Source organism: Macrobrachium nipponense, chromosome 22 (genome assembly GCF_015104395.2).
Source record: "Macrobrachium nipponense isolate FS-2020 chromosome 22, ASM1510439v2, whole genome shotgun sequence".
In the NCBI taxonomy this organism is placed as follows: Eukaryota; Metazoa; Arthropoda; class Malacostraca; order Decapoda; family Palaemonidae; genus Macrobrachium; species Macrobrachium nipponense.
The window spans coordinates 66,153,372-66,225,460 of NC_087213.1; the positions used below are offsets into that span (position 1 = coordinate 66,153,372).

A 72,089-nucleotide genomic window follows, 5' to 3' on the forward strand; every position below is an offset into this window, starting at 1 on the left:
GGAATGGAATATAAAGTTTAGGCCAAACGCCGGTGCCTATGAGGCCATTCAGCGCTGGAAAGGAAATTGGCAATAAGGAGGTTTGAAAGGTGTGACAGGAGGTAAACCTCAAAGAGTTGCACGATAAAATAATTGTTAGGAGTGGGTGTTTATCAAGATGGAAGAAAGATGTGAATGGAGGTACAGCATAAGGAATGAAAGGGTTTGAAGCAAGTGATCGAAGAGACGCTGCAAAAATTTTTTTTTAATGCCTGCAGTGCACCTTGTGGGGACACTAACGCCATTACCACACCTACGGGGACCAGTAAACTACACAGAAGCTTTTGTATTGACCTGATAACGTGATTAACTGCAAATCGTGAGGGTTTAGAATGTATGCCACGAGAGAAGCCATATTTGACTCACACATAATCCTTAACTGAAAGGTAATAGATATTCGTCTCCTTTGTTGATATCCTGCTTAATTGTTATAGCGCCTTCCGTCTCAGACCAGCATTCAACCTCGCCGAATTGCAGTGTCAAGCTAACTATGTGTCTTCGTGTACTAAATATAATAAATCAAGAAAAGCAGTTTGCATTCTATTTACCTCTACTTTGGAGAACGCAAATATGATGATCTACTTTGGATCATAATATTTGCGTTCAAATCCATAATAATCTCTCTCTCTCTCTCTCTCTCTCTCTCTCTCTCTCTCTCTCTCTCTCTCTCTCTCTCTCTCTCTCTCTGTATATCACGAACATCATTCGGTAGTCCTAGATCTACCTGAAGAGAGCATTACCCCTTTCGAGACAATATGTACCCTTATGCAATTCTTATGTCGAGCTGGCCAGTACTTTTTGTCAGTCCAGGTAAAATCTAGCCGGGTATCAACGCCTTTGTACGTAAGTGTTCACTCACACAGTGAACTGTGTCAATAAACTCACACACACATACACATATGTATCTACACATACATATCTGTATGCATTTATATATATATATATATATATATATATATATACATATTTATATGTGTATGTGTATGTATATATGTATATGTATATATATATACCTACATATACTATATATATATATATATATATATATATATATACTATATATATACCAAGATCGAGAGGGAGAGAGAATCAAGCTAGAACCGCATATTGAAATTGTATTTCGATCTATGTCATGATTAAGGCTCTGAAAACAAACTATCTGAGAGACTTCGTCGATCCATGTACGACGTTAGGACTACCTGCAAGTGAGTGGGGCCAAGATAATAGATATTGGAAAACAAGGGAGACTCACTTTTAACCACAAGGCACACAGATTGTCCAGTAAAGTGTCCCCATCACTCAGACGGTGTGAAAACTGGAAGACAGTAAAAAAGACACCAACGATATATATCTATTAGAATAATTAGAGCTTAGAAGAACCCTATTAAAGGAAACTGTAAGTTATGATAAACAACTCAGAAGATTCCTACTTGATGGGACAGGCGAGGACCGATAGAATAGATTCCAGTGATAAACATGGAAGAGAAGAAGAGATATGATCTTTATTATTATTTATCTCTTTATGTTGGCATTTTTTTTATCATGGCAATAATCCGCGAAAAAAAAAAACTCAGGGACACAGATTACCAAAGACTTGGCGTATGATGAATTAGACTCACAGCAGTTTCAAGAGACAAAAATATACAGGGCATATCCATATATATCAATATATATATATATATATATATCTATATATCTATATATATAGAAAAGAATGACAACTAAGAGTAGAACAGACCAGTGGATTGGCCTACATATTATTGGCAACCCTATCCAGGCCTGTCTCTTGAAAATGTAAGTAATATTTCAGGCAATGGGCAATCATTTTTCAGATCTCAGATACATGCATTATTTCTCTACGAATAATGCGGGAAGGCAAATCGTTAGTGACAAGTACAGGATCGTTATGAAAAGGTTATTTCACTCTCATCCATTTTATGTCTAAAGAATTGTATTGTATTTACATAATGTATAAAGGGATTGGTAGAGGGCTGGAGAGAAAACGAGAAAGGTTAGTGACTTTAGATGCCAGTAGTCGCGTAAGGCATTGTCAAGTGGTAGACAATAACGCATATTACAGCATACCAACAGCAACACAACCGGGGTCATCTTGTGCAAGGGTTTCTTGAACTATCCATGGCAAAGAGGTACTAAAGTTGCATCCACTCGATTTTTTGTAGTTTCATTTATAGGTATAACATTTATGTGCCTATTTTAGAAGTTAACCCATCCTCGATGCATGTATTTTTTTTTTATGTTCTGTAAGATGTATATTTCAGGTAGGCATCATCCTCACTGGCACTCAAAGGGTACAGTATTCTTGATTTCTGAATTTCAAGCTCAAGTTAACGCAGAGCATGCATAAAGAAGCTGATACAACCGCCTACTAGTAGTGACATTGCTGGTTTCAGTGCCACTCGGGATAAATAGTCTTGCCTGCTTTTTTCAAGAAGACTAATTTTACCTAAAACGGAAAGCACCCTTTCCCTCATGAATTACCGTGTGCCTGATTAGCAGACAATGTAATTTTCTTAAATATTTTTCTTTTCTAATAATCAAATTATTGAAAACAAAATCCAGCCTTAGCCATAAAATGTGCGCGCGCAAGCACGTACGCACACGTAGATAAATACTCATAAAGAACGGTCTAACCGAGGAGATAATTTGCTTGATGTTTCTTAAATTTTGGGTAAGATGTGTTCGTTATCTCCCGTCCTTGCACCATGACATGCATGTTTTTGTCGTGCGTATATGTACTTTAAGCTAAGTACGTAATAGGATTCCAATATCATTATATTCAATCACTTACCGAAGACAACCTGAAATTTTATTTTCTGAGTAATAAATTGACAGTCCTTACTATTAGATTTAATTTTGTAAAAATAATTTCACCGAGATCATAATTTGCCGAAGTACTCAGAGTTGGTATTGTGGAGAGATTACCGTATCAAAAATTGAGCCAAGAAAATGTTGATGTATATCACAATTTTGAATTAAGGAAACCTTAGTTGCCCTACATTCTGAGATATTACCCGTTTTTCCTCATTGTATTTTTTCTTTTTCTTTTCCCAATGACAGCTAACCGTTTGTTTACATCTATGACGCATAGTAGAGCTCATTTGTTTTTTGCGATTGTATTCGTGTATTTATAATATTTCAGCTTTATTTGGGGACCTAAGTCATGATAAATAAAATAATAGGTATATTCATTAGAATTTAAAGAATATTTTGTATCTTTTTATTCTTAAATCCTTATAACTTCATAATAATTAGAAAATATTCATTATTCGCAAACACAAAAATCTGTTGCGTCGACAAAGATGGCTTCTGCTACTGTCGTGTTTCGCAATTTACCTGTCATAAAACACTCATTGATAGCAGTGATAGGAAATACGGGATTGTTTGTGAAATTTGTGTGCGTACTTTTAATAATAGGTTATGGTCTTTCATTCTCAGAAAGCGCAGTGGACGTTCTTAGCGTAACCCCAGGCTACCTGCTACCACCAACTTTCTGGCTATGGACCGCCTTCACACATTGCTTTCTAGAAGTGCGATTATGGCAGGTTTGCGTAGACCTGGTGACATTAGGACTCTGTGGCAAGTTGATAGAGCCACTGTGGGGGAGCTTTGAAATGGTCTTGTTCTTTTTGTTGGTGAATGTGTGTGTGGCATTCATCTCGGCGCTGTTTTACCTCATAATCTACATGTGCACGTTTAACCCCGAGGTGTTGTTCAGCGTGCAGATCAACGGCATGGCAGGATACATTGCAGGACTGTCGGTGGCCGTGAAGCAGATCATGCCAGACCATGTCCTGCTTCACACTCGAACGCCCCTAGGCAAGATCACCAATCGCCATGTCCCTCTACTGCTGTTCATCACAGCCTTGTTGTTGTACCTGTGCCATCTTTTAGAAGGACTCTACACCACAATGATTGGGTGTGGTATCGCGGTATCCTGGGTGTACCTCCGCTTCTATCAAGTTCATTCAAATGGGACACGAGGGGACATGGCAGACACCTTTGCTTTCTCATGGTAAGTTGGCTTGCACCAGATACCTATACCTAGGTGCAATAGTGTAGCTTACCCTCCTAGGATAACCTACCTTACTCTAAGCTAGTTTAACATGTTGTGTCAACTGGTTGTAGAGCAAATGTTCATCATCAGGACACATTTTCTTTACAGATTTCCTTTTCACCCTTTTAGAAATTGTGGTAAATGTAAAGTTGACGGCCACATAGAGGTATTGTTTACTAGGGTAAACAACTGCATGGACTGTCTCAACACATTGACAGTCATGGATGGACACCCTCCGAAAAAGTACTTATAACGCGTCCTGACACCTGAGGTGGGCATCAGTCGTGGGTTGTTGTTGGTGAAGAAAGGAGCAAAAGACCTCTACTCTCCTTTCGAAGTAAGCATTTTCTCCAAAGTTAGAAATTTAGGCCAAATTTAAAGCATTAGGGTAAAACATCACGGAAGGCCAAGCAGGCCACCCTCCGAAAAAGTACATTAGGTATAACGTGTCCTGACACCGGAGATGGGCATCAGTCGCGACTTCTTGTTGGTGAGAAACGGAGCTAAAGACCTCTACTCTCCTTTCGAAGTAAGTATTTTCTCCAAAGTTAGAAATTAAGGCCAAATTTTAAGATTTAAACAGAGGGTAGTGAAAACGGTCTCAAACGTAGTGCAAATCTCACTAAAACGCGTTCAACATTTTTACTTACAACTCGAGGTATTTAGAAGATTGACGCCATCTTGATGTTTACGGAGTCGCTTGTGTCAATAAACTAACCATTTCCTGTGATAAATCCGCACACCACTTGTACCCATAGACGCTGGGGCACTTTCATCACAACAATCGGAAAACTTTTCCTCACCGAGTAAACAACTGTTTTGTAGAAGACGACGACGAAGAGTGCACTTCAATAATTTTTTAAATAAATAGTAAAACATCAATATTTTACATATTTATGATGATTAATTTGAAAATATTCGTTATTGAAAAAGTAACTCGATTCTGACTCAAATATAAGTAATTATTTTTTGGAATTAGAACGTTCTTTTAAGTCCTGTATTATGACGTCACGACATCTTGACTTTCATACCTATTGTAAATAATTGCTATACTACTCAACTTTCTTGTAGAACAGTTTACCAGTTATTCATGCAGATTATCAGCTTTTCATGTAATTGGTATAATCGTAATGCGCATATATATCTTTATTATTTACTTTTTGGATATATGAAGATGTTTTACTGCCGGATTATCGCCGTAGTGTAACGCAATCGTTTTCGGTCCCTGCGCCTCTTTTTTTTGCACCATAAGAAATTATGGGGCCGAATTTGCAATGACCAGAAAGTCGTTAAAAGAGGAAAGTTAGCATTGAGGGGCATATGTTTTGATTGAGAAAAATACAAATTTATTCAATAGCTAGCTTGTAAAAAATACTTGATTACAAAAAACTTGATTGACAACTAAGCAGCATACCTACTATGGGTTTCAGAGACAGTGCAAGCAGGTTTTTGGGCAATACCTATTTCTGTAACGAACACTCGTATCAGAACGAGATTTTGCTATACGTAGTGCATTACACCCAGTGCCGTAATTTATAAGGGTATCGTGAATCACTAATCGTAAAGAATAACGACACTTGTCCTTGTACCAAGAGACAAAAACTCCATTATGCAGAAATGGATACGAACACGCGTATAAAGCTCCACCTACCCTCCCCCCCCCCCCCTCCACCGCCACCCCTTTTCTTCTTCGTTCCTTCGCCTTCCTTTCTCTCTCTCTCTGTTGCCATTCGGAATGTGTTGACCCTCCAAACTGGGTATAAGACTACACACAAAACGTTGAAATTGGTGAAATTAGGCTATGTATTGGAAGTATATATACATAAATATTAAAGCAATTTTATCATTATTGCATTACTATGACAACTAGAATTCATGGAAACAGTTTATAATAATGAGACGGGGTATGTGTGAAGCCTCCACTAATGTGGCAACGATGATTTTGCCATTCTTAGCATGCAAACATTAAAGGTTACATTTATTTCTGGCATACGGTTATTAAAGAAATTCAAAATACTAATATAGACTGAAATCAGTGAAAAGTGCTAGCAAAAAAAAAAAAGCAAAAAAAAAAAAAAACTTATCCATAGTCGTTCCTCTATGCACTTATCCGTAGTCGTTCCTCTATGGTTTTCGGCAGCCAGATGTACGAAAACGTTAGAAACATTTGATTGTATCTACTTTAGAAATATCTGTAATTTTTCGGGGTAATTTGGTTGCAAAAAAGGGATAATATACATGAATTAAATTAAAAATTTTAAATAAAGTAAATTTGCACTAAATAACGAGTAAAGTAAACAATTTAGGGAATAAAACTTTGCAGTTTTGTCGTCTGCTGTTCGTAACTGTGTTTGTGGCGCGCACTTAGGAACCAGGAACACCAACTGGTTTAAAGTGCAATGTGGAGTGAACTGAGACCTAAATGTGTATAATAACAATCAAATAAGCACTGTGGAGTTTCAGTTGTGATGGCAGTAAGGATAAAAACCACCGATTACAAGGTAAGAATAAATTCAGTTCAAACCATGACCCCGGGAATAAAAAGTTTCATACTTTCAGTAATATATGCAACAAAATATTGTTTTATTGTGCTGATTACAACTGCAATCTTGAGTAAGATCAATAAACGTTACATATATAAGCTAACATTGTTCAAATGAGTGCTGGGAAGGCTGGGGAAAAATGGTGGCCGTCACTGATCAGAACCTTCCATGCAAAACGTAGCCACCATATTGGATTTCAAAACTGCCTTGAAAACATATTTACGAAGAGCTCACATGCTTATTTTAGTTCGTATGGGGCTTTCATATATCACATTATGTTGACGAAACTTCAATCTTTTAAATGGTATGCTTAGAGTTGCAATTGTATTCTTGTTTCACCAATTAAATATCGAGTGAATAAGACCCATCCACCGTGATGAGGGTTGGCCTTCCGTGATGTTTTACCCTAAACAGATGATAGTGAAAAGGGTGGCCAACGCAGTGCAAATCTCACCAAAACGCTTTCAAAATTTTTACTTACACTTAAATATTTTAGAAGATTGATGCCATCTCGATGTTTGCAGAGTTGCTTGTGTGAACAAACTTCCCATTTCCTGTGATAAATCCGCACACCACTTGAATCCATAGACGCTGGGGCACTTTCATCACAACAATTGAAACACGGTCTCTGGGCACGACGTTTTTAAGGAAACAACTGTTTTGGTAGAAGAAGACGACGAAGCGTGCACTAGATAATTATTTAAATAAATAGTAAAACATCAATATTTTACATATTTATGATGATCAATTTGAAAATATTCGTTGTTGAAAAAGTAACTCGATTCTGAATCAAGTTTTAAGTAATTATTTTTCGGAATTAGAACGTTCGTTTAAGTCCTGTATTATGACGTCACGACATCTTGACTTTCGTACCTATTGTAAATGAATTGCTATACTCAACTTTCTTGCAGAACAGTTTACCAGTTATTCATGCAGATTGTTATCAGCTATTCATGTAATTGTTATAATCGTAATGCGCGTATATATCTTTATTATTTACTTTTTGGATATATGAAGATGTTTTACTGCCGGATTACCACCGTAGTGTGACGCAGTTGCTTTCGGTCCCTGGGCCTCTGTCTGTTTTCGCACCATAAGAAATTAATGGGGCCGAATTTGCAATGACCAGAAAGTCGTTAAAAGAGGAAAGTTAGCATTGAGGGGCATATGTTTTGATTGAGAAAAATACAAATTTATACAATAGCTAGTTGTAAAATATACTTGATTACAAAAAACTTGATTGACAACTAAGCAGCATACCTACTATGGGTTTCAGAGACAGTGCAAGCACGTTTTTTTGGCAATATTACGATTAGTGAATCACTAATCGTAAAGAATAACAACACTTGTCCTTGTACCAAGAGACAAAAACTCCATTATGCAGAAATGGATACGAACACGCGTAAAAAGCTCCACCTACCCTCTCCCCCCACCTCCACTGCCACCCCTGTCCTCCTTCCTTCCTTCACCTTCCTTTCTCTCTTTCTCTGTTGCCAATTGGTATGTGTTCACCCTCCAAACTGGGTAGAAGACTTACACAAAACGTGGAAATTGGTGAAATTAGCCTATGTATTGAAAGTATATACATAAATATTAAAGCAATGTTATCATAATTGCATTACTATGACAACTAGAATTCATGGAAACAGTTTATGATAATGCATTGGCGTATGTGTGAAGCTCCACTAATGTGGCAACGATGATTTTGCCATTCTTAGCATGCAAACATTAAAGGTTACATCTATTTCTGGCATACAGTTATTAAAAAAATCAAAATAGTACTAATATAGACTTAAATCAATGAAAAGTGCTAGCAAAAAAAAAAAATAATAACCCACTAATCGTCATCTGCTACGCGATGTTTTCGGCAGCCAGATGTACGACAAGGTTAGAAACATTGGATGGTATCTACTTTAGAAATATCTTTAATTTTTTGGGGTAATTAGGTTGCAAAAAAGGGATAATAGACATGAAATAGATAAACATTTTGAAATATCAAAGTAAAGTTAAACTAAATAATGAGTAAAGTAAACAATTAAGGGAATAAAACTGCACATCTTAAACAGTGTCGTCTGCTGCTGCTCGTAACTGTGTTTGTGGAGTGAGGGCTTAGGAACCAGGAACAGCAACATGGTTCAAGTACAATGTGGAGTGAATCAAGACCAAAATGTGTACAATAACAATCAAATAAGCACTTTGGAGTTTCAGTTGTGATGGGAGTAAGGATAAAACCACCGATTACAAAGTAAAAATGCATTCAGTTCAATCCATGACCCCGGGAATAACAAGTTTCATACTTTCACTAATATAGGCAACAAAATGTTTTAATGTGCTGATTACAACTGCAATCTTGAGTAAGATCAATAAACGTTACATATAATACGCTAACATTGTTCAAATGAGTGCTGGGGAGGTTGGGAAAGATGGTGTCCATCCGTGACTAGACTGGCCAGCCACAACATCGCTGCCATATTGGATTTCAAAACTGCCTTGAAAACATATTTTACGAAGAGCGTCACATGCTTATTTTAGTTCGTATGGGGCGTTCATATATCACATTATGTTGACGAAACTTCAATCTTTTGAATGGTATGTTTAGAGTTGTAATTGTATTTTTGTTTCACCAATTAAATACCGAGTGAACAAGACCCGGTCAGCGTGATGATGGTGGATAGTCCGTGATTGTTTACTCTAGGTAGTAACATAATTTGTTCGAACTGGATATTGGTACGGCAGCCGTGTCCCTGATTGCGATAGATATTGGTACGGCTGTGAATTGCGCATGCGTGAACCCTTGTTTACCTCCTCAGGCATATCAGTGACAGAAAGAAAATGACGACCTAACGATGTGAATAGTTTAATAATAGTACATCACTTTTTACTGAAAAACAGATGTTTTCTGGTTTCAACAAGCTGAAAAAGGCAATAGACGTCTAGGAAGAGTCAAACTTCCAGAAATTGTATATCCGTAGGTTACGAACGATTGAATCGGCCATGAAAAGAGCTCCGAAGATGAGATTCAAAGAAGATTTGAAGCTTAGCTAGTAAGGTAGTGCACCAGTCAGTAGTGCATCCAATATGGGAAACATGCTGTTAATATAGACCTGATTTGGATGATTTGATTAGGCCGTTTACCAGAGGATCGACTTTGGTAGTTTTCCTTACTACCGTGAATACAGCAGAGCACAATTTCTGTGTACTTCAAGTCTTCTTTGAATCTCCTCTTCGGAGCTCGTTTCAGGTCCAATTTGATTGTTCGTGACCTATGGATATACAATTTCTGGAAGTTTGACTCTTCGTAGACGTCTATTGCTTTTTTCAGCTCGTTGAAACCTGAAAACATCTGATTTTCAGTGAAAACTGATGTATTATTGCACAGTTCATTGGAGATTCAAAGAAGATTTGAAGTACACAGATAGATTAGTTTAGTTTTATTTTTCATGTAGGGTAAACAACCACAGACGATCCATCGTCATCGCGCTGGCCAGGCCTTATTCACTCAATATTGTTGAAACAAGAATACAATTACAACTTTGAGCATACCATTCAAAAGGTTGAAGTTTCATCAACATAATGTGACATATGAAAGCCCATACGAACTAAAATAAGCATGTGAGCTCTTCGTAAAGTATGTTTTCATGGCAGTTTTGAAATCCAATATGGCGGCAATCGCGTGGCTGGCCGTTCTAACCACAAACAATCCACCATCTCTCCCAGTCTTCCCAGCACTCATTTGAACAATGTTAGCGTATATATGTAACGTTTAATGATCTTACTCAAGATTGCAGTTGCAATCAGCACAATAAAACAACATTTTGTTGCCTATATTAGTGAAAGCATGAAACTTTTTATTCCTAGGGTCATGGTCTGAACTTAATTCATTTTTACCTTGTAATCGGTGGTTTTATCCTTACTCCCATCACAACTGAAACTCCACAGTGCTTATTTGATTGTAATTATACGCATTTTGGTCTTAATTCACTCCAAATTGCACTTGAACCACGGTTCTGTTCCTGGTTCCTAAGCACTCACTCCGCAAACACAGTTACGAGCAGCAGACGACTACACTGTTTATGAGGTGCAAAGCTTTATTCCCTTTACTTCAAAATGTTTATTTAATTCATGTCTATTATCCCTTTTTTGCAACCAAATTAACCCCGAAAAATTACAAATATTTCTGATGTATACTTGCGAGCAGACGACGCGAGGAAAAATGACTCATCGTTCCCAATCTAGTGGCGCTTCACACATACGCTGATGCATTTACAAACTGTTTCCATGAGTTCTAGTTGTCATAGTAATGCAGTAATGATGAAATTGCTGCAATATGTATATATATTACAAATAGATATGCTAATTTCACTTATTTCCCCAGTTTTGTTTAAGTCTTATACCCAGTTTGGAGGGTTAACACATACCAATTGACAACACTGATAAACAATTGAAAGCGCAAAACGCTGCAAAGAATGCTGTAGTCCCCTTAGATAAGTACTGGTTAGAGGTCGGGTTTACGATTGTTGTGATGAAAGTGCCCCAGCGTCTATGGGTACAAGTGGTGTGCGGATTTAGCACAGGAAATGGGAAGTTTGTTGACACAAGCGACTACTCAAACATCGAGATGGCGTCAATCTACTAAACTTTTTGATTCGTAAGTAAAAATTTCGAAAGCGTTTTGGGGTAGTGTGCACTGCGTTGGCCACACTTTTCATTACCCTCTGTTTAAATCTTAAAATATGGTCTTAATTTCTAACTTTGGAGAAAATACTTACTTCAAAAGGAGAGTAGAGGTCTTAAGCTCCTGTTATCACCACCAACAACTCATGACTGATGACCATCTCTGGTGTCAGGATGTGTTTAAGTACTTTTTCGGAGGGTGGCCAAAACCTCAGTAGCCAGTGAGTTGGCCAGCCCACTCGGTTGTTTACCCTATACAGTCAAAATCTAAGTACGTATATGTATATTGTGATTTTTTTATATTTTCATTTACTGTCAAAATATTTTGTTATGGTGATAACAGCATGATGCTTCACTTTGACATTTTGAATTGAACATGTTCAGCGAAACAATTCAGTTTGACTATTATTACTACTGTCGCTAATCTTTTAGTGCTGTACCTATAGCTCTTAGCAACAGTGTACGGCAACTGCTGCATGATTAGCAAACTGCCGTATCTACAGGAAGTCAATAGTGCAATACAGCACCACTGGTGGAATCTGACGTACCCCCACTACACTATGTTATTTGTACGGCAGGAAGTCTGAAATTGACGCATGTGCAATACACTGCCGTACCAATATCTATTGCAATCAGGGATACGGCTGCCATACCAATATCCTGTGCCTAATTTGTTTGGTATTTCTAAGTACCTAGTAACTCCGCACAGACTGCATGGAACAGTCCCCTAAATATGAAAGCCACTTGGGATTGGGGTATCAAATGTATTTTGCTGTGTTTAGCATTAGGTTAAAACACTCCTGTGCAGCCAGGTGGCCACCTGTATGGCAACGTGGTAGATCTAAGCACATATACCGCGGCGAACTAGACTGTGGCAGTTGACGTTTTTATATAGAATTCTACCTGCTAACAAGAATTTAAAGTAATATTTTTTTGTCCAGCTGTAATTAACCTGTAATATACCTTTGAACTCTATCCTACAATAAGGGAGACTGATGGGAATGCGGGATTTTGGGTGGGGTAAAACACTTGGGAGAATTATGCCTTACAACCCTATCCAATGGTAAAGGGGACCGATGGGAAAGTGGGGTTATGGGTGGGTAAAACACTTAGGGGAAGGTTTTGCCATGTTATTGTGTTATTTCCTCTTACTTATGACCTTTGAAACATGAAATGTAAGCCAAAATAAAGTGATAGATAAACTGATAATGGAGCTGTTACATACCCAAAATCCGCCTATTACTACTGCTATTACGACACTGAATCCTACTGCTCATGCGCCAATCTTAATGCGCATGCACCATGTTATAAGGGAGCTTTTGTTTCAGATTGCCTTCATAGCCCCCTGGTCAGGTAACACTACTAGGTTAGGTTAGGTTAGTATCATAACCTATATGTTACGCCTCTAAGATTACCTTTCTTTAAGGGGGGGTACCCCCTGGTCAGGTAACACGTTACCAACTCATACCTGTGCCTTCCTCTCCCAGTATCCCACCCCATCCTCACCTTACCGGACATACGGCTCCCTGGTGGTTACATATCCCACACCCCCTACCAGAATTCAAATACTATGGCAGTTTGTTTACATTTCTTGGCCCCAAACCAAAACTTTGAAGATTGTTCAGCTGAAGTAGACTATGGCAGTTTATGTTTTCATATGTTATTTTACTTTACAAGAGTTTAAGGTAATATTTTGCTGGTACTTTACAAGAGTTTAAGGTAATATTTTGCTGGTGGACTGTAACTAATCTGTTATTTACCTCTGAACTCTGTACGTCGGTACATCACACCGCTTGTACTGTCATGTAGTCTTCAAAGGTAAATTACGGTTTAATTACAGTCGGCGGAATAAATATTACTTTAAATTCATGTTCAGTTAGTAAAATAACATAGGAAAGTGTCAACTGCCATAGTCTACTTTACCGCGGAATGCGGGCTAGAATTACCGGCAGCGCTGCCACTTTCCCAAAAAATAACTAGTATAGGGTAAACAATCGCCTTGAGTCCATTTTACTTGGGCAGGTCACCCTTACTCACTTGATATTTAATTGGTGAAACAAGAGTACAATTACATCTTTAAGCATACCATTCAAAAGATTGAAGTTTCGTCAACATAATTTGATATACAAAAGCGCCATACGAACTAAAATAAGCATGTGGGGTCTATGTAAAATATATTTTCGAGGCAGTTTTTAAATCCAATATGGAGTCTCTCATACCCGGTCTCTTTTGCCTCCAGCATTGATACAACGTCCTTCCCAACTTTCCCAGCACTCATTTGAACAATATTAGCGTATATATGTAACGTTTATTGACATTACTCGAGATTGCAGTTGTAATTAGCACAATAAAACAACATTTTGTTGCCTATATTTGTGAAAGTATGAGACGTTAAATTCCTGGGGTCGTGGTTTGAACTGAAATTCATTTTTACCTTGTAATCGGTGGTTTTATCCTTACTGCCATCACAAATGAAACTCCACAGTGCTTATTTGATTGTAATTATACACATTTTGTTCTTAATTCACTCCAAATTGCACTTGAAATATGTTGCAAGAGTGTTGACAGCATAGCCATGGCAGGAACAATTTTTGTCTTAATGTACAGGGTGTCCAAAAAGGCTCAGTATACCATTACAAGTATTTATTGTTCAGAAACCATATAACAAAGTAATGCAGTTTTTTGTAGAATGAAGTGCTCTTAATGTAAACTTTCTACAAAAAACTGCATTACTCTATGTTATATGGTTTCTGAGCAATAAATACTTGTACGTAATGGTATTTGGACTTTATGGACACCCTGTACGTACAGTGGGGCTCAAATCTCATGCGACATGATTCTTTTTGTATCGTCCAGATTCTCAGACTCAACGTGACGTTGCCAAGTAGTGTTAAACTTTTTTTTTTTTTTTTTTTTTTTTTATGTCATACATGTCGACAAGTTTGCGAATTCACAGCTACCCCTATTTTCCTTATGGTTATATATGATCCCTTTTTTGCATATGTATGATTCGTAATCTGTGTGATTTGAACTGATTTTTTTTTTACGTTGCTTAGTTCAAAGTGCGGTGTGATAAGGTTAGCGGTGACATAAATGAAAGCGCACTTAACAGGCTCCTCGGACTGGTCAACATAACTAGTACGTCTGCAGTATTATGACAGTAGACCTAATAAGCTCTAACAGTCATGACAACACTTTCAAAGTAGGAATATGAATTACAACCAGTTTTCTTTGAATGTTGAAGTTTATGCTGTGTTTAAGCTGCCTGTATGTTGCAAAATGTTTCGTTGGCCTAAAGAAATAATCTATGCCTTCTGAGATGTAGCCTAATCTGTTACTAATGAATTTACAGTGGGGCCTCGTTATCCACGGGGGATATGGCCCAGAACCCCCCGTGATAAGTAAATACCCGTGTTATCCTGATACCCCCCTCAAAAATTGCTTAAAACTGCCTACTTTAATAGTTAACCCACCCAAGACCACTATTCCAATGTTTATAACTGCCTACTTTAGTTCAAACACCAAATATGTTTTCAGCTATCACCTAAAACTAAATTCAAGACAGTTTTAAAGTTATTGTACAAAATTAGCCTTAAAAAATAAATGTAGTATATGTACTACTGTACATATGTAGCCTACTAGCCTAGGGATTACAGCTAGAAGCCTACATACGCATGGTGGGCCTCTTTTTTTTTTACAAGGAAAGAGAGGATGAGTGGTAAGAGAACTATCAAAATTATGTAAATCATATGGGTACTCACCAACAATCTATGTTGATAAAAGATGGCGACGATTTTGCAGTGCAATCCAGTAATATAATAACGATAATGCTACCAACAGTATGCAGCGAAACATCTCTTCCCTTCGTCACAACACGTTAATAGTATATTCCACGTAAAAACCTTCATCTGACCTTTAGGCGTCTTTCCCATAAGAGTAAAAGAATCAGGGCTTTTGGATGCCACATAATTAACTTGTTTATATGGGTACAATTTAAAGAACGCGCCGCACACCACATTTCACAACAACAACAAACCAACCTTGGACAAACGCGAGTAGGCCAGTGTTGCCAACTGGGAATGGCAATTTCTTGCTAGATTTTGTTCCATAAAAGGCTAAAAAAAATCACATACCGTATATACTCGAATAACGTGCAATCTCCCATATCGTGCGACCCCCAAATTTTCACCAATAAACAGTGGTTTTGTGTTTTGTCATGTATCTCATGTATCATGCAAGTTCATAAGGTTGGTGGTTTAGCCTGCTAATGGCCGAGTCATTCAGATGTGTGCTAATGCTAGTCAAGTTACGTTAATTTTCTTATTAATCTCGAGAATTGAATAGAAAATCTCAAGATTAAAAAAAAATCCCAAGATAATAAAATAATTGTAAAAATAACACGCCTTGGAGTCCTTAATCATTCTCTCTCTCTCTCTCTCTCTCTCTCTCTCTCTCTCTCTCTCTCTCTCTCTCAGGAATAAATACGTACGTACTGTAATTTACTGATACCAACGGGTATCAGTAAATGTGTAGACATTGTGTGCGTGTTTAAAAAAATGTGCAGTACACACACATTCCGATGTTTCGGTTTTTGGAATTTTTCAGATTTCGGAAATGTGAGGTCAGATGCATAATCAAACAAACACCACTACTGCAGCAAAAACATTTTTTCCCTTTATGTTTTTCATTATTGTTATTTATTAATTACAGTTTATTTAAATAAATATTAATATAAATGCTGTTAAATGAATGTGAGATAATTAAGATCACCTATAATAAAATAGTGGGACAATTAATACCATATGTTCACTAATAGGTATTATTTTCAAAACAAACATTCCGTAAAACACAAAAAATATATGTACATAACAATCAAAATATAATAATGTTTTGCAGTTCAACTTGTGAATTTTAACAATAAGTATGACTATATAATATATTTCACCATATCGATCTTGAAGTTGAAGAGTCGTAAAATTCTGAGGATGGTCCGGGAAAAGGATTTGTACTTTGTGATAACGTATCGCTACAACACCATGTGGTATTTTCATACCACTATATTGATGACGCATCGCTACGACACACTGGTGTTTTTCATACCACTATACGTTAAAGTTAAAAACATGACATAGAATCGACTTTGCGACTTCGTTCACTTTGATATTTTTAACGATACTATAACTATCATTTGTACTACTAAAACCATCTTCACATAAGTAATTTTTCGTAAGATATGTGTTGTTGCAAAAGCTAGCTTATACATAAAAGGCTTTTATAATTTAAGTCATCTTAGATATACATATGCACCCAAACTCATTGTGGGGAAATTTACTACTGTTTCCTCGGATATTGAAATACTTTAGCATCATTCAAACACTTTAATAATATAATGCATAAATACTAGGCTATACATATTTACATCGTATACAAATACTACATACAGTTATCTACACATACTTTTATATACAAAGTTAACAGTTATATAAACATACTTTTATATACAAAGTTAATCATATGAGTAGTGATCAGACGACAGCTGTGCACTGGACTACGTACGTACTACTTGGAAGATAAAAACAAAAAAAAATTTTGTTGTTGTTAGTCGCCGGGATAGATTAACATTTTTCCAGAGATTAAAGAGCTGAATTTTGTTTTGAAGGTATGTCAACCGCGTTATTATATTATTGTTTTCACGAAGGAATAATTATATAAAGAAAATTATTGAGTAATTTTTGCCGTCAGCAGTCAGAAAATCACGAACATGGTAACGTTCAAACCTAGTGCCATCCATGCCATATGTCTATAAATAGAACAGAAGCAGAGGGCAGTCATTGGATAACAGATCTCCATGGCTACCAACCAACCAATCAGGTGTTAGTTATACTACTCTGTAATTTTTTAGAATGAACGTTTACACACACGAAGCTAACGATGATGTATGTGTTTTGCATACAGTACGTAGTTTTAGTTTTTATTATTAGTGTAAGTATTTTACTGATTTCATGAAGAATAGAATGATTCCTTCTCATTACTTTGAATGCAAAATGGCTTGAAGATTCTTCGGCAAAAAGAAGAGAGAAAAAAAAATTTCCTTAGAAGATGATACCTATTTACTAACGTGGTTGACATACCTTCAAAACAAAATTCAGCTCTTTAATCTCTGGAAAAATGTTAATCTATCCCGGCGACTAACAACAACAAAATTTTTGTTTGTTTTATCTTCCAAGTAGTACGTACGTAGTCCAGTGCACAGCTGTCGTCTGATCACTACTCATATGATTAACTTTGTATATAAAATTAGTGTATACTGTTAACTTTGTATATAAGTATGTGTAATACTGTTAACTTTGTATAGTATGTGTATATAACTGTATGTAGTATTTGTATACGATGTAAATATGTATAGCCTAGTATTTATGCATTATATTATTAAAGTGTTTGAATGATGCTAAAGTATTTCAATATCCGAGGAAACAGTAGTAAATTTCCCCACAGTGAGTTTGGGTACATATGTATATCTAAGATGACTTAAATTATAAAAGCCTTTTATGTATAAGCTAGCTTTTGCAACAACACATATCTTACGAAAAATTACTTATGTGAAGATGGTTTTAGTAGTACAAATGATAGTTACTGTATCGTTAAAAATATCAAAGTGAACGAAGTCGCAAAGTCGATTCTATGTCATGTTTTTCCTAAACGCGTTGACTTAAATAAAGGAGAACGTTATTTTGGTTGTTTTATCACTGCCATAAACCCATAACAATGCAATGTATGTATGATAATTCTAAACTATTATTCACTACCAAAATAACGATGATATTTTGTATTGAAAATTAATGTTACATATATTCCAAACATTATTACTACGTAGCATGAATAGTACTATAAATATTTCGAAAGATAATCTTGCTGTGAACGCTACCATAATTTGATTTTCATATACGTACTTACATTTTGTCAGCTGGCTGGCCTCGCATAGATAAAATTGATTTCACTGATATGGAATTACTCCACGAATAGCCTTTTTATTATGAAGATATGACGACTTAAAGGAGAACGTTATTTTGGTTGTTTTAGTATTCACTGCCACAAACCACATAACAATGCAGTGTATGTATGATAATTCTAAACTATTATTCACTACCAAAATAACGATGATATTTTGTATTGAAAATTAATGTTATGTATATTCCAAACATTATTACTACGTAGCATGAATAGTACTATAAAAATTTCGAAAGATAATCTTGCTGTGAACGCTACCATAATTTGATTTTCATATACGTACGTACATTTTGTCAGCTGGCTGGCCTCGCATAGATCAAATTGATTTCACTGATATGGAATTACTCCACGAATAGCCTTTTTATTATGAATATATGACGATAATATATAAGGTAAAGAATGCTTTTATGTATTTCGTTTACGCTTCGTCGCCAATAACAAACAGCAATACTTACGATAATCTATGACAAATAGCGTTTGTATGACTTCATTGTTCAGAGAAGTTATATACGAATACTGCCAAAATAATAATGAAGTTCGAATTAATTTTAGCCTTAATGTTATTACTACTGTAATTACACTACCACTACTATTAAAATTTCTAAAAGTTTATCAAACAAAAAATGTCGATTTGAACGCAACCGTATACATAAACCATTTTCGTACGTAAAGGTATATGCTTACATTTTGTGGCTGGCCACTCCGACGATAAGTTGAGTGCAATGATGTGGAATTATTCTTTGAATAGGGTATTTATTATGAAGATATGACTATAATATATATGGTAAGAATGGTTTTATTACCTTTATTGTCAGTTAATATCATAATGTGAATGTTTGTGTACGTTGGTGGTTATCGCACTGCAACTACGCTTAGCCTACCAATGAACGTCGTACATAAACCTTGAATAGGCTATTTATTTCGAAGATAGGACAATAATATATTAGGTGAGAATGGTTTTATTACCTTTATTGTCAGTTAATATCATTATATGAGTCTTTAAATGAATGTTGGTAGTTATCGGACCACGGCCGAGGGTTAGCCTACCGAAAAACATCGCATACGCAACACAACAAACCCGTGATGCAGCGATTCATACCAGTGATGTAACATGAGAAACGGTCCAAGAAAAAACCCGTGATTAACTGGATCCGTGAATACTGATCCGTGAATAAGCGATGCCCCACTGTATTTGTAGAGATTACCTGTTCTTTGATGAATACGATAGAATATGAATTACAACCAGTTTTCTTTGAACGTTGAAGTTTTAGACTGCGTTTAAGCTGGCTGTATGTTGCAAAATGATTTATAGGCCTAAAAGATATTCTAAGTCTTCTGAAATGTAATCTGTTACTAATGTTTTTATTTGCAAAGATTACCTGTTCTTTGAGGAATAAAAGATGCTGCTAATTTTGATTATATGGAGAAGATGGCTATTAATCGAAATATCATAAGTATTAATTATCAAGACATATGGAAAACTTGTTTTTCAACTGGTTTAAAATATTATTTTCTTAAAATTCCTTCTGCTCGCTTTTGGTGTATAATTTATTCTTTCATAAGGTAACTTGAAGTGCAAGAATGTATAGATAACCTAATTTGCTTTCTGGCCAGAAATTGTTAATAAAAAGATGCGACTGTTAAGTGTAAACGTAAAGAAATCTAACACCTATGCCTAGGAACAATATCTTGGCTTTGACAAAAGAATACTTGCATATGCGAAAATTTGCAAGTAAACCATCATTTTTAAATGTTTAAGAATTACAACAAATAATTATGTATGAAAATCATAATATTCTTCTAAGACATATAAAGTAAATGTTTTCAAGATAATTTCATTTTTGCTAGTCAGTGTAGACCTACTTATGTTACACTGGGTGGTTGTGGTTGCACCGACACTAATGATCCTTCACACACGCTCCCCTCAGTCAAACGTTGATATCGGTGGGCGCATTCTACTTTTGTATATACATTTTTACATTTTTTTCAGTACTGAGGTGTAAAAGCAGTCAAATAAGACTAGTTAAAATTTTATGCTTGCTTTTGAAACATTGTTAACGCTATGACAATTCTTTTCGTTTTTTTATTTAACATTTGAACTGATGCTTGATGATAACTTCATTTTTGTCAAATGCTTCAGCGATATGTGAACGAAAGTTTTGAAAGTGTTTCGAAAGATATTTTTCTGAAATTTGCTACACGTGACATTTTCTTACAGTTTTGAAATATATGACAGATTTCACTCTTATGAAGCATATTATGACCTTATTATATTTAATAATCGCGTTTCCGCACTGAAATGATAGATAGATATAGAGCATGTTAGGTTGCCAGTTAGTGAATTTTGAACGAAATCCTATGGAAACACGTCGCATGAGATTTGAGCATCACTGTACATCTGGCTGCCAAAAGCACCAGCGAGTAGACGACAGATTAAAGAATTGTTTGAAAAAAATTTTGGGGTTTTTTTATCGCACTTTTCATTGATTGAAGTCTATATTACTATTTTGACTTTTTTTATTTTTAATAATTGTACCTATGCCTGAAATAAATGTAAACTTTAATGCTTGCATACTAGGAATGGCAAAATTTCATCGTTACCAATTTAGTGGAGCTTCACACATCGCCAATGCATTTACAAACTGTTTCCATGAATTCTAGTTGTCATGGTAATGCAAAGTGGTAAAATTGCTCTAATATGTGTATACGTATACGTACCACAAATAGATACACTAATTTCACTTATTTCCCCGGTTTTGTGTAAGTCTTATACCCAGTTTGGAGGGTAAACACATACCAATTGGCAACACTAATAAACAATAGGAGAGCGCGAACAACACCGTAGGTACTGTTCACAGCAAAACCGTTGGTATTTGAGTCAGGAATCTAGTTACTTTTTCAACAACGATTATTTTCAAATTAATTATCATGAATACGTAATACATTTATATTATGTAATTCATAACCTTACATTGATGTTTAACTATTTATTTCAAAATTGTCTAGCCCACTCTTCTTTCCTCCAGAAAAATCGCTTGTTTCCTTGGACTCGAGGGCGATCGTTGTCATCGTTTATGATTGTTGTGAAAAAAGTGTCCCAGCGTCTATGGGTACGAGTGGTGTGCGGATTTAGCACATGAAATGGAAAGTTTATTGATACAAGTGACTCCGCAAACATTGAGATGGCATCAATCTGCTACATGTAAGGTGTTTTAAGTAAAAATTTCAAAAGCATCATGGAGGTGTCATTGAGGTAAGTTTGCACTGCGCATGGCTAGACTGTCATTAACCTCTTTTAAATCTTAAATTATGACATTATTTTGTACTTTGGGAGAAAACTCTTATTTCGAGTGGAAATTAGAGGTCCATCTCCAGCGTCAGGACATATTACATAACTTTTTCTGGAAGGTGGGTCAACTAGCGGGCAAGACTGACCCAGGTAGTCCACTCGGGTTGTTTACCCTAGAAGATTGAAGCCATCTCGATGTTTGCAGAGTCACTTGCGTAAACAAACTTCCCATTTCCTGTGCCAAATCTGCACAGCATTTATACCCATAGACGCAGGGACACTTTCTTCACAACAATGGTGTTTGCGCTTGCGGCTGGGGCAACATGAGGCTTGTTTAGGAAGAAGAAGAAGAAGAGTGCACTACATAACATTTAAATAATTAGTTAAACACCAGAATAAGGTTATGAATTGCATAAATTTATTACGTATTTGTGATAATTCATTTTAGAGTATTCGTTGTTGTAAAAGTAACCATATTCCTGACACAAATTTCATCAATTTTGCTGTGAACGTTAGCTACAGTGCTGTTCGCACTCAACTATTATTTATCAGTGTTGCTAATTGGTTTGTGTTTACCCTTAAAACTTAGGATAAGGCTTACAAAAAATTGTGTAAATAAGTGAATTTAGTGTATCTCTATGTAATATAAATAGTACAAATATTAGAGCAATTTTATCATATTGCACTACTATGAAATCTAGAATTCATGGAAACAGTTTGTAAAGGCATCGGCATATGTATCAAGTTCCATTAAATGGCAACGATGCCTTGCCATTCCTAGCACTCATTTAAAGATTATATTTGTTTCAGCTGTACAATTACACATTAAAAACAAGTTATTTCAGCCATACAATTATGAAAATAGTAATATAGACTTAAATAAATGAAAAGTGCTAGCAAAAAAAAACAAATCTGTTGTCATAAAATTCACTAAACCGTCGTCTACTCAACTTGTGGATTCTGGCTGCCAGACATACAAGGCTGAAAAATTATTCCCATCATGGCTTTGCAGTAAATATGCTCTCATGTATTTTAAGTGAAACTTGGAGTGAATTAAGAATGAAATGTGTATAATCACAATCAAATAAGCAATGTGGGGTTTCAGTTGTGATGACAGTAAGGATAAAACCATTGATTACAAGGTAAATATGCATTTCAGTTCAAACCATGACCCCGGGGGTAAGGCGTCTCGTAATTTCACTGATATAGGCAACAAAACGTTGTTTTATTGTGCTGATTACAACTACAATCTTGAGTAATATAAATAAACGTTACATATATATGCAAATATTGTTCAAATGAACGTTGGGAAGGCTGGGAAGGATATGGCCACAACTGTAGAACCAAATTGCATTCACAAACATACCATGCCATATTGGATTTTATAAAATGCCTTGAATACATATTTTGCGAAGACTTCACATGCTTATTTGACTTCGTATGGCGGTTTCATATATAACTTATTTTGTTGACGAAACTTCAATCGTTTGAATGGTATGCTTAAATATTGAAATATCAAGTGAAAAAGTGGCCCATTTTTCCAATGAAATAGCTGCACAGCGATGTTTTACTTTAGCTAAGGGGGGGGGGGGGGATTTAATTACAGTCAACCACCAAAAAGCAATGTTAAATTCTCAATTAGTAGTCAAAATACTGTCAAAAAAGTCAGTCTTCAAGAAAATACCCAACGCACCACTACCTATTGTTTAAATTAACCAATAAATCGTGTATATATAGTACAGTAAAGCTGTGAGGAATTTACTGAGATGCTAATTTAACATACCTAGTCTGCATTTACATCCATTCATGAGAGGCTGGTACTTAATGTTGTGAAACCTCTGTTGGTTCATCATGTTTAGTACCAGCCTCTAATGGATGTAAGCAGTGGTATTTTAACAACAGCAATGCAGGCTCTAGCTAACACTGCCTCCAAGTGGATACTTAGTTCATATTTTCAATGCAATATTGTTACTTGGGGTGGTCCAGATGGAGCAAAGCCCCTCTGGCCAAGTCAAGGAACAGCATTCTAAGTCAGGTTAGGAAGTTAAGGTTTGGTTAGGTCATGACACTGTATTCTAGGAAGGGTTAGTGTTTTTCCCATTTGTAGAACCTGTGTCCATCGTTCTCAAGTTACCCCTTAAGCAGAAACAAACTATAAATGGTAAATTAAATGTTATCTCTGTTAAATTTATCAAATGATCTCCTGTGTACTGCATTATGCACATTTTTTATATCCTATAGACAAGAAATAATAGTCAATATCTCCATTACATTTACCAAATTCTGCATTTTTTATCTTGTACAGTATTTGGCTTCGTGGCTACTCACTGACAGCCTAGGCCTCTTATTATCAAAGCACAAAATTATAGGCTATCCAAAAAGATGTTTTAGTCTGTTATAGCTTATGTAATCTGTATTGCTTAATTTTTTTGTGGGTGGGGAAGGGCCTTTTGGCAATAGTAAATATGTCATCAGCTTTAGTCACAGTTACGGTTCCATTTGTGTCAACTGTTAAAGTGATAGGTATGTTAACTTTTTACAAGAACTAAATTCATTACCACCTAGCACAGATATTCAAATTAGGCTATTCATGATCATAGTATTTTTATCCCATGAGACGTGTGGGAGAAGTTATTTATGTGATGTATTTACCTCATAAAGCGGAAGGCGTTTGCACTTTTCAGAGGCTTACCTAAATATAAACATCTTTCTTAGAGCTCCATAATCTCCTTAGGATTCATGTTGGCACAAAAAGTACAGTATATATTATTTTTTCGCAGATACTATGATCCTATCTCTCGTGTAAGAGGTTCATCACTTTTAATCGGTGGAAAATTATTTGTATCGAGTGGTTTTGCATAATTTATGTCTTCTCACTTTTGCTTACCTGCCAAAGTATGTACAGCATACTAAGAGGAAATAAACAAATCTTGAAACTTCATGATCAAATTCTCATAATTTCAAAACCAATTTGATTACTAAACATTCTTAATATCAAGATAAAAATTATGTTTTTGTATTCCAGAACCAGTGCTATTAAAAAAATGTGATTAATTTTACTTTAGTACCATTCCTTGATATAGGATTTTTTTTCTTGGACCTCAAGTCGTCTTAATATAAGTGCAGAAATCAAACTAAAATTCATCAAATTTACTGTTATTGAGATATTGACTACGTATTTATGATGTTTGTCCTAATGAATGTGGGTAAGGATGAGGTACTTGGAATGATTGGTTATTTTCTGTCATTGAAAATATGGTTTTCCCATCTGTTAGTGTGTGTCCTATCATTCATTCTGGAAGCAAATTAGTAAGCTAGGCCTAGTTTTAAAGATACTGGACCCTTCTTATTTTCTATGGTTATGGGGATTGCAGCAGGAAAGCATTTTTGGGTTGGGGAAAATATAAAAGAGTGAAGTACAAGGATGCATTCTCACAATCCCATGATACTTCTACAAGTTACAGTTGTGATTAAGATAGGGTTTATTGAAGGAGGGTTTATTGAAGGTTTATAAAGTGACTGCATACACTTCTAACCATTTCAAGTCTGTTGTCACATAGGTTTTCTTGAATATCTTGCTATTTATATATCAGCTGTATCTTCTTGAAAATTTAGCACAGCATGTTTTAGACCATCTGGTAATTTTGGGTAATATAATGAAGTACTAGATTATATTGATTAAGGTAATTTATTCTTGAACTATTTCAATTTCCTCAACATTCGTTGTAGATATCTGAATAGTACCTGTCCTTGGCTTAGATAAAAAGATAGGAAAGAAGGCATGCCTACTCATTTTAAACTTGTGAAACGAAGATTGCACAACCGTAATGGCTTTTTATGTTTTGAATAACCGACAATAACCATTTCTTATGCAGTATCTTTAATTCATGTAGGCATTTGTATGGTTTTTATATATCATGTATATTGTTATTACCATGAGAATGGGGTGGTAATGGGCCATTTGGTATTATACAATATTGTAGATGTGGAATAATGACTATCCTTTGTTAGAATGGTGTGGTCTATTACCAAGACCGACGGATCAGGAAATGATAGTAAAAGTAGTGATTTCAACCATCGGAGTAACAATAATTTGGCCATTCATCTCCCCATGGTAGTCGCCACTGATTTCTTTTTGCGATGAAACAAAGGAAAGAATTCTCAACAAATCCTTCCACAGAATGCTATAATTGTCAGTTCGATAAAAGAATTTTTAAATCATTCAGTCATGTTCCAGTGCTTGTATTTTAAAGGGAAGCTCAAGGAGATTATCCCTTACCTTTTTAGAGAAATTCTTAGCCCATTGGCTACCTTCTCTGCATTATATGCAGTGAATAGCCATAATGCAAATTCATTGCGGCATCCATGATGACAGTACCGCAACAGGTTTGTCATAGTGGATGCAGTTGAATTGGATAGACGTATACTTGCAGCTATGGGTGACTTCAGACTTTTGCGCATATCGGACGGCAAAGTGAACATTCTTGAAAACCAGTAAACTACTGCCCCTCTAATTTTCTGTTGGTCCACTCATCTGTGTCTATATATATTGTAAAACCCATGAGGGTATAATAATCTCTCAAATCAATGAATTACAGATAAACTTTAATGTATAAACTTATTTGGATGTTATGTAAAATGTAAAAAAAACCATGTCATAGTACACTCTTCCATTCATAAGTTTAGACAGAGAGGAATGAGTGTGCAAAGCTTCTCTCCTAACTCTTTAGGTAAACCTAGGACAGGTATTTGGATATCTACAATTAATGTTAATTAAATTGAAAAAGTTCAAGAGTAAATTGCCTTAATCAGTAAATTTTGGTACTCCATTATATTGCCCAAAATTACCAGAGGGTCTAAAACATGCTGTGCCAAAATATCAAGAAGATACCGTTGATATATAAAAAGATATTGAAGACAACCTATGCAACCACAGGGTTGAAATGTTTGGTAGGTAGGTAAAAACCTGATAGCCTAGGTTATGTTAGTTGGAGTCCTGGTAAAGATGGGACGTCTTATGTTAGGTTAGGTTAGGATGTAACCCTTTTTATCTCAATTTACAGTGCCATATGTTAATTAAGGTGCCTTTCCCCCCATCCCCAGCCAGGTAAGAACCTAATGCCTATAGTAGATTCACATCAACCTTGCACTTGATGTTTAGGCCAGTCCCTTATGACTCTTGATTGGCTGTTGATAAGCCAATCACAGGGTTGGAAACTCTCAGTCTCTCTCAAGAGTTCACATGGGTAGAATCTATGTTTCTCCTCTCCTGAGGGATGCATCTTTCAAAAGTATCCCTCAGGAGAGGTGGAACATACATCCTGCCCATGTAAACTCTCTTGAGAGACTGAAGAGTTTCCAGGCCTGCGATTGGCTTATCAACAGCCAGCCAATCAGGAGCGTCATAAGGGACTGGCTTAGACATCAAATGCTAGGTTGATGTGAATCTACTATAGTAGGTTAGGTGGTGGATCCTTGTCCCATGTTTAGAATGTCTCATTATTTTCTATGGTAGAAAATATGATTTTACCATCTTCTAGTGTGTTCTGACATTCATTCCAATAGTAAGCTATGCCTAGTTTTAAAGATACTGGACCCGTCTTGTATCCTACAATTATGGGAACCATAGTAGGAAACAAGGGTTATTGGGTTGAGGAAATTGCAAATTGAAATACAAAGATGTGTTCTAACATCCCCATGATATGTATGCAAGATGCCAGTTCGAGTGTGTTAAGAGTACCCTAGGTTAGTTAGGTCAGTTCACAACCATATTTTTTATTTTATTTACCTAGGTCACAACTGACATGTCCTAGAATTTCACTCATATTTTGGTTTTCCTCAGTCAAAAGCTCTGGTTGTCCATAATCATTGGATATGAATGGATGGTTCCAGTACAGTTCAGAGCTAAAACGTCTCTTGATGATAAAATGAACATCAGAAATGTGCAAAGCCCTCATCAGAACATAAGAAAATCTTATTTTCAGCTTCAGAATGCAGTTATGGTTTAAAGTGGAAATTTACTCAAATTACTGAAAAATATTTAAAAGTTACTGGTATTTCTAAAAACAGATTCCCATAAATTGTTTCATAGAGCTACACTGAGTTCTTCATACTGTGAGATTTTTAAAAACCTTTTTAATCTGAATTTCCTTTTCAGTGACAGGTCATATCGCTTGCCCTAAGGCCTAAATTTTATATTACTATTCCAATTCAGGATTGATGACCAGCTTCTCATTGTGAAGTCAAGGCCCTAATAGCAAATCAAATAGTCCACTTGGAGTACAGTATTACATTTCCGGCAGTGAGAAGTTCTGTGCTCCACCATATTGGAAAAGGATGCCAGCTAAGAAATTTCTTAAATACCCTGGGTTCTAGTAGCCACTTAGTCATTCTAAAGGTTTTGGGAGGTTGGTGGATGGTCATGGATGTTAGCCAGCTGAACAAGTCTTCAGCTAACTGTTCAAGTGGAAATCTTCAATTTAAATCTTGGGGGTTGTGGGATGTTGGGGGCTGGTTTAGTTGTCAGTTCAGAATATGAATTTTCTTGCTTTGTTGGACTAGTAGCAGGCTTAATTAAACATTCCTGTCCATCTATCCTCCAGGAAGTACACTACCTTCACTGTGTGGCAAGAAAAGTGTTCCAGTTCAGAGCTCTCAGCTTCAGTTCATGCACAGCCTCCTCAGATTTTCATGAGGATTCTGTCTCTGGTAGCAGTCAGGATGCATCATCTTGGCTCTCCATTTCATGAAGAACCCATAATTACATATGCCATATTCCTGTGAATTACTGGAACCTAGCTTCACCAAATTCAAATTAGTCAAGAGTTGACTAGTCAGCAGCATTAATTTCCTTGGTTCACTTTTTGCCAGTGGTAATGATTCATTTTTACTCATTTTCAGTTTATCTTCATCATATTTTTTATTTTAGTCTGTAGGTGCTTTTAGATATTATTCTTTCCCTTGAATTTTCTCTTTTGGAGTTCTTTGTTTTTGAAGCTACCTTTCAGTAATATATCATGGGTAATAATTTATGTTGTTTTACACTCATCTAGATGTTTCTAGTTTCTCCTAGATCTTGTCATACATGTACGTAATAAACTTTGTGAATTTTTAGACAAAGTTTGAAATTTTTTTTTTGTTTAAATTTAGTAGTGTACTGTGCCATGAACCCAAAACATAGGCTAGGTGAGTAGGAGTGGAATATTGAATACCTATAAATCATTGTATCTTTCTTGCCATAGTTTACAGATTCCAGCAGTTTTTCTGTCTGACTTGTGTTCATGGTTTTGTGAAAAGATTTTGATCCTTTTCTACCCTCGGCATATTGAAATAATTAGTACTACTGTACTTGTACACCTGTACAGTATTGTTTTTTGTGTAGGAACACATCTAAAGTTTTGTGTTTTCTTGCATACACTCAGGAAGAATTATACCTCGTCGCCTTACAGATTAGAATTATGTAAGAATTGAAGACTGGCAAGCTGTAGTGAGTGAGGAACTAGTCCTTCCTTTATCTGGGATTGCTTCTTATTACTTGTAAACACAACATAAATTTTCTTGGTAGGTACTATGTTAGTTTTAAATTGTCTGTTTTCTCTCAGATTAGTAGGTAAAATGTGAGTAGAATATTCTATAAAGCAGTATTCGAAAAGTAGTTGTGGTAATATTAATTTTAATTCTTTCTTTCAGTTTCTTTCCAACAGTTATGCAGCCCCCAATACAAGTAGTAGGAAACTCAGTACACGCTTGCCTTGTAAGGGCTAAAGTTTGTAGGAGACCAATAAGGAAATATGACGTTGGAGCACCATCTACAATTGCAATTTCATTGCCAGGGATGGACCCTCATGATGCTGAGAGACGAAGGTAAGTGTATCTGTAAGTTTCTCAGAATTTATTTATTTTAGCAAATATGCATTGCTTTATGAGTGTTAATACAAAAGGAGCTACTAATATTGTGAATCAGCAATCATTATTCTTTTTGTATCAATCAAGCCATTGCTTTTTATAGCATTTATATCCTGTTTTTAGTGTTGAATGTTTACCCACAATATCTACAAACAGGAAGAGTTTGCCAAGCAAGGTGTTGAGAACAGTAACCCCTTCAGTAGTGTTGAGATCTCTACGTCTCTATACATTTTCCTATCTGAGTGTGTTCTTTATTCCAGTTGAAAACTGATGTCATTGTTAATATTGTTAATGATATAGAGGTCAAATTTATGTGCTAGGAACTCTTAGAACACACACATCAGTTCCAAATACTTTTTGCACATTCATGTAGAGGGTATGAGAAAATGTGCTGTAAATTTTGCTGATCTTAGTCACATTAACAAATTCCTTTACAAGTGATGTATTACCCTAAATTAAAAGGATACTGTAGTATGGATATCCTAAACGAATCCACAAGAAGATCAGGGTATAGATTGTAACTGATTCTCATGGTATTTGTTCATCTTGTAAATACAAGCCATGTCGCAGATTTTTCAAGACAATATTTATGTCAACCTTGGTCAGTCTCGGTAGTGGATTTGACAGCTGACCCTCCTTCTGGTATTACTTAAGGAAGACTGTTTGGGTTGTATATTTGACACCTCTCCCTCATTATTTTAGTCAGTTATGCATGCCTTTGAACATTGTTATGCCAGTGTTCAGCTTTTTTTATCAAAGGAAATTATCTGGCCTTTTATACGTCATCGATGAAAAACCACTTCAATTGTTGTTAAAGCAAGTCACTTGGTGGTGTGGCTTCCATGTCAGTTTTGATGTAGCATGTAGGATAAAATGTTTTATTGAAAGACCATTATAGACGAAACAAAATATATAGTAAGGGAATTAAAAACTAACTTTATTTGACAACCGTCACTTGAAACAATAACAATATTAATAGTAGTTTACACCAAAACCAAATTGCAACAAACTGTGAATTTTAGTGAAGCTAAAGCAGTCAGGGTCTTAATGTGGGGGAAGTTTTTCTCAAATATATCAGCAACATCGCTACCCAGAAAATAAGGCTTAATAGATTTAAAAAATAAAAGAAATCTGGTTGATTCTCTAAAACGTGTTGTGTAAACTAAGACATAAACTCCTTGACTAAAAAAGTAAGCAATATATTGGGAGACCATATAACTAAAAAATTTTAATGTGAAAATTAAGCAGAACTAATTCCATTAAAATTTGAAAAAATTATGGAATTTTGATTAAATAATGTCCTCTACTGTTTCAGATTATTATTAGAGGAAATTATTTGATAAAACATTTAGCCAGGAAGAACCACTCTATGCCCTTTCAGTAGGCAAAAGTCTTGCTCTTCATGAATTAGCAATATAACTTAGTTTAACAAGACCGTTGTTTTGCATTTCTAGACTCTCATAGGAAATTCTTGAAGGATTTGTTCCAAAATGGGGTAAAACAGGAAAAAAAAAATGTAAGAAATAAACAAAGTAAATAGGAAGGGGCCATAGAAAATGGATGAAAGTAGGAGACAGAAAACAAGCAGCTGGGGTTGAAAGGATGTTGCAAGTATACTTGTATGTATTACTCTCTATCCTGTGCTACACAAGTCAGCCTGTAAATCGTACGTCCTGATAAATTGCTTCAGATTCCCATCAGACTGACATACCAATCTGAATGTGGCCACAAGGGAACCACCAATATCAAGCGCCTCAGTGGCGTGATCGGTATGGTCGTGGCCATGAGTTCGATTCTCGGGCATTCCATTGAGGTGTGAGAGATGTGTATTTCTGGTGATAGAAGTTCACTCTCGACATGGTTCAGAAGTAACGTAAAGCTGTTGGTCCCGTTGCTGAATAACCACTGGTTCCGTGCGACGTAAAAACACCATACAAACAAACAAAACCACCAATATCATCCTGAGGTTCTGAGAAATCAAAACGGTTGATTACTTTTCAGGTTAGGCAAAAGGTAGGGAAAGGCATAAGCTGCCAGGTTGTTCCAAGGGTATTATAGAGGATCTTCTGCCACAGCCCAAGGATCTGGCACAACCGAAGATAATACCTCTAGTTTTTTGTTGTATTTTGTTGGCTAAAAGGTTTATTTGTTGGCATCCCCCACAGATGAAAAAGCCTTTTCGGTATCTCTTGATGTAGTGACCACTCTGTCCCCAGGACTTGACCCTGAGGACTTGGCTTAACTGCCATAGTGTTCCTCTCAGCATACCCAAGTAAACAATTCTTTTACTGGGTGTGAGATTCGATTTCTGCAGATTTATCACTGCCTAAACTGTCTACAGAATTGGAGTAGACGGTCCATGTCTTGGATAAGCTTTACCCAAGAATTTACCAGGACTAGCTAGTCATCAAAGTATGTCAGGATGCGTATCCTGTGGGAATAAGTCTAGATTGAGACTAGGGTGAACACACTTGTGAAACTTGAATTGTTAAACTATTTCTTCCAGACTAAAATGAAGAAACCTCTGGGAAGATTGGTGGATTGGATTCGAAGTATGCATCCTTCAGGTCTATTGTGAGCATGAAGTTGTTCTTCCTGATGGCTGCTACAACTTTGTGAGGCTTGAACTGATTTTTTTTAGATGGCAAAACAATTCTATAATCACATGAAAGAAAGAAGAAAGAACTCTTTTCTTTGGAGAATGTGATGTTGCCAGCATCATTCAGGTTGCACAATGAGCTAAGATCCAGTCTATGTAAATAACTATAGACCATTTTTGCTAACAAGTTGTTTGTATCAGTTAGTCAGGTCTTCTTACTGGAAATAATGGCAAGTGCTTCACTAACGTGGCACATGTGCATTTGAAGTGATAATGCTAGTTCAGTTTATATCTCTTGTTTCTTTACCATTCCTGGAATACTTATTTGTGGAGAATATAGAAATATACAACTGTATATGACATTTCTTCCTACACCAAGAAAAGCAACATCTTACATGATAAACAAGCAGTTGTTTCCTCCACACTGAAGTGGTGACCACCATTAAAGGCAGTGGTTTGTGTACTGTTGAGGTTTTGAATTTTATTCTATTGATATTTTGTTTAAGGATGAGGAAAATTGTTACACAAATGATCACGAATTATTCCTGATGACTGTGATGGCATCTGCAACATTTTTTTTTTTTTTTTTTTTTTTTGCAAGGGAAATTAGAGAACATGTAATAGATTGATTCAGATCAGTAATGCTTGGGGAAGGTTGTCTAAAAAAATCTTCATTTTCTCAGGAAAAAAGCTCTACTCCTCCTGAGTGAACGTTTAAACCAGCAGCAGAGCGGTGGTGATAGAGAGGAAGCTTGGCCACTTATGGAGGAGGCACCAGCCTCCCGCACTCAGTCTCCAATACCCTCCCTGCAGCCTTCAACTCACACAACTCTCCCTGTCAAAAGTAGTAAATCAGTGACCATTGCACTACCATCTGAACCTCAAGAGACCCTCAGTCAGCCATCAGTTCCTTCTACTAGCTCACTGAGTAGTCAGGTGGCAAGTAGTACAAGCCCTGCTTTGGCTACATTAGTTAATGTCGGTGACGATACGTCACCTACAACATAACTAACATTATTTAAGAAAAAAAAGGTTGGCCTTGATTTTCTAGTTGTTTAAGATTGTAAAGATATCTAAATTTTTTGGGTAATTTAGAAATAATTGTTAGATATGTTTCTTCCATTGTACAGAATTACAAAAGGAAGAGCAGTGTTGGAAAAATTAAAGAAGAGACTATGTTGTTACTTAGATACCAACACTTTTCATCAATATTTAAGAAAGGGTATAATGGGATGGAGATTAACATTATGCTCTGCGATAACTAATTTCCACATAGTTCATGTATAGTAATTCCTCAATGGCCTTGCTTTTTTGCAGTAAGGTTATGAGTTACGCACATCAATAGTGTTGAAAACTTGTGATTACTTTCATTTATTCCATGTTATAGGTTTTTGTTGAATTTTTTAAATTGTGCTTATTGCAATATTCTCTCTCTCTCTCTCTCTCTCTCGTCTCTTCTCTCTCTTTTCCCTCTCTCTCGCTCTCGTCTCTCTCTCTCTCTCTCTTCTCCTCTCTCTCTCTCTCTCAGATGTGGTCTTAGGACTCCCCCATAATCTCTATCATTTGAATTACATTTATAAAACAGCCTAGTTTCAATATGTTTAGGAAGTGCTTTGCTGTTTTATGACCTTTTTTTATAGCTAGCAAGTCAGTCATCTAAGGCTGCAAGGCTATAATCTTGGACTGGACTAGTTTTTTCTCTGTATTTTTGTTTCAGTTACTATAATTTTGTGTATGTAAACTTTCATGTGAAAGAAATTTGATAGATGTTCTTGGAATGAATCAACAAGGTTTATTAACTTTGTTTTCTTCTTCTTTTTGTGAACAATACATTGTGATAATCTTTTAATATATGTTTTGATTTCATAATATACACTTCTGATAATTATTTTTCCTTTCATATTTGTATTTTGTTCTCTCTTTTGAAGGAACAAATTATTCACTGAAGGCAGATTATTTTGCATAATGGTTGGGTTGTTATAGACAGCTTTAGAATATTTAAAGCTTTTGTAAAAAGAAATGGTCTATAGCAAGTTTGAATAAAGTTATTAAAAAGGATTTATTTTATGTGAAACATTGTTAACATAGCAGGCTTCTCATTCATGCTGAATTACAATCTTGAACAAAGTGGCAGTGGACTAGAGCTTTGTGTGGTTGAATATTTTTTGTCTCCATTGCAGAATAGAATAAACTATTAGGTCCCTAAAAGCATTTGGGTATGGAAGAACAAGTGCATAGAAAATTTTCAGTGGTACAGGGATTTGATTTCAGTCGTAAATCAAGTTTTCTTAAGTGTTTTCATCATTCAGTCTCTATTCTTCCTCCTCAAAATTTGTTCAAGATTGTGCTCTTGCAATGAACTACATATCTCAGAAATTCATCATATGTTAAACCAAAAATTCATCATATGTTGAATCAACAATTCATCATATGTTGAGCAAAAAGATGTAGCACACTTTGATATCACATATTAAAAGTTTGTGGTTTGTTTTTGTCTGGAAAGTAATTTTCAAAGTCTGTTTGGATACATAGTGTAAAGGATTGGTTAATTTAACATACCAATATATAAGGATAGTGTATATTTTAAATATCCAAAATAGATTTTATTGAAATGGAGAAAAGTAAAACTGTTGTTGTAAAGATGAAGCATTGTTTTTATAATGATTTTACTGATATAAATAAAAATTCACCTTATATTCTGTTTATTACATAAATGCATATGAGATATTTAACAGGAAATTCAGTGCCAAAATCCGCTGTACTGTGCTTGCCTTGTATATGTTAGCATAGTTAGCATGCAATACTGTTTTTCCTTCTGAGGAATAAGAATTTCTCTAAATTGAATGAATTGCCTGTTTTTGCTACAGTACACTACAGTAGTTTTTATAATTCAGGTAAGGTATATTTTTATTATACTGTACAACATCCCCTAAGAAAATTTTGAGCAGTGGTGCTTTGATCTTGAATTTCTTTTTCAGAAATTAACCAAAAATTATACCATACTTCATGTTATTTATAATAAAACATTCCTTTTTGAAATGAACAAATAAAAGATTCATTACTTACGTGTGTTATACTTATACTGTATTTGCCGGTATACCTAGCATATTTGGCATACAGTTCAAGTTCTTTGCAGCTAGTGTGTGGTGAAAGTGATACTTTTCACATTTCTGAAGCTTTTTTTTTTTTTTTTTCCTGTGCAGTTTTCGCAGTAGTATACTGGTATTCATTACATATGGTGCTAGAGTTGCCTATCCTCCTATATCCTTTGCTTATTTAGAGGATTTAGGTGTAGAACCTTCATCTCACTGTTTGTTAGTTTACTATTTTTACTTTTGAAAAATAGGAACCCCACAAATCTTTTCAACATAGTATTACATAATTAGAGCATATCCTAATGTCAGAACTGTTCCTCACTTGCCTCCAAATAAGTGAATGTGAATAGAGAAACATGTGAAATACCCCAGAAAACAGTAAAATAGCAGTGCTATTCCATTCTTTGATATACAGGCAGTCCCCGGTTAATGATGATCCGGTATTGTGGCTCTTGTCCAGCACCATAAAATCTGCGATTTATGGTGCCGTAACAGGCTAAAGCTGGTATCACACTAGTCATTTCTTGCTTGCGGTTTTGGCCAGCATCCAGCTGATGCTCACACTAGGACCTTGTGGTTTCGAGGAGCAGTAGGAAAAAGTAAACAGAACTGATCAGCTGATATCATCATGGTGCCCAGAAATTGTCGGATGGTTGCAAGATGTGCTGCAATGATGTGTTTTCTTGGAATCTTAACGTGAATGCAAGAGTAGCAAAAAACGGTTGTGGGTTCAAGAGTAGCTCAGGAGAAGAGAAGCGAAAGGCCTGAGAGTACGTCCTATCAGCAGCAGCCATCTTGTTTGTTTACACTACGCGGTCGCTCGCGGTTCGTGGCTCGGTGCTTCCCATTCAACCGAGAAGCTACGATCTCGAGCTAAAAGCTCCCGGTTTTCCATTTTTGGCAGCAACAGCTCGCGGCTGGAGGAAAAAAGGCCTATTGTGAGGCCACATTTAGTTTTGGTTATCAGCGCCATAAGGTGCCGATGATTGTAGTTAAGGCTCTTTAATATACCTAATGGAGGTGCCTTTAACAGAAACTTGGCACCATAAGCCCCATAAATCGTCGAGTTTCGGTTAATGGCGGTTTTTGCTTATCGGCACCTTGCCGAGAACGGAACCCCCGCCGATAACAGGGCTGCCTGTACTACAAATCATTGGAAGGTTTGATTACACTTTTAACTGTGGTTTGGTTGAACTACCCAACTCTAATAGTGATTGTTGATGAATCATATTTTTCTTTAAGAGGCAGATAAGAATTGAAACTAGAAAATTAAATTATCAGCAATGTAGTAATTGCATAAAATATTGGCTCTTAACCCAAAGAAATATGTTAACAGTATTTCTGTGATTGAACAATTAAAAGGGTGATGTCAAAGCTGATTAGAACTGGATGGTCATCAAGACATTGTTAAGTGTGTATCCTAGCTCATTTGTAGGCAGTAAAAAATGAGATAAAATGGAATTTTCCTAACCAGTTAGAATCTGTCTTGAGATCTGGAGTCTTTCTAGGATGATTTTTTTCTTGTTAACTAAGTTCAGGATCTGTACTCTGTTTTAGGTCAAAAGAATGGCCATTCTGTATTCATGATTAAAAAAAACATTATTATGATTAATAATCAGCAATTTTTATTAGTGGAAGGGTAGTATGAGAGTTAAAAGTTATGGATTCCATATCCAGATAAATAATTTTTGTATGATTATAATGTAAATATTTTCCCTGATTGCACCAAAGAACATACAGGAGCATATGCTGATGAATATACAGTAGAACTGGTTTCAGACTATGTATACTACACTATTTATCTTGCCATTTGGTAATACTTCATTGAAGATTTATTAACAAAGAAAAAAGAAAAAGCTGTCATTCATAACATTAAGGTAAAATACATATGACCTTATTGCCTGTGTTTAATCTTGATTTATAGAAATACACTTAACATAAAGCCGTTGGTCCCATTGATGAATAACCTATGGTTCCATGCAATGTAAAAACACCATACAAACAAACAAAACAAAACTTATAATTATTAAGCTTTACAAGGACTACTGTTGGTTGTGGGTCAAGAATGCCCCCAGTGAGCATGTGATGGGCAGCATAAATACAACAAACCAGAAAGGTCAAGTAGTCAGATCAAGCAGGAACCAAATAGTAATCTGTCCATGTAAAAAATATTAGTTTTAGTCTCTATGACAGTGAGGACAGTAGTCCTAAGAAATAGAGGATTTTAAGTTTATTCCTTAAAATATACCAAGATGTAACACACAAGAGAAGGGTCATATTTCATTCTTATCTTTGGCTAATGTGATTGATCATCATAGTCTACATTTTTAACATTGCTATAATGAAAGTCAATGCCTTAGTTGTCCTCAGCAGTGTCTGTAGTTTTGTAGAAAATGGGAGTTTTATTATCTTTGTAGATATATGGCATCAGACTTCATGCTCATTTGCAAGCAGTCTTCTTAATTTGAGAGATGGAGGTTTAAAAGAAATATATCTTCAGATTGAGACTTCTACCATTAGTAGAAATACCGTGCCCATATGTCATCAAATATTTTTACTGAGATGGGAGTGTGACCAGCAACATAAACTTTGTATATGCTCATGTTTGTGTCATCATATGTTGCTGAAGTTAAGGTTGGTACAATCTTCTCATGTAATCTGTCTGCCATGTGGTAAAGAATTTTTCATCATTGCAATTATGTTAATAAGACAAAACATTTCGAAACCAGAAATTTCTTATATTGATGTTACCAGTCACTGGCCTTTACACGTTAATTGGATTTAACTAGCTTAACCAGTAAGCAGTTTTCACTGCATTCTCTGATACTAGAAGTGTATGCTACATGACTACCAGTTCCTCAGGGTGAACTATTCCATAAAGTACATACTATATAAAAAAAAAAAAAAAAAAAAAAAGGTGTGATTTCTGTTTTGATCGTTACATTAGTTTTAGTAATTCCCCATTAATCTGGATTTCACAGGAGAATATTTAGATGCCATAGTTATCATGAATAAGAGATACAGGACTGTTATCAGCTATGAATTTCGCACAATTCACTGGAAAGGTCAAAACTCATGGGTAACGGAAAATCCTGTTTTATCTTTAGATAATTACTAGGCAGGATGACTGTGGGTATCCCTCATAGAATTGATCAGTGACTCAGACTACTTGAAGTTTTTCCTATAAAAACATTGGTTTGGATTTTGCTGCCTGTTATGTAAGGCATTGGACCATTTTTCAGCATATCTTTGCGAGACATCAGTAACTTGACAGTGTTTTAGAATTTTGTAACTGACAAGAAGTATTATTTTATGAACCAGTTGTTGTTAAGTCTGCATTACTTTTATCCAGAATCATGCTATTGCTTTTGCTTTGTAAATATACTGTACTGAGTGTACTTACACAAGTAAAAACTATTATGTGCACTTTTATTTTTCTAGAGATGGAGAAAGTAGTACTTTTAAAACAGCATAATTTTTTGTGTGAAGCCAGCTGTGGGTAATGAGCTACAGTGAGATAATATGTATAGCTTAATGGGCGCCAACAGTTCATGTAGTCAGAAAATAGTAATTCTTTAGCTTTACTAAGGACCGCAGTCTTCAATTATACTATCACCCACAATTGCTTTTGTAGTGGGTTCTTCAAATAATTGTCAGTATCTTTAGCCACTGTTTTTTTATAGTAAAATGACAAAGATTAAATTGTACTTACTCGAGATGAGTAACCATTCATGTCGAACCAGTACGTATGCTGGACTTTGACTGCTAAGGAAGCTTTCAGAGAATGTGATGCCCTGTCTGAAAGGAAGGGAAAACATATTAATAAAAGTGAACAAATGCTGACTTTTAGTAACTAAGCTGCTATTACTTACAAGATGAAATTTTAAAAGTTTAATAAAGGCAACTCTTTCGCCCAGGCCTTTTGAGAGCCAAATATTTTCTTGATAGTCTGATTGAAATACATATTTATGATAACACTGTCATTTATTTTTTTGTCTCATTTGATGGTCTATACATCTCAAAAGAAAAAAAAAAAACAAGAATAAAGCCTTCACAAGAATTATTCCCTATGAAATTCTTTCTTATCCCTCTCACTTCATTTTTGTTGCTAACCACAACTTGTTGCAGCAGTGTTGCAGTGTTTGTAATACCTTCTTGACATGTAAATGGAAGTAAACATGGTGTGTTTAGATCAGCTTCCCCATATGGGTAAAAGATTTTTCCTCATAGGGCTTTGCACTGATTTTCAATTTTATTTTCTTCGGCATTACGAGTTACATCAGACTTGGCTTAATTGTTCGGATGTTACGTTGCTCTTCAAATATATTGAAAATTATTTCCTGTTTTACAGCGCATGTTCCAAGTTTACGTCGCCAGTAACTTGGTAACTGCCTGCACTTGTAAATTGTAGTTTTTATAACCAATGACAAAAATCAGTTGTTTCACATCTGCTAATATAGCTTGTATTTTTTTTATTTTTCCTTATTTGTGAGATTATCTTATTTAGCTTATAATTCTCCATGAAGGGTTGTCGAGCATTCTTAAGGTATCTTAACATTAACATTAGAAGACCAGCCTTCTATATTTTTCAGTGATTTTGCTGGTATAATTTTAAACAAAATTCAGATAGTAATGGCAAAATAATATAGTGTACATGTCTGTGATGTGTTGTGCAACTATTGAAAGGCAAGATTCAAAAACTTTATGGCCCTTGGAGACCTATTGAAGGTATAAGTAATTGTTAATCATTCCAGTTTTGTTGGACATAGGTATTGTATCAGATGGATAAGGTCCAAGATGCACTTTGTAAGTTGCAGTGTGCATATTTATCGTAAACGATTAACGTTTGCTTAACCTTCAGTGGAGTAAGATGTGAGTGTGTACCCTCCATTCTCTCTCCAAGCCTAGATCTTCATCTATCCCATTTTTCAAAGAACTGCAGACTGGGCCTTCAGGTATCGCCTCCCTTTTTGACCAGCTCTTCCACATCCTTTCTCAGTACACATCACATAACCCTCTGAGATATCTGGTTTTCCCATCTTCTTGATGCCTCATCTCTCAACCTATTCTTCATTCTTAGTACATACTATATTTCTACCATACTTGAGTCTCAAATCTCCATTTTTTGTTGCCTGCCCATGTTTAGCTGCTCAGTGACACAGGCGTTGAGTACCCATTGTAACTTCTCATTCTACTAATGGGACACTTTTGCTCACCAATAGTCTCCAGTCAATCCATGCATTAGCGATTGTTTCCTATTGCTCAGTTAATTGCTTTTTCACAACTGTGTGCTCCCAAGATAACAGAAATGCTACCCTCTCTTAGACTGAAACCCGTAGGGGGTTAGTGCCGTCAGTGCACCTAACATGGTGCACTGTAGGTATTACTTAAGGGTCTTTGCAGTGTCCCTTCGGCCCCTAGTTGCAATCTCTAATTTCTTTTATTGAACCTCCATCCGTATTCTCTTTCATCATCTTACTTTCCACCCTCTCTAAAAATTTTCCTAGTGCATCTGTGAGGTTTTCCTCCTGTTACACCTTTAAAACCTTAATGTCAATTTCCGTTTCAGCACTGAATGACCTCTTAGGTCCCAGCACTTGGCCTTTGGCCCAAATCTATTCTTTATTCCTTCTTAGACTTGCGTATCTATCACAACAGGATTCTCAACTTCGGTCTTTTCATCATTTACTTTTATAATACATTCTGGTATCGAAAATCTCATACTACTATGTGTATGATTTGCAATCCCTAACACCTCTTGTGACACCAGCTGTCACATTCTATAGTGTAAAGTTCACCCCCACACATTTCCCACAGCAACCAAAGGGCTGTTTCCCTAATTGCCTTTTGTTTTTGTATTTATTATTTTTTGCTTTTTGCTTCCTCTCTGGTCACCACAAGTTCTGTCTAGCCTACACGGATTTCCAGTGCTTTTATCTCTACTGTTCTTACTCTAGAGAATTTCCAACACATTTTCAGCAGATCGCAGTTAACACTTTCATTTGCATAAAAATACCTCCAGGGACACCATTTTATACACTTTTTATGATTTCTCTATTATTATGAATAGCAAAGGATTCAGCACTATTCCTAGTACAGTAACATTTAATTGATAAGCTGATACACCAGCTGCTGTCTTCACTCTAGAGCCAGTGTTATGATAGGTTAAGTCATTCTAGAACTGCGTGCCTCAGTAATACCCATTTAATCATGTCACGTGTTCTTATGCCGTCAAAATCTGTGTTTGTTTTATAGCATCATCCTCTTAATGTGCTACTATCCCTGTAGATACCAGACAATAGAGATTGCTTCTCTTCCTAATTTCATTGGATGTTTCATGTTACGTAAACTCCAGGGCTAGGTCAGGACTTTACTGTCCAAATAGTAGGTAAATTAATTTTAAATGAATTTTAAATACACGAACAATATCAGTGCTTGAAAAGGACAGCCTAAACACCAATAGTCGTGTGTGTGAAAATTTGTATAAAACTCGACTGAATTCCATGTATAAATCTGAGACTGTTACCATAGTTAACGCTAAAAACACACCCGTTTTCTATCCACTTTTGAGTTTCAATTATCTGACTGCAAGGTAGTTCGAATATAGTAAAACTTCCTGTTTGTTTTGCCTTTCGATTATTAATGTTTCCCTCATGTTCATAAGGTTTTCAGACTCAGTAACCCATTCCCATAGGAAATACGTGAATGGTGACGGAAAAGAACCAAGACCCAAGTGTTCGGTAGACCACTCGAGGAGAACGACGAGTGTTAATGCATTTAGTGGTTGATAAAGTGTACTTCAGCTTTGGTGACGTGGTTGTTGTAAACTTCACCTTCAAGTAGCGATTCACCGGCTCAAATTAGGTAGGTTTGTTTTCACAGAACATTTATACAACCGCGTAGTTTCGTTCTGTCTTCAGGTTCTCTGGGTCGTATATTTTGCCCATGTGTTCGTCAGGATCCACTATGACAGGTCAGCCAGACAGGGGATTAATGATGGATCAACCGGGTCGGCTGTGTAAAATTGGCCATGGCTTATGATTTACAGGTAGTTAACCAAGGACAGTTAAACATTTAGCACCATGATTCTTTTCCCAAACGGTGCAAAGTGGGATGTTAGATTATTGTCTTCTTTGCTCGATGGTGGATTATTAGGTAATGAACTTTAATGTTGCTAAAATACATTTTTCTAATCCTCCAAAGTTATGTTAACTTTTCCAGACTATATCAACTCAAAAAAGAATTTTTTTTTTTAACGAAACGCGAAATCATGAAATAAGTGTAAAAAAGGAAATATATCAAGAAAATACATCAATGTTATGCATGATAAGATTGACCGAACAAGGCTTTCAACTGTGTTAAGATGCAAAAATTGAACATATTGGGTAAACGATCGAACGTCGACATAGCGGAAACCTTCCCGAAAAAAGTACTTGAAACCGCTGCCATTACTCAAGCGTATCAGTCAAGAGTTGTGGCCCGTCCTGGCACCACACCGAGACCTCTGCGTTCTTCTCGAAGTAAGTGTGTGTGTGTTACGAAATAATGGCACAATTCAAGCACTTTTTCGGGAAGTGGCCGCGTTTCGAGAGAGGTGGCCGCTATGTCGCCGTTCGGTCATTTACCCTAGAGGTGTCAAGCAAGATATATAGATTAATACGAGAGTTCTTAGTTTACAGAACTTGTAAAATAACGATAATGTTATAATAGCAGAATGTAAAATAACGATGATGTTATAACTGGCAGAGGTTTTCATAAGCGCCTCAGTGGCGTGATCGGTATGGTCTTGACTTGCCACCTCGGTGGCCGCGAGTCCGATTCTCGGGCATTCCATCGAGGTATGAGAGATGTGTATTTCTGGTGATTGAGTTCACTCTCGACGTGGGTCGGAAGTCACGTAAAGCCGTTGGTCCCGTTGCTAAATAACCACTGGTTCCATGCAATGTAAAAATACCATACAAACAAACAGAGGTTTCCAGATACAGTAAAACATACAGATATTATGCAAAGTAGGTAAACATTTTGGCGTTAATTTTGAATTTCTTCGTATATAGGTTTGAGTTGAGACTCGAAAAAATGGTAAACGTCATTTTAATCGTCACGAGCCTTTATTTTTTTTTTTATTGATATAAAAAGTACTGTACTGCCAAAGTACTGCGCAATTGATTCTGCTTTTTACCTATTGGTTACTGTTTGTGGAGATATCATGGCTTTTCGCAGCAGACATACAATCAATGGGTGCATACATGATATATATGTGTGTATATATATATATATATATATATATATATATATATATATATATAAAGCTTGATTTTATTCAGTAACTATCAGAATGACTCTTAACAATCAAAATGTACTTACTTAGTTTACGGCTTTTAATCGATATTGCAGTCTAAGCTTTCTTTTCTATCTCCTAACACTGTTTTTATAAAATTATAGGAAAGAGCAAAACCAATATAATATAATATAACATACATACATCATATATATATATATATAATAAATATATATATATATATATATATATATATCTATATATATATATATCTATATAAATAAACGCTTGTATGCTTCCATTGTGAATATGATTATTTTGTGACAGATGATTGGAGAAGAAGTAATGAACGGTATAAGTAGCAACTGTTTCAATATCAGTGTTGGTTTGTTTGGCTAACTTTTCTGTTCCCCTTCTACTTTTAATCAATATTTCCATAGAGTTAAACGAGAGGGAGTATCATCTTTAATGTTGAATCTTTTTGCCATCCATAGTGTTCATCAAGGCAAAAAAAAATTTTTTTTTCCAAATTTGGGAAACCCCCAAAATTTATAATTTTTATAGTTTGTGAACTCTTAAGTCAATAGATCACGTCTTATAAAATGTAGAATTCTCCTCTGTCCTCTGTATTTCCCAAGTACTAATGACAAGTGGGCTCAGACCACTGTACCCGTCTTGGTCTCATCAGCACAGAAGAAGAAGAAGAAAAATGAGTCGCCTACACTTTCATTACTTCCGTCTTCCACCACACTATATTAGAACTTTATTACTTCATTTTATGATGTCATATGATAATTCACTTTTTTGTCCAAGCTTATAAATTCTCTCTCTCTCTCTCTGATGTATTGAAATACAGATAGCAGTGCTTTCATGTATTTTGTCCCCTGTACACTCTCTCTCTCTCTCTCTCACTGATGTATTGAAATATATAGTGTTCATGTTTTTGTTCGCTGTACACTAACTCTCTCTCTCTCTCTCTCTCTCTCTCTCCTCTCTCTCTCTCTCTCTCTCTCAGATGTACTGAAGTACATATAGTGCTTTCATGCATTTTGTTCCCTGTACACTAACTCTCTCTCTCTCTCTCTCTCTCTCTCTCTCTCTTCTCTCTCTCTCTCTCTCTCTCTCTCGATGTATTGAAACATAATGCTTTCGTGTTTTTGTACTCCGTACACCAACTTCTCTCTCTCTCTCTCTCTCTCTCTCTCTCTCTCTCTCTCTCTCTCTCTCTCTCTCTCTCTCTCTCTCTCTCTCTCTCGTGTATTGAAATACATATAGTGCTTTCATGTATTTTGTTCCCTGTGCAACAACTCTCTCCCATCCACTGGGGACAGTTGGTCTTGTTACAACTTAAAGATTCTCTCTCTCTCTCTCTCTCTCTCTCTCTCTCTCTCTCTCTCTCTCTCTCTGGCTGTCATGGTCCTGTCAAGAGCACATTAAGTGTAACCGTACCTCAATAAATCTAGACCGTTAGCGTCTTACCTTTCCTCACTTAAACCACGAAATCCTTCATGACATGACCAGAGGTAATCTTCGTAATCTCTTAATGTAACGCTGCCTTTCTCACCTGTTGTTAAAATGATTCAGAGAGAGAGAGAGAGAGAGAGAGAGAGACGGGGAGGGTGCGGGTTATAGTAAAATAATTTCAGTTGCAATTTTCTAAATGAGATGGGAGTGGGGAATGTAAGTTAGTTTCATTTGAAATTGTGCAAATGCGAGAGGGGGAGAGAGAGAGAGAGAGAGCGAAAAATGGTAAAATATTTTAACTATGAGAGAGAGAGAGATGATAAAATAATTTCAGTAAAAAATTGTCTAAAAGAGACAGAGAAAGAGAGATGGTAAAATAATTTCAGTTAAATTGTCTAAAGAGAGAGTGAAAGAGCATTGACGAACTCATTTGAAAGAAATGGTCAATTATTCAATTTCGGTTAAATATTAAGATGCTATACCTTTGTCTGAAGAGACGTGCATGCTTACGTAAAATTTTGCTTTTATAGGAGAGAGAGGAAGAGAGGATTTAGGACAAAAGGTACAATAATTGTATTTGAAATTGCTTAGATGAGAGAGAGAGAGAGAGGGAGGGAGGGGGTTGTTGGTGTTGGGTTAGGGAGAAAAGATGAAATGGGTTACAAAAAATGGTAAAATAATTTCAGCTGGAATTGTCTAAACAGAAGAGAGAGAGAGAGAGGGGGGGGGGCAGTGATCAGTGAAATTTGGATGCTAAACCTTTGTCTATGTTGCTTGTAGAAGAGAGAGAGAGAGAGAGGACCGTAAAGGAAATGAATAAATAGAGGTATGAGTAGACTGATAAGAGTTAGGTCGCAACCATGAACTGAGGACTCCGTTGGTATGATCCAATAGCGCTTTGGATATGATAGTTAGTATGTTTTTCATTACTGATTTTTGCTATTTTAGATCGTAAGCTTATTAAGAAATGTAGCTCTCTCTCTCTCTCTACATCCTGTTAAGATCTGACAACAATAACTGAGTCTTGTCAGGGCGAGGGCAGTAATCAAGGGCTTAATACAAATCTACACATAGCGTCAACTTTCACGGCGATGACGTTCCCAGGGACCACAAGCGGGTCCGTCAGTCCCACCGACACCGCTGTTGGTGTGCCACTGATGAGCCCAGATGGCGTTTGACCTCTTTATGACGGAGCCAAATGGGCATCCTTAGTGCTCTCTCAGATGATTGAGGGGGCGGAGCCAAGGAGGGGGGTGGCTGGCGAAACTCAATTTCCTTTCCTGATTATCCTAAATGGGAAAATGGGCACCCGAGGTGTCACGAGGTCCTAGAGCCGTCACATGGATTTGTCTTCAAGCGCCCCTGTGACCCCGAGGGGTCTAGGCAACCGAATTCCTCGGGGGATCTCTCGTCATCCTCCTTTGCGACCGAAGACGCCCAAGGAATTTGAGCAATTCGCTCTGGCGGATGTAGACAAGCAGCGCGCGGAATGTTCATCCGCCTCGAAAGGTCGAACAAAAACACACGGAATGGGCGTTGGCTGGGGTTGTAATTTGTCACCTTCGCCATGTGTTATTTCGATGCTGTAAGGGCTTCTGGGTCGGGTAGATAGTGGAGTAGACTAGTGTGGAATCAAAGTGATTAACCTTAGGAGCCGTGGAGATCTTTTTACCGCGGGGTATTGCTTAGAATCAAGAGCGTGGACTGTCCAAGTTTGGCGTAGTCATTTGAATATCGAGTACAGAGCCGTTGGTATGGGACTTCTTGATTGCAGCCTCAGTGCATCTGTCAGAAAGTGGTGTCTCGTTACTCTTTTGACGCACGCGAGTGAAAAACTCTCCAAATGGGTGGCGGAAGGAGGATTAATTTACGATGAATTATTTAGTCACTGCCTTCGTATAAAATGTACTCTAGGCTGTGTTTCTTGGTATGGCTCTCGTTGCTTGTTATTAATCCCTTTATTTAACTCCTTTTTTTTTAGCAATTTGGTTCTGAGCTAGCAAAATTATTCTTTTCCTTTTTCCCTTGAACTACCCAAAGTTATTTTGTGAGACTCACAAGTAACTCTGTGACTGGATGTGTAAATGTGTTTATTACTTTTTTTTTTATCAAATTAAACAAATTATTATCGTTGTTGCTGACACTGAAATATTTATGTATTCACACTATGTATATAATTTGTGCATAATATGTATAATAGTTATAGTATATTTTATATATATATATATATATATATATATATATATATATATATATATATATATATATATATAAATTAATGCACAGGAGAAAGTGAAAGTGTTTATTATTGCTTGCACTAGCATCCACACACATTTAAGATTGTTTAGTTAAGTCAGGATTCCTTAGCAGTGAAGATATAAAAACATGTTTTATAGCTGTGTCCTTACGAATGGATGAAAGCAAAATTTTTTTTATGCCGAGTCCTTTAGGATAAGCAATCCAGGCCCTTTCGTATCCCAGAGGAAAATAGGAAAAGGAAAAACGATTAATTTAGAAGAGAGGATATAAAGAAAACCAAATAGAACTGGGATAAAATGTTGATAGATATTGGTTGAAGAGAACTAATGTAACAAATATATTCATAAGGATAAGGGATAAGTGCTGTTGAACTTTCTTTGCTATTCGACAGTAGTTTTCAGTCGAAAATCAAAAGAGAGTTGGCAATAGCTTTCGTTATCCACTGTTGCTTTCATGGAGAAAACTGTAAAAATATATTCTTAGAATACTTGAGCAATATATCCTGCAAGTTTTCACGTACAAGCAGTTTTTCTTAGAATACATTTTTAACATGTCAAGAATCTGTACGGGCGGACTTTTGTCATTATTTTTGGTTGGTGGTTGTGGGGGGGTGGGTGGACGGGGCTGGGGGCAGGGAAGGTTGTTAACGATAACATCTCGCAAAGGTCAAAGGGAGTGTCTTTTTACCTTACACCCCGGTGTGTGTTAAATCACATTGTAACAACAGAATGTATAGCAGTGCCCATTAGCAAGGTGCGAATAAGTTTTTCTGGTTAGAGAAGCCAGAACAGATCCAGTTATTAAAAAAAAAAAAAAAACTCAGTGTCAAAGAGAGCGAGTTGGAGTGCAAAGAGAGAAGTAGAAAACAAAGCAATAACTCAGGGTGTCAAAGAGAGAGAGAGAGAGCGAGTTGGAATGCGAAGAGAGAAGTAGAAAACAAAGCAATAGAAGTGTTAGTCTAACTACCTACGACAAAGCTCTGGTATACCAGGAGGGTTCAGTATTTGGTTTAGGTTTTATCAAGGAAATTTTTTTGCCTACTTTGTATTCACCCAATTAAAATAACACCACTGTGCAACTGATAGGTCAACTTGAGAGAATGAAAGTGCATGGCTTTGCTTTCTCCTTGAACACCCTTTCAAAGAATTTTCGTCAGTTTTTTTTTTAAGTATTCTTAGTAGTAGCTAGAGTCCCGTTTGCAAAATTGAAGAAAGCGGGTAATTTCAATATTAATGATGCTGCAGGAGCCTGTTTACGCTCTTATTTATGATCCGATTGTGCTAATTCTTTGTAATTATAAATCACTAAAGAGCTATATCCCGTAGGGAGTGTTGGTGTCAATACACCTCGCACGGAGCACTGTGGGCATTACTTAAGGTTCTTTGCAGCGTCCCTACTATGCACCGAGTTACAACCCCTTGCATTCCTTTTCCTGTACCTCCATTCATATTCTCTTTATTCCATCTTACTTTCCACCCTCTCCTAACAATTGTTTGATTGTGCAACTACGAATTTTTCCTCCTGTTACACCTTCTACACTTTTTTTACTGTTAATTTCCTCGTCATTGCTGAATGACCTCATAGGACCAAGAGCTTGCCCTTTGGCCTAAATTCTGTATTCTGTCCTGTTCTAAAGAGCTTTAGGCACTGAGCAATGACAGCTGCTATTTGCATCAACCAAGAACTGCTATCGTAAAGACATAGATACACAAGTAACGTATTATCGTCGCGAAATCCCGAGGCGTATTTTGGGGGGGATGTCGATGTTGTTGTCTTATGCAGATGCCATTTTATAGCGGGTCTGCTTCGCCTTGTACAGAGGACATTGGCCTGAATTGTTGGGTCGCCCTGTTTCATGTCAACTACGCTTCTTTGTAAATCGGTTTGCCAAATGTCCAGTGCAAGAAATTCTCCTAAGCGGGTTTATGGTCACCGAAAGTTTAAGTGACCATAAAATGTTTGTTTACGAAGTGTTAATCTTCTCTAGGGAATTGTGCTTCTTGCTTTAGGCTGGTCTCTGGGTTGTTTTCTGATTCTTGAACTGTTAAATTATTCTGTTTACACACTGCAGCTTTGATTGGTCTGTGAGTTTCGGTTTAGAACGAGGATTAAGAGCACTTTATATATCTATAATTTATATATATATATATTATATATATAGATATATATATATATATATATATATATATATATATATATTCTGTTTTAATTGGCTCAGTGACTTCTCAATTTTCCATTTTCCACACTTTTTAGATAAACTTGTCACTACAAAGCCTAAGACCCAGATTAAGAAACATTTGGGGATGAGGCTTTGAGGTAATAAGGTAAATGAAAATGTGAAGCAATCTAGATGTGAAGCCACGGTGGTTGTACACATTATATATATATATATATATATATATATATATATATATATATATATATATATATATATATATATAGGTATATGTGTGTGTGTGCGTTGTATCTGTATGTCGCTATGTATTATCTGGGAATCACGAAGGTTTTTTTTTTTTTTTTTTTTTTTTTTTTTTTTTTTTTTTTTGTTTTTTTTTTTTTTTAGGAAGTTTGGTGAAAGAAGAGTGAGGGCAATTAGCTAGCTAGCCATGGTGGGGAATAGTTTAGAAAGTTGAGTATTAGTAAGAGTAATGTCAAGTGTGGTTTATCCACAATTTTATGTGGAGAAAGGTACAATTTTTCGATTCTCGGGCATTTCACTGAGGGGTCAGGGACATGCATTTCTGGTGATAGAAGTTCACTCTCGACGTGGTTCGGAAGTCACGTAAAGCCGTTGGTCCCGTTGCTGAATAACAACTGGTTCCATGCAACGTAAAAACACCAAACAAACAAATCTAACTAATATTAACATTATACAATAATGGTTTTACATTACATTAACATGGTGAAATGTACAGATTACATATTCGAAGTTTTTGAGGGGCATTTGTTATTTTTTTTTATCGTCCTTAATCTTATGTACTTAATAAGATCGTTTACGGTTGATTATACTATACTGGTATGCGTTGCTCCGTCATTTTTTTTTCAGTCATTGTTGTTATCATTGTAAATATGTTGCCAAAAAGTTTATGATTAATCACGAGTTAGCGAGAGACGTGAGCTGAAGGACTTCTTGAAAGAAGGCAAGTTGATGGTATTCCAGGGGAGTCGTTATAAGTGTTAATTGTTTCCCAGAAAACATAGTTTTGTATATGTTACAATAAGCATAGTATATATTACAATAAATATGTGAAATCTGGGATTTCACGATATCCCTAGGGAATTTGCGAAATGAGCAACTCGCTTAGGAACATTTGATCATCAAGGGCTAGCACTAAACACAGCAAAACAGTGATTCTACAATGTTTCGCCTTGTTTAGTACTAGCCCCGGCGGAGTCAAATGTATTTAGCTATGTATAGTACTAGTCCATTAGGGGTCAAATGCACTTAAGGACATTTGATCCCCCAGGGGCTAGTACTAAATACAACGAGATACATTTGACTCCCTATGGACTAGTACAAAACATGCCGTGTTTGGTACTATCCCTCGGGAATCAAAATTTCTAAGCGAGTTGCTCATTTCACAAATTCCCTTGGGATATCGTGTAACATATACAATATTAAGATGAATGGTGCAGTTTTCTAAGGGTTTGGAGCAGTAACAGGGGAATCATCTGATGACCTCTGTGCAAGGTAATTAGATATTTTTAATTCATTACGCAAAAGTTTGATCTTTCAGTGCGAAAGGACGAATGTAGTCTTGACAGAGTGCTGATTTTTCAAGTCACTTCTTAGAAAAAGTGGAGCTATGATAATGATTACTTTACTAAATCATATTCAATTTTTCCTCTTTTAATCCAATTTTAAAGTGTTTCAAACATATCAGGGGGGCATATGGTGCATCAGTGATTTCCAAATGCGATAATTCAGACATAAGATCTCATTATCTATAGTTACCCAATAAATTGTTAAGTCTTTTAGCGTTTTCTGTTATCAAAGTATTTGGGGTTAAAAGAAAGTTATAGTAAGCGTAAACTAAAATAATTTGTTCAATCATATTTATTTTAAAGTTTTCATACGGAAAAAGTAATAGTAATAAATCTCTGTCATTAAATAGTAACATTACATGACAAAAGGATAATTTCAAAGATCTTGAAAGATAATCTAGTTTTATGAAGGTTTTTCATGTAGGTGGAAGTTAAATCAAAGGAAAATTGTATTATTTATTTTGGCGCAGATATAAATCACTTGGCTGGCGTGTGCTTGAGGTTTATTGGCTGGGCTCAGATAAATAGTTCTCTTAACCTATATTATATGCAGGATAATAGAATGGTTGCCCGTTTTAATGCATATATTTCCATATGTAACTGCTTAAAATATATTTACTACAAATACTAACTCAGAACAACAATAACTTGAACAAATAGGGTTTTTACATACTTTTGAAAACCCTTTACCTTCTGATCTTTCCTGTAAATATTCTCCCAGTTCTAACAGCGGTATTTTGTTATTTGTTATATAAAGAACGGCTTTACTTTTGTGCACATTGTCATTACATCTGCTTGCAAAGCACTATACTATTTAGATTTAGCTTTCTATGCATTTGCGAGCATTTCTTGATAGGTAAACATAGGTTTACTATGTAGATTGTATACAATATTACATTTGAAATAGTGAATCCCATCCCCCAATCTTCTGTGTCCTTAGATTAAGCTGGTCTTATGCCAGCACTGGATCTTCCTCTTGGGAAACTCTTAGATCTCAGTCAGGTCCGCTCTACAGTAACGATGTGTGGAATTGGTGTTTTGAACAAAAGAAGTGTTTTGTTATTTTTTATTTATTTGTTTTATGTTAAAACTGCTGATGTGTCTAGACCTCATCATTCGGAGTTAAGTCGAATTTTTAACATTTTAACTTTATCTCGTATTCTATATATATATATATATATATATATATATATATATATATATATATATATATTATATATATATATATATATATAAAATTTTCGCCCCTGTAGCCTTATTTTATTTAGATAACAAGTAAACTCGATTTTTCCTTAGCAAGGATTGTGGTGTTAAATTTAAAATCAAGGGTTGCTGTCGATACTGGCTCACAAAGAAGAATATTTGATTATGAAACAATCACGCGTCCTATTAATTTTGCCTTTAAACTTCGTTCCTTATCAGTAACCGTCATGTAAGGAGGAAATTTCATATAAAGGTCAATTTTCATTGTTCATTAGACTTCCGATGAAAAGTTACTTCAGATACAAAGCGACTCAAAATACTTCGGGTCTCTTATATCAAAACAACCTGTGACTACGATGTCCTTTAATTATACTGACCACCCTCATAGGGTATTAGTGCCGTCAGTGGACCTCATACGGTGCACTGTAGGCATTACTTAAGGTTCTGTGCTGCAACCACTTTCGTTCCTTTTACTGTACCTCCTATCATATTCTCTTTCTTTATCTTACTTTCCACTGCCTCCTAATACTTGATTCATAGAGCAACTGCGAGGTTTTCCTCCTGTTACACCTTTCAAACCTCTTATTGTCAATTTCCATTTCAGCGCTGAATGACCTCATGGTTCCCAGTGCTTGGCCTTTAGCCTAAAATCTATATTCAACTCAATATAATGACCTCTGACCGTGATGGAATTTGAAGTTGTTTTGCTCAGATAGAGGAATCAGTCCATCTGCGTTGTGTTTATTGATTAATTGATTTATTTATTTATTCCATGCACAATCTAATGCTTGTTCGCGATTTTGTCAGTTGCCACCTCACAGAAATAGAGGATGTAAAGACGCCTTTCTCAACCGACATTCCTTTTATACGTCCCTGGTAGGGGGGTAGCGTCATCAGTGCACCTCACGCGGTGCGCTGTAGGTATTACTTAAGGTTCTTTGCAGTTTCCCTTCGGCCCCCAGCTGCAATCCTCTGTACCTCCGTTCATATATCTTCCTTTCATCTTACTTTCCACCATAGTGGCAACCGCGAGGATTTCCTCCTGTTACAGCAATCAAAGCTCTTTACTGTCAATTGACGTTTCAGTTCTGAATGACCTCACTGGTCCCACCGCTTGGCCTTTGGCCTAAAATGCATGTTCTATTGTATTCCATTCCTCATACGCCGTTCATTTTTAGTCGCCTGTGATAAAATAGGAAATTGAACAGTGGTGTTGAAAACACTGCTAATGTATATGAAAAGAACCGAGATTTAGAAGTGAAAAGGGTATAAGATTTAAACTGAAAAAAAATAGAAAGAGAAAAAGACCGTGAGGAAAGACGCGGCTTTGCAAACGATCATCCGCGTGGGAAAACCGATACCGTCCCAGAGGGAAGTTCGTCATTTCTTCGACACAGATATTTGACTTTCGCAGACTTCCCCTGGGATATGTAAAGCGTATAGAGAGCAAATTTAAAGTTAGACCTTCCATGGAAGTTTAGAAATGATCATATGCTTAACGACTGTCGTGTGAACAAAAGCATATCCCATGCAGGGATCGCCACAGAGGTTCTTTCTCGTACCTGAGCGCGGACGAACGTACGAAAAAAAAAAAAAAAAAAACAAGAAACGAGGGGGTATAAGATTATCCAGATAGCATGCTCAGAAGGAGTATATAACGGATAAGATAAAAAAAATATATGTTAATAAAAACAGAGAAACTGATATATTTGCTGGCCGAGTGGTTCTCAGATCAGGTCATTTCTCACAACACTCAGGGAAATGGCATCTTGGCCTTTCGCGAGCGTGTGGGCTGATGATTGGAACCTCATAACTGTCACAACAAATAGTCATTTGATATGTCATCTATAATGTCCCAGAGAGAGAGAGAGAGAGAGCGCCCTGGTGATAAAGGAAAATGCAAAGACGAAGTATTATAGCCAGAGAGAGCTCTGATGATAAAGGAAAATGTAAAGACGAATTATTGTAGCCAGAGGGAGCTCTGTTGATAAAGCAAAATGTAAAGACGAGGTATTATAGCCAAAGTTATCTTAATCGTGAGAGACAGAAGACGAACTTCCACCTCCTAGAATAGTTTCACGAAAGAAACTGTTCCAGTGATTGTCAGATTTTTAAGAAGTTAAGGAAATAAACTTTATTGCCACCAAAATACTTTATTTACCTTAAAAAGGGCAGAATTTATGTCACTCTACGGGTGATGTATGGAGGTTATAGTAGATTCACATCTACCGTCCATTTGATGTTTAGGCCAATCCCTTACGACGCTCCTGATTGGCTGTTGATAAGCCAATCACAGGCCTGGAAACTCTCAGTCTCTTGAGAGACTTCACATGGGTAGGGTCTATGTTTCAACCCTCCTGAGGTATAAGTCTTTCAGGAGAGGTGGAACATGCATCCTGCCTATGGGAACTCTCTCGAGAGACTGAGTTTCCAGCCCTGTGAGTGGCTTATCAACAGCCAATCAGGAGCGTCGTAAGGGACTGGCCTAGACATCAAATGCACGGTTGATGTGAATCTACTATAGTAAATCCTGTATAACGCATGCTCAGTCAATTTACAGTTCCAGGAAATATCATCATCTCAAGTATTCAGTGCAAGAAAGAAAACAACTAACAGTGGCCCTTTTAAAGCAACATATTCAGAAGATTGAATTGGTATTTCCTAGGGGCATTTTTACCCGCTGGACATTTGCCATCAGCTGACATACCCACGCCCATTCTGTTTAATGGTTTATGTTGTAATGTTATTGCAGTGATCAGTATTTGTTTTTTGTAGGCAAAAGTGAGTCAGAGGCAAATCGAGATGCGATCTGTGTGTAAATATATTATTCCTAGAAACATTAAGCGTTCCGCTGAAAGACATTTAACGTCTTAAGCATGACCAAAGTGAAAATTCTCTCTCTCTCTCTCTCTCTCTCTCTCTCTCTCTCTCTCTCTCTCTCTCTCTCTCTCTCTCTCTCTATATATTTATATATATATATATATATATATATATATATATATATATATATATATATAAAAATATAAGGGAAAGATATGGGGACAGTTGGTCTTGTTACAACTTAAAGATTCTCTCTCTCTCCTCTCTCTCTCTCTCTCTCTCTCTCTCTCTCTCTCTCTCTCTCTTTGTATTATGGAAAAATGAATTAGGTAAGGTAATACGATCCGTGTGCTCGAATAAATGGCAGAGTGACAGCAATGATCGATAAAGCCATTGCACAAGTATGTATTTATGTGGAAAACTGATCATGTTTCAAGTTGAATATATTACCGTCAACACCCACACCTTCATATAGAAAGATATTCATTTGAAATATGGGAATAATATTAATTTCTTGTGGTATTTCTAAAGACTTGCTTTGAAGATGCAAGCAAGACTGTGTTAATTATCATTGGTATTTATCTTATGTTGAAATTGTTATTATTTTCCCGTAGAGGGGCTAGTGCCGCCAGTATACCTCATGCGCTGCACTGTAGGCATTACTTAAGGTTCTTTGCAGCGTGCCTTCGGCCCCTAGCGGCAACCAACCACTGTCTTTCCTTTTACTGTACTTCCTTTCATATTCTTTTTCTTCCATCTTACTTTCCACCCTCCTAACAATGGGTCATAGTGCAACTGCTTTGAGGTTTTCCTCCTGTTACATCTTTCAAACCTTTTACTGTCAATTTCCGTTTCAGCGCTGAATGACCTCATAGGTCCCAGTGCTTTTATATATATATATATATATATATATATATATATATATATATATATATATATATATGTATATATATATAAAAGCACTGGGACCTATGAGGTCATTCAGCGCTGAAACGGAAATTGACAGTAAAAGGTTTGAAAGATGTAACATATAATATATATATATATCTATATATATATATATATATATATATATATATATATATATATATATATATATATGGGAATGAACACATGGGAACGTGTTTCACAGAAATAAATTTCAGACTAACCGAATTTGATTTAATTCATATCAATTCAATTGTTATTTATTTTCTCACTTTATTTAAGTGACATTGCTTTTACATCACCGTGAACCAAACAGGAGGCTCTAGTTGTCACTCATAAGCGGATAAAACACTCATTGACCCTGTCGTGCTAATGGTATTTAGATTACCTTGAACGACTGCCCTCCAAACAGTGGCGGCAGGAAGCTAGTTGTGGCGCTGTTTCTCTCGGGTGGTTTATCAAATTATATTTATATATATATCCGTATAATCTGTATATATATAATTTATATACATCTATATATATATTTTAAATGTATATATATATGTAAATTTCTGACGCGTGTAATTGCTAACGGCTTGGACTCACTCGAAAGACCGGGGTTCGGTCCCGGTGCGAGTCAGAAATATATATATTTAGATAAGCATAAGACTTGTAGTGTCAATTTGTTGGAATAGGATGTCGATTTTGTGATGTTTTCAGATCATTGTGTAATTTTTTTATAGTGAAGAGAACAAGCATAAAAAGTTATTGTGAGAGTAGAATGTTTTAATCAATTAAAAGAGAAATAAGGTTCTCTAGGTATACTACGCCAGGGGAATAAGCAATTGTTAATATAGGGAGTGGAAAAATATTAATTGTGTATTTGTATAGGATATGGGAGTGAATGTAATGGATGATGATAGGATGAGAGGAGAAGCGAAGCGAAGAGTAAGTGAAATAGAGAAAAAGTTCACAACAGCTTTGGAAAAGTTTTGGAAAAGTTGAAACGCATGAAGTGATTGTTAAGCCAACTGTACTTTATGGCAGGGAAGTGCGAATTTTAAATTGTGAACAAGAGAAGAATGGATTAAACCACTGAGATATAGATTAAAGACTGGTAAAAGTGGCATAGAATTCGAAAATGTTTAAGGAAAGGAGGAAAATCAAACAGTGACACAGCCATAATGTGCAAATAGCGACACAGAAACGCAGCGTGTGTGAGGAGTTTGCTGTGTGTTGGTGCGCCGTTTTTGTATTGACTAACTCTGTGGAAATTTTCTGAAAATGGGGTTCCTCATTGCGGCAAGAGTTAGAAGTTTGAATCCCACAGTAAACATGGTCGTACTTTCCTCTGGAGCCAGATTTTATGAGGTAAATATATATATATATATATATATATATATATATATATATATTATATTACATGCATATATAATATATATAAATACTATATATATATAAATAAATATATATGATGTATATATATATATGATATATATATATATATATATATATATATATATATATATATATATATATGTGTGTGTGTGTGTAATAATATGCATATATATATATATATATGTATATATATATACTATATATATATATATATATATATCTATATATATATATATATATTTATTATATTTATATATATATATATATATATATATATATATATATATATATATATATATCCGTTTATGTGTGCCGAGAGAGAGAGAGAAATAAAAAAAATTGCTTTATCACTCATTACATCGATATCATACATAAGAATCCAGATTGTGATAAAAGCTCTTCTACTTTTATGTGCATGTTGAATCACTGCATCCTCTTAGCACATGTCCATGTAAGTATAATGTGTATGTGCATGTAGGTGTGACTGTGAGTCTGTGTGTGTGTGTGAGTGTGTATGTGTGATTAGGAGTGGGTGGAGCACTTTGGGCCAAGTGAGGGTATGTGACGAGCCCTCCCGTCATAGTGTTTGGGACCACCGTTCGGTGGGCCACGTCCTTTTCTTCTTCTTCTGGCGTACGGTGCTCGCTCGCGACCTCTGCCAACGACTCCTCCTTAAAACTCTTCTTCTTTCCTCTCTGGCCCTGCTCCGAGTTGATCTTTGCGTCCGCTGTCAGCAAGCGCGTCCTCCCCGCCATGCGGACGTCAGCAGGGCTCTTGCTTCTCGTAGTGGCCACTGCGTCAGCCAGTGCCACTTTCGATAAAGGTGAGATTTTAGCGTTTAAAAAAAAAAAATTCCGGGTTTTTCATATCATGCGAGTGTCCAGTTTTCTGTTGCGAAAAAGTAAGAAGGGAAAACTGTTCATGTAGGAAATTGAATATATATATTATTTTAGTTTTGTATAAATTATTGGAATTGAACCTGGATTGAACTGTAAATTTCAAAGGAGTGTCCAGATTTCTGTTGCGAAAAAGGGGAAACTGAAAAAAAAGTCCTGGAGATTCCAATGGAAAGTAGATTGAGTTCGAGAGTTTATGGTATATCATCGTTCTAATATTCATCTTTATAGGTTTATTGTAATACGATGGATACGTTAGTATTTGTGTGAATGCTTGTATGGCCCGGCGACTAACTTATAATTTCGTGGAAGGGTTGAAATAATTTATCATTTAATTTCCTGCAAAACTTTTTTTTTAGTTTCCCATTATTTGCAACAGAACTCTGGACACTCCTTTGAAATTTACAGTTCAGTACAGATTCAATTCCAATAATTTATACAAAACTAAAATAACATATTCAATTTCCTACAAAATTAGCGAACAGTTTTCCATTCTTACTTTCTTGCAACAGTAAACTGGACACTCACATGAATGTTACTGTTCAATACACTTTCAATTCTGACAATTCCTACCGAATGAGCGAACAGTTTTCCCTTCTTATTTTTTGCAACAGAAAATTGCCACTGGTTTGAATTATACGGTTCGTTGCAGAAAACAGTTAGTGGCCATTTTCGATTATCTGAATGATAGTGTCCCTGAGATTTTAAAGGTTCAAAATGAACCGCCTCCAGATTAGACATAATTGATCGTATTATTGCTCACATGAGCAATGTTACTCAGTGGAAATTATGTCGAAGTTAACGGAGATTTAGTGGATCTTACTCATACATTTGTCAATTTCTTTATGTATCAATACTTTACATATGACTAAAATAGTTTCTGTTAAAACAGAATTCCATCCAATAAAAGGAGCCCATAAAACACACCAGTCTTTTGAGCCTACAAAGCCTTGCGGAGAAATTCTTTATTTCATAAATGATTTTATCATGTAATTATGCACTACGCATCTAAAAGATGGAATAAATTTAAATCAGATCAAATTTAGTTAATGATTTCATTTTTCGCTTGAAAATGTGGTGCGTCGTCGAAGAACCTCGGTCCGAAAAGCGGAAAGAGAAAAATCGTGCCGTATTGTAAATTCATCTTTGTAACATTCCCCGCCTTCACGCAAGTCTTGCTTCACGTCGCGTGAGGCATAACCTGTTCCGTCTCTTTTCAGAGATTGAATATTATAATTTTAATTTTCAACGGGTGTATCCTTGAATATATAATAGACCAGAGGGAGATACCCATAGGTGAATGTATGTATGTGTATGCGTGCGTGTGTGTTTGTATACCTTAGGATTTTAACCTTGGCACAGGCAGGTCTTGTTTTCTCTTAATTACCGAAGTGCGCAATGCGCTTGTTTTGTAACTTAAAATTCATAAGGGGATATAAGTTAGGTTTATGTGATGGACAAATGCTCGTGGCTTTCCTTTCATCTATATTGTGAGAAATTTTTTGTTCAAAAACCAATATCCATTCAAGAATATACGCATTTATCCTAAAAGATGCATACTGTGTAAAGGTTATTCATATTATTATTTTTTTTTTCGATGTGCTTCGAAGCTTAACTTTCACGCGGGCAAATTAAGAAATCGACAACGTTCATAAGAAACTAGATTGCTTTCTTATTCATTGTTATTTTATATTCAGCAAAAGCAACATTTTATCACAAATGTTTGTTGCTGTTTTTTAGCATAAACAACGCTTAATCACCGTTGCCAGTCAATTTCAATAAAACATAAACATCGCTATTAATTTAACTAAAAGTTCTTGAAGTTTTCCACTGAAATCAAGTTGAATAAATAATATAATTGTTTCATAAGATCGGTGGTTGTTGCTGCACTTTTCCTTATTTGTAGCTTAACAGGTCAAACACTTTTGTAAAGTCAGAACTATGCAAAACGTTTTTATTGAATCCCATGCAGAGTTGGCAATGATTAAATCAAACTGATTTAATCAAGTGATTAAATAATTGATTTTTTTATTTTATGTATTTTCATATTTTTTATTTGAAAGCCAACAAATTGAAAAATATGGTTTGGCGGTTAATAAAAATTTGAGCATAACTGCTCTGCTTATATTTATTTTGATATAAAAAAAATGCAAGTACATAATTTAGGCCAGAACTGGAAACTTAAATGATAAATCAATGTTAATTCTGTCATAAAACACATTTTGAAAAAAATAAAAAAAGGATTGAAAGAACATCTAGCAAATCAATTAATTCAAATAAATCACTGATTTTTTCCTTAAAAAAAAAAATAACCCAACCCTGATCCCATGAAACTTTGTACAAAATCGATAGCAATATCTTTAAAGTTTGTGAAGGCATAAATGCAAAAATGTTTGATATATGACTTTATTGGCACTACAACTGCGAGGGTCAAGTGTAGAAGAAATTCTGAGAAGTCAAATTTCCTCGCACAGAATTAAGTGACAAGATTGCATATCTTAAATCAGGGACTAACTTGGGGGAAAGTTAAGTTAGTCTGTTCTTCATAGGATGACACGATCAATACTGATCCTAACGGCCCTTGCCCAAACTTTTGCACTGTATCTGATATCAAAAGTTTAAGTTAAATGCGCCTCACTGGCGTGGTTTAGTTTAACCAGACCACTGAGCTGATTAACAGATCTCCTAGGGCTGGCCCGAAGGATTTGATATTTTTACGTGGCTAGGAACCGATTAGTTACCTAGAAGAGGACCTATAGCTTATCGTGGGATCCGAACCACATTATATCGAGAAATTAATTTCTAATCACCAGAAACAAATTTCCTTGACTCCACGTCGGTGGTAGAGCGTGGAATCGAACACTACAGTTCCTGATATGGTATTTTCCAGTTGCAATGCCATTGGTTTTAATGGTCCCTCCCTGTCCATCAAATATAGTCGGTTAGCGTGTAAATATATGAAGCCATCAGATCGTTAGAACTGTAAAACATTTAAACAAGTACTTGGGAGGTCATGGGTAACGATATTAGCTTGAAAACATCACGTCCTTAGTCCTAGTTCAGTTGTTATTTGCTTGTGAAGTATTTTGGATCACTTGACTATCTTACATCGCAGAGATTTGAAATTGCGCGGAAACAGATCCTGATATTGGGTTTCAGTCTCCATTAATATAGAAAGGAAAGATTTAAAAAGATTTGCTAGAACAGGGTTAAATGCTTTTCAGTGAGACATGAATTTTTATGAGTTGCTGTTTGAATGGCTTTGCGCCAAGTTTTCTTAAGATGCAGGCTGTTATTTTTCTCGAAAGCGAGGCATGTAGATAATGCGATGCTTAATGAAGTGAACATTAAATGTAATAGAAAAGTTCCTATCTGTAGTTAAGAATATTTGACGTTTCCCACGGAACTCATCGTCAAACTATTTTACAATTTACTCACTAGAACCATTTGTCAACATACCTTAGAAATACGACACATTCATTCTTATGAAAAGAAATAAGCGAATTCAGAATTGGAGTGGTTTCGCCACTTGTCACTGCGAGTGAAAGTAAAGGATAATTCTGACATCATCTCTGAACGTGGCGCCAATGTTTACGTTTTGGGGATTTGCATGTGCTCAGGGGACGTCATTGAGGCTGCTTGCCCAGCTCCTCTTTCTTGGGGGAATTAGACGAAGATTTCTCTGCGATTAATGAGATGCAGATGTCAAGCAGTAATGCATGTATGTACGCGAATTCATCCTTAGCCATTGGTCGGTGCGTATGTATGTATGGGTACAGGTACAGGATTTGGCGTTTTCTGTCGTCAATATTGAGTGAATCACATAATAACCTGCCTGTCTTCTCTTAGGAGGTGAAGTCTATTAACACGTTTCTTTTAAGACAGAGACCTTTATTTTAGTTTTCCCGTCTCTGCCTCTACAAAAATAAATAAATAAATGAATAAAAAATACAAATAAAACCGAACAAAATGAAACCTTTTATAACTGAATTAGAGAGCCAAGCTCCTCGTGTAAATTCTGCTTAATTTGCTAAACCAAATGAAAACTTGTTTTTATTCGTTTGTTGATAAGGAAGAAATGGAGCCAGATGATTGAATAAAATGCAACTTTGTTGAAGACGAAACCACTCGCTATTAATTCGAGATAATATAAAATTAGCGAAAGGAGCGTAAATTATTCGCAACAAATAAGAAATAAGACTGTGATCTTTGATTTCTATTTTATGGTTGGTTCATGTACGAAAGTTATGGAAGGAATTACAGAACAGCCCAAATGAAGGGTTTCGCATCAAAGGCTGTGATAGGTGAAAGAAGAAACTGTATTAAATGAATGTGGATTGACCTGATAGAGAATATTCCTGATGAAGAGTTGTACTGGCATCTATGTATTGCCTGTTTGCAGCAATATCAGGAAGATAGGTCCTTAAATAAACCTCGGAATTCATCCGGAGTGACTTCTTCATACGGAAAACAGCATTACTTGAGTAATCATTACAAACATTAACGTTTCAAATGCCTTTAGATGACCAGCGAATCGCACTTCAAGGCCCCAACGTCTGTTGATTTTGTTATGTAACTAGAACAATCAAATCATCAGTGTAGGATCGCCATGATAGCGTTGTAAAGTACGGTAGTTTTTTATATATACTCGAGGGTCGGAATCGTTGTCTTCTAATGACGTCTCATTTCATAATGGGGTCACCTTGAAAAGATTTTTGACATACAAGTTTACTTATTTATTTGTTTATTATTATTATTTTTTTTTCAGAGAAGGCCAATTTGGGTTAAGGACATCTGGTTACTCGTGTGAACCCTTTTCATGTTCTCTCTCTCTCTCTCTCTCTCTCTCTCTCTCTCTCTCTCTCTCTCTCTCCACATTAACCCAGGTGGTATCATGTTACCTAAGGCAGCTTATGCGTTAATGCAATTCGAATATTATCAACGGCCAACCGATGACATTTTAAGTCTGTTCAAACACCAACGGTCGACCTGCCCCGGCTCCTCCGGTCCGTTCGATCTACCACCCGTTTTGATAATTATGCCCATAGGAAGGTGGGCGTTGTAGGCTCAGTTGTTATTGATGGCTGTTCCCTCTAGTGTTGATAATATTAGTCACAGACAAAGCGAGGTTCTCCAATTTCATCGTCGCTCTAAGCCCACGTAAACAGCGCCCTACCCATGTTATTTTGGCGTTAGTCTGATATTTTATTATATGAAAAAGAAGTCCCTCTTGAAGCGACAGATGAATGATAAAAAAAAGGAAAAAAAAATTCACTGTCAGCCAGAAATTTTATGAGTATGTTTGTCTTGAAGAGACAGATGAATATGATGGAAAAACCCAGAATAATTTTACTGTTAAGGAAAACATTATTCGCATTTTTTTTTTTTGCTAAATTTTTGTGCGTGCTTCACAGGGAATGAACACCGATCAGCTTTATATATATATATATATATATATATATATATATAGTATACTATATATATATATATATATATATATATATATGTATAAATAAAGATGAAAGGCCCATAAAACACTATGTGAACGTTGCAACCATATATTTCGAGCACTCCCTAATCAGGAGCACGTTCAAATAGTGTTTTATAGGCCTTTTATCTTCATATTATACTGTTGTATTACAGTAAAAGACATCCATATATATAATATATATATATATATATATATATATATATATATATATATATATTTTTTTTTTTTTTTTTTTTGAGATGGCAAGGCGGATCTGTTCTGCTTGTTTCACTACCCCTCTCACGGAAGGTTCTGTCGCTGGGTAAATGGCATGGCCGTGGGTATTCCCTGAGGGGTGGGTGTCTCCCGCTTTCTTTTTATGCATTCGAAGGCTCGGTGAAGCTGAGAAAAGCATGTTTTCTCTCTCTCTCTCTCTCTCTCTCTCTCTCTCTCTCTCTCTCTCTAAGATATTCTAATAGGTTTCGTATCAAGTTCAGTCTGAATTTCGGTGTATAATTATAGCCTTCTGTTTTTGCTCACTCTTACACAGTAGGATATAATAATAATAATAATAGTAATAATAATAATAATAAATTTTATTTCAGCTCAAGGCCATATACATGGAATATATAAAATATAGACTATAACATACACAATCTGATACATGCGATAATATGATGAAAAATTATAAATTGACAGAATCCACACAGTTGCTGGTATAATAATAATAATGATAAATAGTAATAATAATAGGAGTAATAGATTTTATTTTAGCTCAAGGCCATATACACTGAATATATAAAATATAGACAGTAACATGCACAATCTAGATACATGAGATAACATGATAAAAAATTATTAATGGACAGTATCCATACAGTTGCTGAAGAAGTATAAAAGATGGTATGTATAATAATGGTAATAAGAATAATAATACTGAGAATAGTACTTAAAAAAAACATGAAAAAATGATAATGATTAGTGTATATATAACTGTTGTATCCTTATCTCTGTGTATATGGATTTATTTTCTCTTTATCTCACACATCTTGCAGGTCAGAGACCTTAAAAGAGTAGAGTAGGAAATTGAGCGTAATAAGTGTGGTTATATATTTACATTTCATGAGGATTATCCAAGGCTTGACCTTTGTCTTAGTCTAAAAAAAAGCGACCTTTGTATTAGTCTAAATAAGTGAGAAAAACAATCAACATAATTCCGTCTCTCTCTCTCTCTCTCTCTCTCTCTCCTCTCTCTCTCTCTCTCTCAGCGTCCTGCTATAGCCATTAGTGAACCCACAAAACGTACACGGTCGCTCGATAGGTGTGTTAAGAAGAAGGAACCTAAATACGTTAAACGACTGTAAGGATAGGGGAAGATCATTGTCAGAAAACAAAGTTGTATACGCACGAGAGAGAGAGAGAGAGAGAGTTACTTGAGAAAAAATGCATTGCTTAGTTCACGTAATTATGCGTCTATGTAAATAGCTTTGTGTATGACGTATATTCAGATTCGCGTAAGTTTCTCTCTCTCTCTCTCTCTCTCTCTCTCTCTCTCTCTCTCTCTCTCTCTCTCTCTCTCTCTCTATATATATATATATATATATATATATATATATATATATATACTATATACATACATACACACACACACACACACACACATATATATATATATATATATATATATATATACTATATATATATATATATATATATATAATGTCTGCATGTGTGTAGCATACGAACTGCGTGAAGACGCTCTTTCGTATGAATCAAAATCAAAAGCAAAACGTCCGCCCCCTCCTTATCCACAGTAAAAGATGGCAGGGCTTCTGTTCATTTCCTTATTTCAGAAGGCATCCTATTACGCGCTTTTCACGGCTCGCCTATAATTATCTCTCAGCGAAATAAGTGCAGTAGTCGATGACTTAATTTCAAATGGCGCAGTTTGGTACTCAGCAGTGATGTACTATAGCCGTCAGGCAGGCCGTGTGTCTCTTCTAATGAGCTTGTAACCGTGATGTTGTAGTCATGTGCTGAACCTCTGAGGGAAATGCGAAGGGGAAGATGGTGATGGGGTAAAGACAGAGAGAGAGAGAGAGAGATTTAAGTGCTCTGTGAAAACGCGACTCTTGTGGGATCAGGGAACTGGCTTAGGCCTAGCCTTGCTTGTATGAGATAGAATAGGACCAGTTGCATGAGACGGAAAGAAGAAAGATTAGGTAGAAAAGAAAACAGAAAGTATGATGTACTTAGCTGAAGAGAGAGAGAGAGAGAGAGAGAGAGAGAGAGAGAGAGAGAGAGAGAGAGAGAGACTATAGTGGGAACAGGGAATCAGCCTTCGCTTAGCCTTGTTAACATGCGATAGAGCCGATTTCACGAGTACGAGAGAGAGAAGATTAGATTGAAAAGAAGACTAAAAGTATGATATACTTAGTCGATGAATTTTGTGATAACACATGCCTAAAATTTTAATCAGTTACGTTTAACTCTGAGATCAGCAAACGTAAATTATGTAGGCTACAAAGAAACTTTTTCAGCCCTAGCTGGTATTTTGTAATTAATGCGCGTATACGGACTATCGAAAGTTAGGGTTTACCACAAGTAAGTCAAGAAAGATCCCAGTATAGGCCTAAAATTTGGAAATGACTTGGAACTCGAAAGCGATACCAATGAGACTATCTCTGAAGTCGGTGTACGGATTAGTTCCCTAACTATTATAAACCTAATTTTGAACATTTGCGAGCACCAGTTGTACGGGGTTCGATGCGTTTTGGAGCAATTTAAACGCAATTTTGGAGACTTGAACTTGGCTGTTAGTCTAAGATAGGTACATTTTGAGATCATTCAAGATATTATTTATCCATCCATTATTAAGATAACTGTATTGATTAACACTGCTCAGATACGTATTTTGAAACGCACAATGAATCCAAATTTGGAATTATATTGGTGAAAATACGTAATGTCTTCTTTGGGCTTCCAGTCTTTAACTATCCAATTTCACAGTTAGTGGAGTCAAGGATACTTCAACTCAGTTTCTATGTTTGATTGTTAGCATTAAAGTGAAACATAATTCCAAGTGCAGAAACTTAACGGGGACAATAAAAAGTCAAAATTCACAAGTATACAAGCTTGCTGGACCGAGGGGTCATTTTAATCATCATTAATTTCGTGTCAGAGACTGGCTAGATTTTAATAACACAGGTACCTTCTGCATTAGTCAAATGCACATTATCATGCTGAGGTAGCTGCTGTCAAAAGCAAATAATACGTCATCTGTGTTAAAATAACATCAACATGTTCCACCTTATTAATGGCAAACACGAATAGAATTCCAATGAGAAAACGAGTTTAGAGTGGTTATGAAGTTGATAAACAATATCAGTAAGACTAGAAATACGCCAAGATAATGTGAAATAGGGGCAAATGCATAGCTATAAATTGCATCTTAAATCCACGGGGAAATTTAAGGGCTAAAACTAGTGGCATTCCCAGCCTCACGAAAATGGGAAGAAGGAAGAGACGGTTGAAATGCAGGAGAATGAAGTAACCAAGTGGCAGTAACAGGATACGATTCCTAACGATTCACACACACACACACACACACACACACACACACACACACACACACACACACACAAAGAGAGAGAGAGAGCGTGTGTGAGTGAGTGAGTGAGAGCACAGATAAATCAGCTGGGTGTCACATGCGTAATATACATTTGTACGCAGCTATAAAGCTCTTTCATTTGACATGCTTCTTCTGCCGAAGTCTAGAGAGCGCGCTGGTCTTGAAGTGAACTGTCCGAGGAATGTAAACAGCCAAATCTAGCTCGGTGAGAATTTTGCAGACAATTGCCCATTAACGAGAGCGCATCTGACGTCTGTTTAATGTTCTTGGGTTTAAGTTTAATCTTGTTACTATATCATATACCCAGAGAGAGAGAGAGAGAAGCAGTTGCTTATATGCATCTGTTTGTTGTAGTAGTGAATCTCTCATTTTTGCTTTTTAATTTTCAGATATCATTTACACTGGGGGTTTCAATTATATACATTCATGGTACTAATACAAATGTATATAACTTCCTCGCCATAGCTTAGTATCCTGTTTATTAGTTTTAGCATTTTTTATTTTCATATTTTGTGTTTTTCGTGCCGATGCTAGAATAAAGTCGCCTCAAGGTTACTGGATAACTCTGTAGAACTTTTTTAGACTTGGAAAGTTTGGACGTATTTGTCAGTGCGAGAAACTGCAGAGGTATCATATTCTTACAAAATGTTCGACAGTGTTGATGGCCGTTATCCTCAAGTGCCATATACACCAGTTTAAATCTGTTAGTCCTATACATGTTCTAACTTCTTAATGAGTAGAGCATGTAGCTGCTAAATTGCTTCCAGTAGTACCAAAAATGTATAAATATTTATAAATATAGGTCATTCTGTACAGTGCTTTAATGAGGTCAGTTGAAACCGTGAGTATCTCTGAACAATATTTTTATCGGGAAATATTCTTTAGGAACTTTTGCTATTATAAAAAGTTGAGTAAAAAAACTCCTGCCCTTTTCGGTGCGTATCCTTGTACTCTCTCTCTCTCTCTCTCTCTCTCTCTCTCTCTCTCTCTCTCTCTTGAGATTTATATTATAATTTTCTCTGGAATTATTTTAATTAATGTTCATCTCACCACCACCTACTGCTTGACTTTTAAGGAAAAGAAACTGACCACTTTCTTTTTTTAGCTTTCTCTTAGAAGTTCACGCCCATGAAAGTTTAGAACCCGTTAGTTGTTCAGTTTTCTATCCAGAGAGAGAGAGAGAGAGAGTTTAGAGCAAATTGAATCCCAGGTTATACGGTCAGATTCGGTCTTTTGTTGAAACTTTTTTTCGAGAACTAAGAAACTAACTTGTCATTCGTTAAGTATCTTGTAAATAATATTAACGTTAATTTTTTTTACACCAAAGATATAATCAACAAAACTTTACATGATTTAAATGAACCATGAATTTGTTGCATTTGACTCGGTAAAACAAAACAGAGTTGACTGACGTAATTGTTATCTCTAGACAAATACTACTATTTATCATTATTATTATTATTATTATTATTATTATTATTATTATTATTATTATTATTATATTAGGAAGAATACATCTAAGAAACATTGAAGCGTTGCTTACATGCGTAATTTATTTTTTTTACATTAAAAATCGTATTATATTTATATATGTATATATATATATATATATATATATATATATATATATATATATATATATATATATATATTTGTGTGTGTGTGTGTGTGTGTGTGTGTGTGTGTGTGTAAACATAAAGTTCTTTTTACTGGCTTATACGTACCTGATCGTTATCTGTGGCAATGATTTTTTAAAAAATACATCTAAGTTGTTTACACGCCGTCAGCATTTAAAAAATATTTTTTGCGGGGGTGGGGGGTTAGTATAGCTTTCTTTCAGACTAAGTATTTGCCTTTAAAACTCCATTTTCTTTCAGTCGTAATCATGTCAAAAAAAAAATAATAATAAGAATAATATAAATGACTAAATAGTTTGAATATTCGCCAGCATACTTTGGAGCACTTGAGCATGTAATTTGGGCATCCTACATAGTTTTTATCCACTTTGCACTAAAACAAAGGTAATCATTCACTGCCCTATGGTAAAGGATAAATCACTGCTGGTTACTATCTGAAATGGGAGTAATATCCAGCGGCCAATAAATGCCTGTAACGTTCCCTGGCTGACTGCTGTAAGTTGGACTTTAATTCCCAATAACTCTTCTGTTCAGACCTTAAAAGGCTTGCAAGGAGGTTGCGAACCCATTTCGTTCGTCTTAGTATTATGTCGAAAGCCCACACGTCTCGGGTTAGAGTGTTTTTGTTAGTGCCATTCTTTTCAATTCATCCTAAGGAAACTCTTTGTGGTGAATGAGGGCATTCCCTGTGGGTGCGTTTCTTCAGTCAAGGTTAATGATGTAAGGTCTTTTTTTCTTTTCGGTGGAATGTCACTTGGCCTACGAGATAAAGGAATGTGAATTGCTTCGTTTCTCCAGGCTGGAAAATATACCAGGAGGCCATTTTAAGTGATTAAGAGGAAAGAGAAGGAGCAACAAGTTCAAGCCTTCCTGGGAAAATCAGTTCACATCAATTTTTTTTTCTTAAATGCGGGACGAGACTGAATTCGAGTAACAGCTTACTGATCGTATCCGTACAAACCCTGATTTGGCGCTTATGCGCAGGTATCCTCGGTGGTTACGTTATGTGCATGTGCCTTAGATCCTTATCTATAGCTTAAGGGAAGAAACATTGTAGGTAATACTGTGATAATACCAACGACCAACTCATATTTTCGCAGTTTATCAGGATTTCTAAAGATTTATCTTCCATTCACCTAATTAACTAGGTTTCTTGCGTCTTGTGCCACGTAATAAGAGACTCATTGGACAATATAAAAGAGTCGTTTGATCCAAATCTATTTCCTACGCCCGCGTGCCCCACGGCCCACACCTAGATGTACGTTAAGTGCTCTGCCCAAGGTTGTCGGTTGGTCAGCCGCCGGGTAGCGACGCCTTGCAACAGTTTACTTGAGGTTCAACCGGTTTTTATTTTATTTTATTATTATTTTTTAACGTTCCCGAAATAATGTGTGAGGTTGCATTGCCTTGCATTTGTTTTCCATAGGTGAAAAATTTCAAATATTCGACCTTAGGCCTATATGATTATGCATAAAAAGAATGTCGGTTCTTGAATTGTCTCATATCTCCTACCTGAAAAATCTAGGCATTCTGCTCTAGGTCTAAATGATTAAATATACAGAGATGGCCAGTTCTTACATTTTATGTTATTACTGAAATGTATAAGCACTTGGCTCTAGGCCTATGTGATCAAATATACAGAGATGGCCTGTTCTTAAATTGTATTTTATTACTGTAATTAATTTATAAGCACTCGGCTCGCTCTAGACCTATATGATTAAATAGACAGAGATGGTCAGTTCTTAAATTGCATTTTATTACTGAAATGTATAAGCATGTGGCTCTAGGCCTATATGATTAAATATTCAGAGATGGTCAGTTCTTAAATTGTATTTTATTACTGAAATTTATAAGCACTTGGCTCTAGGCCTATATGATAAAATATTCAGAGATGGCAAGTTCTTAAATTGTATTTCATTACTGAAATTTATAAACGCTTGGCTCTAGGCCTATATGATTAAATATTAAGAAATGGCCAGTTATTAAATTGTATTTTATTACTGAAATTTATAAACGCTTGGCTCTAGGCCTATGTGATCAAATATACAGATTCTATAGTAGCATAGCATTGGGCAAAAATGTAGTGTTTTTTATTATGGTAGCTGTTCATCTGAGCTCGGAATTAGCCGTATCGACTGGATAGAAAAAAAATGCAATATAATGAATCTCCAGTTGTCTAGGAAACCCTTTCTCTCTAAACATTTCATTCTCGCTTGAAGAATGAATGAGGTGCTGAGAATATCTCAGTCGACGAAGTTCAGTAAATTTTTTAAGAATTCACGCTCCTTTTTTTTTTTTTTTTTTTTTTTTTGACAACCGGAAACGCAACATTGGCAATGTAATTTACATGCGACTGCCTCGAAGTCGTGAATAATGAACAAACGAAAAGCAGAGCCTGAGGATTCTCGAATATATTTTCTCCGTATTTGGTGAAGGAAAACACGCACCCACCTCAGTGAAGAAAAATATTATATCATCATAATAATAATATCTCTGTATTCAGGCAGGGGAGTGTACCCGGCAGTGGACATGAAAAAAAGGCAGTCTAGTATTTTAAAATTAGTGAATATGGTCTAAAATTATTAAATTAATAATTCATTATATTGCCACCACAACAATGGAAGTCATTAATGCCTCATATATATATATATATATATATATATATATATATAGTATGTATATGTATATATATATATATATATATATATATATATATATATATATATATATATATGTATATATATATATATATATATATATATATATATATATATATATATATATATATATATATATGTGTGTGTGTGTGTGTGTAATATCTCCTATTGTTGTAACGCTAGTTTTATAAGCTTAATGAATGATTCAGTCATTGTCAAAACGGATATTTTCAAAATACAGTGGCTGTGCATCTACTTGGGGGGGGGGGGGGGGGGGGGTTGTTGTTGTGGGGACCTTGATCAGTATTAAGACGACAAACGTAGCAGTGACTTGTTTTTTCCCTCGTCTTTATGTTGATTGATTTAGACAAAGCAATCAGCATTAAGACAGGCCACACGAATAAATAAACGGCCGCTAAATCATCGTTTGATAATTCTACAGCCACCCTCCTGACGACGAGCCTGACAAGTATGT

The 72,089-nt window shown here is 35.9% G+C and overlaps 2 protein-coding genes across 5 annotated transcripts in view; both read left to right on the top strand.

The window, feature by feature from the left end:
- The first annotated feature begins 3,336 nt into the window (after nucleotides 1–3,336).
- Nucleotides 3,337–33,591, top strand: LOC135198765 (transmembrane protein 115-like). Its single transcript, XM_064226675.1, has 3 exons — nucleotides 3,337–4,072; nucleotides 29,318–29,491; nucleotides 32,816–33,591. The coding sequence occupies exons 1-3, from the start codon at nucleotides 3,360–3,362 to the stop codon at nucleotides 33,138–33,140; spliced, it is 1,212 nt and encodes a 403-aa protein (XP_064082745.1). The 5' UTR covers nucleotides 3,337–3,359; the 3' UTR covers nucleotides 33,141–33,591.
- A 24,299-nt stretch (nucleotides 33,592–57,890) lies between these two features.
- LOC135198766 (cartilage oligomeric matrix protein-like) overlaps nucleotides 57,891–72,089 on the top strand; it is a 109,337-nt gene continuing 95,138 nt past the window's right edge. For all 4 annotated transcript variants that reach the window (XM_064226676.1, XM_064226677.1, XM_064226678.1 and 1 more), the window contains exon 1: nucleotides 57,891–58,146. In XM_064226676.1, coding sequence (XP_064082746.1) covers nucleotides 58,077–58,146 — 70 coding nt within the window. In that variant the 5' untranslated portion in view covers nucleotides 57,891–58,076. The remainder of the gene's footprint in view (nucleotides 58,147–72,089) is intronic.

What these genes read in the sequence shown, in the direction of transcription:
- LOC135198765 (XM_064226675.1), top strand. Translation starts at nt 3,360, where the DNA reads ATGGCTTCTGCTACTGTCGTGTTTCGCAATTTACCTGTCATAAAACAC. An exon ending in GACACCTTTGCTTTCTCATG is followed by an intron (nt 4,073 to 29,317) that starts GTAAGTTGGCTT and finishes TCTTTCTTTCAG; the next exon opens with TTTCTTTCCAACAGTTATGC. An exon ending in CATGATGCTGAGAGACGAAG is followed by an intron (nt 29,492 to 32,815) that starts GTAAGTGTATCT and finishes TCATTTTCTCAG; the next exon opens with GAAAAAAGCTCTACTCCTCC.